Raw genomic sequence first — 72,089 nt, forward strand, 5'->3', positions numbered from 1 at the left:
GAAATGCAGATAAAGCTATGAACTTGCACCTGCCAAGTATGCAGCAAATCTGATACACTGTGCGTTACACATCAGCTTTGGTTAGGGTGAAATCTCCCACAAAGGAAATCATTATAAATAAATCTCTCAGAATGGGAAACACTGGGCCGATGGCTCCTCTTCGGGACCAGTAGGAACAGCAGCAGCTGGGGTTGAATGCAGCTCAGCACTGCAGACTGATACCTCTGCTCGCTGACCAGATGTGCAGAAAGGTGGAGAAGAAATACCCATATGGAAATAAAATCCTCTGGAAACAAAAGGTGTATTTACATCATACGAATTCCCTCTGTTGGATCCGGCCCTTCAGTATTTAAGCCATGATATTAAATATATTTAAATTCTGGGTTTAGATAGAGCCCCAGCAAAAATGGTTGAGGTTTAAAACTTGCAGTTGGTATGGACTGGAAAAAAAACTGGAACACTGCTGCAGGTATATTCAGGTTAGGTCAAACCTAGTGGGAACTTACATCAAAGGTTCATTTTGGCCACAGTCCTCACTGAGTACTGACATCTCTGGATACTTTCTGAGACTTCGCTCCGAAATACTTATTTTGGAAAAATCTGTTTTGATGCAGCAAATTGTATGGGAGGACAGATGGCATCTAGCAGGTTGTTCAGAAGACAAAGGGCTGGATCTGTTTCAGATCCTGCTGAAGACTCTCTCTGTGTCAAAACTGTGTAATCCCTTAGTTACCCCACCTCAAATTACAGATGTAACAATATGTTACGTAATAAAAAAAATTAATTAGTGCTGAAAGACACATTGTTGGTATTAATGCTTTTTTTAAAAAAAAAATTATGGTTGTTTGAAAACAGCCTCTTTTAAGCTTGCATAGCATAAAAGTGCATTAAACCAGCCTCTACACTGGAGCAGGTAGCAGTTGTACTATTGCATGTGCACACACTTGAGCCTGTACTTGTTGATTCAAAGATCAGACAAGCTTTTTTGGCACAACTAGCCATCTTCAAAATGCGTATCAGCTATAAAGCTTTGATGCAAGGACCAGACAAATTTGATGGGCTGTGTAAAGAAATTTCACATGCTACAAACTAATTTACGGATCTATTTTAGCATCTTTCCTCTTAAAGCATTTATGAAATCAAATGAAAAATATGGTAGTTCAGTATCTAAAATATTTAGAACGCATACATTTTCTAAAATTAAGGTCTTCTGAACAATTTTAATTTGGTCATGCTTAACACATACAATAATTTGTACCCCTTTTTATTACAACCAAGTGAGTTGGTTGTCTCTTACCACATGGCTGAATATGTAGATCTGTCAAAATTGATTCAAGTCCTCTAATGGCTTCCCCAGCAGGGAAGTTCCTGGTTGTCATAATGCTCTTTGTAGGTGAGCAAAGTTCTTTTACTCCAGTTTATATCTTTTGATGAGCTGTCTGGAGGAGATCACTGGTGGCAATATATAAAGCTCCAGCTGCTTTCTCCCTAATACACCTCACAAATGTTACCCTGCATATCCTAGATGTCACTTTCCCCTCACAACACTCTCATTGCTAGCCTGAAGCAAACCCCAAGTGCTTTCAGTAATTGCAGAAGCATTGTCTCATTCATCAGATATTACATGTATAATAGAACACACTTCACTGAAATTCATGAGTAAATGCTTTTTCACGTGCATTGCTTACTGTACAGATCACCTGGACTTTGTAGCAGAATCCCAGAACCCCAGAATAGCTGGGGTTGGCAGGCCCCTCTGGAGGACACCTGCTACAGCCCCTGCTCCAGAAGGCTGGACCAGGACCAGGTCCTTGAAGGTCTCCAAGGAAGGAGGCACCACGGCCTCTCTGAGCAACCTGTGCCAGTGCTCCATCACCTGCATAGCACAGAAGTGCTGCCTGATGTTCAGAGGGAACCTCCTGTGTTCCCTTTCCCTGTCACATCTTCTTCTCACCCTCCCTTCACGTAAGAAGGGGAGGTCCCCCCAAGTCTCCTCTTCTCCAGGCTGAACAGTCCAAACCCTCAGCCTCTCCTCACAATGGAGGTCCCTTCATCATCTTTGTGGACCTTTGCTGGACTCTTTCCAGTCTGCCCATGTCTCATACTGGGGAGCCCAGAACTGGACCCAGCACTGCAGGTCTGGCCTTACCAGTGATGAGTAGAGAGTAAGTATCACCTCCCTCGACCCGCAGGAAATACTTTCCCTAATTCAGCCCAGGATGCCATTAGCTTTCTCTGTGCTAAGGGCACACTGCTGGCTCATGTTCAGCTTGGTGTCCACCAGGACTCTGAGGTCCTTTTCTGCAGAGCTGCTTTCCAGCTGGGTGGCCCCCAGCATGAACTGGAACAACTGGGGTTGTTCCTCCTCAGATGTTCTTGGTGTTTCTCCCCAGGTAACATTTATACTGCTATTTATTTTGGTCATGAAGAATGAGTACATGGCTTGAAAGTTCTGAGATGAGACATCACATTGCTTTTTTTACAAACAGGTCTGGAAGGAAGACAAATTGTTTGTGTCTTGGGGTATAAGCAAACCTCTAATAGGAGCTGGGAGGAGACCTTCCTTGGGGCTAGATATCCCATAACTTCCTGTTACCTTTTGCACCTTTCCTGAAGCACTCTGGCTCACCCGCTGCCAGCACAAGCACCCTGCAGCACTGGACAAGTGGCCGGAGCTTAGCTGGGATTTCCTGCATTCCTCTGGGGTTACCTACAATGGGCCTGCCTTTTATGAGAAAAAAATTGCCCATCTGAGATGCCAGGTTTTAGGAACACATGGATTACCTAGGTTAACAAGTAGAAGATGGCAGATCTTGTTAATTAATGACATTGAAAAATCATCTTTTTTTGGACTACCTTTTTGGAGATTTCCTTGGATGCTTTTGGGTGTTTTTACTTCAGATGCCTTCCTCCTTCTCCTCTCTTTAAGTAGAAGACATGGTTCTCAGTTTTCTTAGAGCCAGCACATCCTGCTGGGTGCACAAAGACAGGAAACTAGCTGGGATGTGTTTGGAAGTCCATAGACCTACACCTAATTTCAAAACCATTTCCATTTGTTTGCAGGTTGAAAGTTAAACTAATAATAGTTTGTCATAAATTTAATCACATTTTTTAAGGCAATGTCAGTTCTTCAAGAACAAGAGAAGTTGCTCTTAGACTGCGCATCTCCTCCCTGTTGTTCATACGTTGCAGCTCTGTTGCTCTTTTCAAGCTTTTTCAAGGCTTAATTGCTCTGCAGAGTTAGGTATGTACAATACCATTATCAATATAAAGGAATTTATTGCAGTCAAAGAAAAGGTATTTAAACCAAAATGGAGGAAACAATAAAATGGATCATATACATATTTCATATACAATAATTATTATTGGTGTAATTGTGCAAAAAAGTCATCCATGGAATAAGGATATAATAATTCTAATAAAGAAGTGTATCTGTGCTGTCGTATAAATAATACCTTTTATGAATACGTATTAATATTGCTTATCTTCATTGGCTTATCTATATGCTGTCTTATTCCTTTTTGTTCCTTGCTAGGCTGTGGATCTTTACTCCGTGTGTTAGTGGTGCTCTGCTTAGTCCACATCTTGTGTGACATCAGGAGCGGTACGGGACCGTGACCTTTTGTCATGTTCGACCATTCAGTAGCCTGTCTGGATTCAAACATTTGGCTAAGACAAATGGCTATACACCAGTCTGAAGTGTATAGCTTGTTCTTCTGGTTTCCTTTCAATTTAAGAGATAACATTAACAAAAATCGAAATCCTTGCTTCAGTTGATGCCAAACATACTCGTGAAGTTGCTACCTGCACAGTGCTATGCTGCAGTGGTTTCACCTGAAGGAGGCACAGGAACCACAGCTAACACCGCGCTGTCTGCCTGCAGCTGGGGAAGCAGGTTGGTGTTCACTGCGCCCTACTTGGTGACAGATCCACTGCAGGGCTCTCACCAGACCTTCTGCAATGATCAGTGTCATCAGAACAGAATGCAACCCAAGTCAGTACGATTGATGCAGAGTTTTGATTGACTCTTCCCACATGAGAGAACAAGCAGCCATCCATCCATTAGCATATGGCAACCTTACTTCAGCTCCAACTTCCATGCAGCATTGGGATAAACTGGACCACCCTCTCCATCCAGACCTCCAGAGGATGAGCTGGCTCCTCCTTCTTTTCCCAGTGTTAGTGATTCCTGCTCCCAAAATGCTGGTTTTCCAAGGTACAGCAGCTCTGCTCGCCGTGGAGCAATGGCCAGTGTGCCTCTCTCGTCCGTAGGGCTGGGATCAGCGCTGCCAAGGCAGTCCGGGAGCCAAGTGGCAGGTGACTCACCCAGCAGGAGGAGTGCTAGCTGTGCTCATGAGGACCAAATGACAAATAAATAACCCATGGCACCAGTGTGCTGGGGGAGGGAGAGGTGGGTACATCTCATCTGCTGTGTGGCAGAAGGAAAGCTCGCGACATGGGCAGACAGGCTCCCCTCCTGCCCCTCAGTGAGGAAGCCATCCCCATATGTGTATTTCAGCCATCCACGCTGTGTGGATCACTGGGGAGAGAGTGGCAAGCCGGGAGGAGGAGAAAAGAAGCAAAGGGTGGCAGGAGCAGCTGGCGCACCCACATCAGGCAGAGGGCTTGTCTGGGTTGATCCCGACGAAGCAGGACTTCACCCACAGCACGTGCGGCCTCACCTACTGCTGCCTGTGCCACGGAGGCTCCTTCTGCAGCCTTCAGCGGCAGCCTGGGTGGGGAAACCCCTCTGTGCCATGAAATCACCATTAAAACTCGTGTTGAGGAGATGGAGGAGGGCGTGCAGGTGCGAGATATGTGTTATTAGTGGATGGAGAAGAGTGGGTTGATGCTGGTCAGGGAAAGACCACCAGCAGTGGGACAGGGAGGCGGAGAGGTCTGCTCTTATCAGTGCTGGGAGGGGAGGCAGCGGGAGATGAGGTTTCTTGGGGAAGATGACCAAAACGCCGCTGCCTCAGTAGGGACGACCTGAGGCGAGGCGAACAGGTGAACACCTGAGGCGAAGCGAGCGCCTCACCGCGCGGCGCGGGAAGGCCACGGGAGAGAAAAAAACAACAGGAGACTGAAGGATTTATTCCCAATTCTGTTAAAAATTTTTATTTAGACGATAAAATAAAAGGCAAGAGCAGGCTTCCCCTCGGCCTGCACCTGCTCCCCTCAGCCGCCGGGGCCGGCCCCGCGCCTGCGCCCGCCGCCAGCCCCCCCCCCGCCGCCCGCCGCCCGCCTCCTCGCCCTCCTCCCTGCCCGCGGGGCGCGGGAGCCGCTGACGGGAGCGAGGCGGAGTCTGGAGGGAAGATACCGAGAGATAGAGATTTAAATCACATCCCCGGCTCTACAAGGGCAGCGGCCGCCGCAGCCCCGGCGCAGAGCCACGGACGCACGCAACCGAGAGAGGTGCTGCCGGCTCCGCTGCTCGCCATGGGTGCCGCTGCCGCCGAGCCCCCCCGCGCCGCCGGCCTCGTGTCCAGCGTGCTGAACGACACCCTCGAGTTCTACCGCTGGACCTGGAGCATCCGAGGTAACGCCACCGGCCACCGGGAACCGGGCACCGGGCACCGGCCGCCCCCCCGAGCCCCGCCGCCATCACCGCGCCCGGCGCCCCCCGCCCGCGGGGGCAGCGGCGCCGCGCTCAAAATGGCTCCGTTGCCAAGGCGACGGCGGGAGGGCGGGCGGGCCGGGGAGGGGAGGGGGGCACCGCTCCTCGCTGTGTGGGGGGCACCGGGGGGACCCCCACACGGGGGGTGCCGCCTTTCCCCGCTTCGCAGCCGTGTCCCCGCAGCCTCCCCCGGCTCCCCTCGGTCGCCACAGCCGGTGGGCAGCCGGCTGGTTGCGGCGAGCCGGGCCCCGAGCCGGCTGGCAGCGGCGTGTGGCAAATGGTGGAGGCCGGGCGAGCTGGCTGCGGGCGGCGGTGCGGGTGGGGCGGCCTTAAATAATATTAGATAATGTTAAATAATGTTAAATGTGCAATATTGAGTGCGAGGGGGCTGGCTCTGACGTCCCCCGGGCTCGCTGCGCGCTGACACCCGGCACGGAGGATGCTGAAGGAGGAGAAAATGGTCCCGGGATGTGGAGCTGCTGGCGCTGGGGCAGCAAGCCAGGCGCTTTCCGTCGCTTTCCAGCCGGCTGTGCCACGATCCGGGCTGTTTCCTTCCAACCTGGGCATGCACGGAGCACGCTGGAGTGAGCACGGCCACCGAGGTGTCTTGTGGCAGCCCGATACCCAAAAACGTGGGGCCTGGATGCAGGCTGGGAGCTCGCTGCTGCACCAGCAGCCCTGGCTTTTCCGCCCCCCTCCGTTCTGCCATCTGCCAGATAAGGAATTAATCTTATCTCATAGATGGAGGGGCTCACTTTATTTTTAATTTTTTTTATCATGGAAAGCCTTCCCGGCTATCCTCTGGGTTTTGCCGTATTTTAAAGATTGCTAAGCCTACGTGCATCGCTCTCCTTCGCCCTGTGCAGCCTGCCGGGCTGTAAGATGAAACGAAAATGCTTGCAGCAGCACTACGGGTAATCTGCCAGCGCCAGCTCGCCTTGCCTCGTGCTGCAGGCACCTGCTCCGAGCTTCCCGGGTAATGCAGGAGGGATGCTGCTCAGCCAGGCAGCTGCAGTTTTGGATGGGCATAGAAATAGGTGTGGGTACCAAGCTGACGTCCTTACAGATTACTTGCTTTGTCTGAAAAAGGATTTCGAGTTCTGATCTGTTTTCTGAACTTCAAATGTGTTATTTAAGTTCAGCTGCAGACTACATTTGTTGTCAGCAAAAATCCCCCCCCCAAAAAAGAAAAACAAAAAACGCAACACCCCAAAAAAGCTACCCCCCCCAAAAAAAAAAAAAAAAAAAAAACTAACAAAAAAAATCCAAGAAGGAGGGATTCCTTTATGTAAGGAATGTAAAGATAAGTAACTCACATTAATACTATCCATCCAGTGAACTTTTGCTTCCTCTTGCACTGCTTTGGAGAGCCTTAAGCAGTGTTAGGATGCCACTGTGATGGTATCTAGAATATGCCCAAGTCCTTGCTAATCCTGTGCTAAATGATTGCTCCAAGTTCAGTGGTGTTGCTGTTAATGTGGGGTTCCGCTATGGAGTGCATCAATCACCTTTTGCGTAAGGTGCTGAGAGTTTCAGGTTCCGAATTTCAGTGACTCCCTGCAAGGACGGTTTTGGACAGAGGCTAAGTCACATCCTACTCGTGTCACCATTCTTGTTTGTGCCCAGCCTTGTGTAGAAACGAGGTCCTCCTGTAGTTCTTAGGGTCAGGGATGGATATATGAAAGGCAGTATCCACACAACGTAGCTACAATGTAGCTCCAGATAAGAAAGTGCCATTATGAGGCAATGCTGCGCTACTGTGTAATAAAATCATATTTTAATGACCAAAGTTCCTCTTCAATACCTGCTCAGTTTGCAGCTTTCCTGCACGTCTTCATTCAGAACAAGACGTTGTCTCTATTTGTCATCTTTGAGCGAATGTATGTTAAAATCATGAATTTGGCACTGTTGTGTGAATCCATGCAATTCACCTTTGTGTCAAGAACAGCAGTGATGTTGCTCAACAGACAACACAAATTATGGCATGCAAGACCATTGCCCAACTTTCAATATCATTAAATAAAAAACTATACCACGCAGCAGAGTTGCTCAACCAATGATGCCATGCAATACCATTACACAATAAATCATACTGAAACACTACTACACAGCAAAATTACACAATAAAATGTGAAGAAATTTTATTCCCACTACTACTCCTACACAAAAACTTCCCATTCATATAAAACCAAAGTTATTTATTCCCCAGATTATGCTTCCATTTTCTGTTGGATGCCCAGGTCTGTCCTCAGCCCCGTTGTCGACGTGCAGCTGGATTGTCCTGCCAGCAGGTTTTTTTGTCTGTTGTCCCACACTCCTGTGATGGGACGGCATGCGACTGTGCCAGAGTGTCCCGCGCAGTCTTGTGCCACTTCATTTTTATGCAGTAAAGACTTAGTCTTTCCTCCTTTGCTTTATGACATTTAAAAAGCAACCAACCCTTTCTGAGGTCAGAAAGAACCCCAAAAGGCTCAATATATGATAAGCCTAACTGGATTTTTTTTGAATGATGTCACAACTTTTAATACTAAGCCTGCTGTCCAAAGCAGATGCTGTTTGTTTTACTGTGGTCAGTTTCTTCAGCCTTGCATTTGGAAATGCTAGCAATATTCTTTTTTCCCCATATATATTATTAATATATATTTTCAGCCTTAGCAATGCTTAGTATGTGTTTTTCTCTGTTAATTTGTTTGAAATACTTTTTTTTTCCCCCTCTCCTCTCCTTCCTTGACTGCCTTTTTAGACCCCTGTCATGAAAGCCTGAAATCCACCGTCACTGTGTATGTGCCTGAGAAGGCTGAGGATGGGTTGGGAAGCCATAAACTTCACAGAGAGGTCGAAAGGGCAAAAACGTGACTTTGGCAGTTATCAAGAGGCAAAAAAAGGTGGTTGGGGGAACAACTGTTATCAGGAAAGATGATCTAGGAAATTCTATGCCATTATGGGCAAGGGCATGGGACCAGTAACGTGTGATGGATGGGGCAGGGCATCTTTCTTTCGGCTCAGCTCGCTGGTTGGGGTTAGACCTGGGCAGGAAGGATTAAGGGTATGATTAGATGAGTGAGCAAATGACTTAGAGGGAGGTTCCAGGCTGAGTCCAGGAGAACTATTAAGGTGAATAACTCAGGACAAAGCCCGGAACGTGGACATCTGCAAAACGTGGGTGAAGAGACCCCTGACATTTAGGGAGGAGACATTTAGGGAGGAGACTGCCCGAAAGGGAGATGTGTGAAACCCTTTATCCAAAAGACAGAGGAACTACTGTGGATGTATCGAGCTGAAGAAACAGGATTTATGGACTCTGGGTGAGAATGGTTGTTTTTGGAGCTCAAAGTTAAAAGCAGGCAGGGCTGTCCCTGGCCACGTGGGACTGCTTTGGAACAGCACTTTTCACTGTGGAGAAACCGACTATGGCCAGAGGATCCTGGATTTCTATACCTGGGGAAAGGTGGCTGGTGTGGTTGGCAGACAGTGGGATTATGTGAGCGCAAGCACTACCTTGTCACGGTGGGAGATTTGTGCCAAAGCTGGAAGCCAGAAGTATCCCGATGAAAAATCTTCAGAAGCCGAAGATGGAGAGAGAGAAATTGATTGCAGAAGTAAATGTTAAAGGCTAAAACATGTGAGCGTACTGCCAACCACACCAAGGACTGGGAGCATCCAGATTTGCTTAGTGTATTTCATCAAGCATCCTGCTTCCCCGCCTCTCGGAGGAGGGGCTTCCTTGGTGTAGAGGAGCCAGCTATTGGTATCAGAGATAACGTGCTGGGTGTTTGGGGGGATGTTCTACCAACACTTCATCATCAGAAGATATCAGATTGCAGACCTCAAACGACAGCTAATGGAAATGTATTTCCGAAAAGTGCGTTCCCGGAGTGGAAGTCTCGGTGTGGAGATCTTGGATCACCAAGCTTCAAGAGCTGGGCCTGAGGACGTAGCCAGAAGCAAAGCTGACACCGTGAGAGCCACCACCAAGCTGAGGTGCAGGTGACAGACATCCCTTTCCTAAAGGAGGAAGGAGGAGTTGTAGGTAGCCTGCAACTCTCAGCTCCAGCAAAGGGATGAAACGAGAAAAAAAGCCTTCAGCATCTTCAGAAAGAGTGCTACAAAATTGTCTTTGAACATTTGTTAGCAAATTCGTGAAGCAAAGTGAAAGGCATGGACGAGATGGAAAGAGGAAGGGATGATCCTGTCGTGAAAACTGGGTAGGAGAAGAAGATCCCTTCTCATGTGTAGATACCATGTCTCGAAATCTTTAAAGGAAGTAAGATGTTATGGACACTATTAAAGCAGTTTCCTTGGAAAAGGTTGGGGAAACTGCTTTATGCATGATTTAACCACACTGACTGCATGACCATAGCACCCACTGCAGCTGATCCAAATGACTGGATATATAAAATTGCAGCATACCATAAATTACTGTTGTGGAAATCTTGGCAGATCCCGTTTCCCAGCTGAAGCTACGTGCTTCAGTGAGGGGATGTAGCAGGGCAATGGGTAAAGCTGTGGCAGTCCAGAAGAGGTTGTATTAAACTGTCCTGTGTAACCACGAGAGGCTGGCAAAGGAAACTTAAGGACAACCAGCAGAGGAAGAGGTGGGAAATGTGGTTTGTGGTGCCTTTTAAGGGCTTGTAGACCAGGAGCCGTGAGCCGTGGGTGAGGCAGGACTCTGCTTTTTGCCAGTCCAGGCAGGTTCCTGGAGTTACTGGGTTCACATGGGAAGGATTAAGGGAGCATTTGGATGAAAGGTGGATGACTGAAAAGGCTGCAAGCAGGCGTTGAGAAAACCTTGGGAAGAACTTGCTAGGGTGCAAGAATAAGGGGGGAAAGGTGGGGGTGTGTGCTGAAGAGCTTCAGAGCTGGGATAAATGGGGTTAAACGTGAGTGGCCTGAAGGTGGGCTGTATTTTAAACCAAAGTCGAAGCTACCACAGCACTCCAAGAGGGACTCGTTTCTGTTTTGTGCCTGAGTTTAGGAAGGTGTGGGTGGGGGTAGGTGGTTTCTGGATCTGAGGTGTGGATCACGGGTACAGCTCTGCTCAGCTTTGTCAGGCCTGGAGTGCTTCTGAGCGTAAGGCCTTCGAGGTCTTGTGGCATTTTAAGGATGTAAATGCAGGCGGGTGCGAAGTTCAGGCCTGCTGAGGGCTTGTGGTAGCCCTGGGGGGGGGTTGAGGACCGCAGCCAAGGCAGAGGTAAGGCAATAAGTGTCTGCAGGGCAGGCCCAGAGGCAGACTGAGCACACCATGTGCTTCGTATTAGCTCCGTGTGGTGTGCTTGGCTTCGAGATAAACACGAGGTAGTTTACCTCTCAGTTACGGGAGGCGAGGGGGATTAAGCCGCCCCAATTCGGCTTGTGGTTGTTGCAAGATAACGGCGTGCCCGGGGCACGAACTGCTCCTGGTTTTGTCAGAGTAACTCACTGGTGTGCCTGCCGCTCAGCTCCTTTCTCCAGGTACGTGGCTGGATCCTTCGCTCCTGCCCTGGAGAGCTCTCTGCTCTGTGGTGCTGCCTGCTCGTCCCGTGAGACTCCCGCTTGGCCCCTCTCATCCATCCACCTCCCACACACGCTCCTCCGCGGCAGCATCCCCTCGTGTTCAGACGACTTGGTTTATTCCCGTCTCATTTTCCTTTTCCTCTCACCTCTTTCCGCAGTCTCTCAGAAGTCTTTTACTATCTCTTGTACATATTTTCCTTCAGATGTTGTGATTGACCGTGGTATTTTCTTATGTTTTTTCTTTTCCATGGCTGTAAATCATTTGCCTCTGCTAGTTATAGCAAACGCTTTCTAAATGCTCCCGGGATATTGCTGGAAGCGGGTGCCTGTAGCCGGTTCCTTTCACCTGTCAGGTGGGCCAGTGAGTCTTATTCCTTTAGACACAATTTGATGTCCTTCCATTCCTGTATTATTGTTGTAATACCTTCTTTTTAAAGGGTTTAAGGTACCGCTGTAGAGGGGAATTAAAAAAAAAGGAAGCACAGGTGCTAAGTTAAATATCTGGGCTGCAAATAGGAGGCTGTGTAACCATATTTCCTGGGTTTGCATTCTGCATTTAGTAGCTTACTGGAACAGATGTGTTCAATAGAAATACTTACACACAGAGTGCCCCAAAGTGCTCTGAGACCAAGTCCAGATCTTTGGTTTGTCTACTCACAGTTTGTCATCTATGAATGTTTGATCAAGAGTGAGAAACTATTTCAGAAACCATTAGGGAGCTCAGGTCTGGGGGCTGTGTGCTGCCACAAGAGGTAACACAACCGTAGAAGCAGAGGCTCCGTTGCAGTGGTGGTTTGGATACGGCGTTATCTAGCAGCCAGATTGATGTTGTTCCTGGTATTCCTGGGGAAAGGTTCAGGTGTTCGTGATTGTTCTGGCCATCTTTGGGTACGGGACCTCTTCTTTGTTCCATTTGTGTTCTGAAAAACAACATCTGAAGACTTTTTTTCCCAGATTTGCCATTCTTGCTGATACCAAAGGCATGCTGAAGAAACAAATCCTGGTTTGCAGTGTTGTTTTTCTTTGGAGGCTGATGTCCTTGTCTTAGCCTAACAGAAGACCTACTGTACCTCGCTACTGGAAGCTTTGCTTCTGCCCCTCAGCTTGGAAGATAAGAGCTAATACATCTCAGTAACTCCTCTTGCAGGTTTATTCAAAACAAGCTTTTGACCTTGTTCATCCTTCTGTAAAACAAAGCTGGGCAGCAGCATCCTCGTGCTGCTGCAAACAGGAAAATAAAAGCAGGCAAAGCAGGCAGTTTCTCAGAGGGATTCATGTGCAGCTCCTCGCAAATATTCTCTGGTATTCTCTGGTCAGTGCACCTCGGTGTCTCTAAATACTGATCTGCAGTCCCAAATCATCCTGTATTTTGAGGGCCACAAGGTGGGTTGTTTGCGCTCGCTGTGTGGTTAAGCACTGCTGTCCTTCTGCTGCGTTAGCACCTCGCCAAGGTATTTCCGTGCTGCCTCCGTGCCCTGCGAGTGCTGAGTGTGTAACATCTCTCGGCAGTGGATAAGTGGAGATTTTAATAAACGGCTATTAATAATCCTTTACATTTCACGAGGGTGCTAGCTTCTGGCTGAGGGAATTTGATGAAAATCTGTCTATGGACAAAAAATATTCTGTGGTCATCCCCTTTATATGGTATTTCCATAGGAGTACAGAGATGTGGGCTTGGTCTCAGGGCTCTGGACCTAGTTCCTAAAATTGCAGCCTGTGTTTTTTGTTTGGCTTCTTTTTTTCTCTTTGCATCTGAATGCTCTGTAACTTGTAATATTTAAGAAAAGACACACAGGTCTTTTACTGCACCCGTCTGGCTTTCGTGGTGTTTGGAAAAGTCGGATTTGACAAACAAAAGGCTACACCATGCCTTGAGGGCTTATAATCTTGCACGTCTTGTGTAAGCTTCAGCAAGGTTTGTGTTTCTGTTATTCCTTGAGGCGGAGTGTTTGTGCTATTACAAATAATTGTAATCAGCAGAGGAGGTAAGTCAAAAGTAGTTTGAGTAAGGCAGTCTCTTAGAGTTGAAAATCCTGGGAGTTGATAGTAAATTGATATTTCTGAGCTTGATTTCATTATTACCCTTGTCTTGAGACAAGTGAATCCTGTAATTGCTGTGTACAGGCTTGAAAGATAATATAATATTAGTGGCTGAATTACGGGAGTCCCAAGAAGGCTGAAATGCTTGTTACAATGCACCTGACCTTTTAACAACAAATTGGGATTAGGCATCCCTGTTACTTTAATGGGAGTTTATGAAATACACGCATATTACACAGGTGTTTAGTAGCTGCAGGAGACGTTCTTCATAGCTGTGTGGTGTTTTGGTTTTATGCTAGGTCCATGTGTTGCTGTGTATAGCTTTGTATAAAGCTAAATAGTCAATTACAAAGCCACAACAGTAAAGGCAAAGCCACAGGTGGTTGTAGGCAGTACCTGTCAGTCCTGGCTGTAGCCCTTTTGGTTTGGGGCAGGCACCTCTCGTTTCTGGATGGGACAGGATTGGTACAGGGAACAGGATTGGTACAGCTTCGTCTGCAAACTTTTTAATTGTTTTGTTTTTGTCTGGGGGGGTTGTCTTTGTTTTGTTTCAGAGTAAGGGCTTTCATTATTTGTTGTGCATGAGAATTTCATTTTATTGTTGTTACTCATTCTTGCATCTTAACAAGCTATGAAACAGCAAACTAAAACACTAAAACGGCTTTGCCACGAAATTTTGATGCATCTCAGCCCGAACAAATGAGCTGGTTAAAGCTTGAGCATAGACAAAATACTCAACTCAGATACTCCCGTACATTCTCCAAGACCAAACCGAATGCAACCATTTCGTACTGTTCTGTGCCAAAAAGCCACTTAAATGGGGTCCTGCTGCCGTGTTGGAGCCGTGGTCCATACAGCATCGTGCACGTGTGATCCGTGGCTTTGCCAGTAGCCCTAGTACTGAATTCTCCTGAGAGGGAAAGTGGCAGGCTGGTGCAGGACGTGGTGTCCCCTGTCAAACAGAAATGTTTGGAGGCGATCTGGAGATGAAAATGGTGAAAGGATTGCAAGATATACCTCGAAGTGAACAAAACCAGTGAGTGACAGCTGCTTAAAAGCACCCAAATGAGGGGGAGAGGGGGGAAATGATAACAGGTGAGTCATCAGCCTACCAGAGAAAAGTGTGATTAACTGGCTGCTTAATGTTTAATTCCGATGCCTTCGGACTCAGGGAGCAAATTTATGCAGTGGGTGTAATTAACATTTTACAGCATTAGTGTCCTGCTGGATTCACTGCTTCTGGAAATACTTACTGGGTGGTGACGAGAAACTCTTCTGAGGGAGATAACTTGGCTAAAACACAAGTAAGTTAAGGGAGGGCTATTGGCCTCTGTCCTGTGGATTGTACTAGGTTGCTGTGTCAAGCACAGGTGTCTTTGATGCTGCCAGCCTCCTTAGGAATACCTGTAGTGCCCCAAAACTGCAGGCATTGCCAAGTGTGATGGGTGAGATAAAGGGTGAGAAATAAGCAGGGACTGGACGCTCCTCATGTCCCAGTCCTTCTGCTTGCCTGCTCTGTTCCTCCTCAGAGCCTGTTCAGACTGCTTGCTGATTCAGACAGGCTGCAGGAGTCCTGTTTGGGCACTGGCTTCAGTCCTTTATCGTGGCATTTCCCGTAAAGAAGGCTGGGGACTGGAGTGCAATACGTGCAATGAATAATCAGTATTAAAACAGGCAAGTTAATTCAGGTGCTGGAGAACTTTTAAAAGAATAATTCATTTCAAGCCACGCAGACGCTCTATTAAAGCTGTAATAAATTAAGAGGAGACTTTTAGTTCTGTTGGTATTAGATTCGGGTACTTCTCTGAGAGCCTGCAGCCCTAGCTGTGTGCCATTTTAAAGCTCACATCTGCAGCTTCGGCTGTTCCCTGTATCATATAGAATCAGTAAGGTTGGAAAAGACCTGCAAGGTTATATCTGTATGCTCTGAGGGTTTGGTTTGTGGCAGACTGGGGTGTGTGGGTTTGGTTTTGTTGTTTTTTGTTTTCCTCCTCCTCCTCTTGGAATCTCTACAGCCAGTAGCGGTGAACGTACTGCTAAGTGATTCAGACACCTTGCTCCATTTAATTTAAAAGCTTAGGGCCTAACCACATAGGTGCTTACTTGAGTTTCAGCTGACCTAGTCTGCAGTGGCTGGAGAGCTGCAGTGAAGTTCTATTCGCTTGTAATTTTTTGCATTTGTGCTACACATCCTGGCTCAGTCCCACAAATAGAGAAATAAGCTGTATGGGATATTAACTGCTAACCAGAAGGAAAAAACGGGGCAGAAGACTAAAATACGGTGAAGAAATAGAAAAGCTCTGTAAATGTTCTGTTACAAGATGCACAGAGTTGTTTCTCACGTGTTTTCTTACATGATGCATGTCTTCGTTTTGTGTTACCTCTCAATTGTAGTGCTCCTTCAAGAGAAGCGAAATAGCTTGATTAATAAAATGGTGTAGTTTGTAGGACAGTAATTAGATACTGCTGGTTTGCCTTCCTTACACTGCAGAATTTAAATCCTGCTTTTTTAAGGAAATCTCAAAGTTGCGACTGGGCTTCGGGGGGGCCGCTTGTTTAAAATAAACAGCTCTGCGGAGAACTCTCACTGCTGAGAACCACTTTTAAGCAGTCACCGTCACTTCTGCAGTGTCCTGACAAATGTAATTGGACAGATGGGTGTGCTGGATTGGCACTCTAAGTGTCTTTGCGCTGAGAATAGTATCAATAGCTATTAATAACTTTGAAAGGCTCTCCAGATAAATTAGTGAGTAGCGACCTTATAGCTAACGAGTGTGTGTGTTGTTCAGCTGAAATCTTGCATGGATTTTTTTAAATTATTTTTGTAAATCAAATGTGAATGCATGGAATTTCAAATTCGTGTATTTCAGTTAATTTCTTTTGAAGCTGATATTAAATGCACAGGTAGTCATCATTGCACCAGTTCAGGATTTCTTCCGATGAATGTCTGATGCATTTTTTTGCTCATTTTTTAAAATTTACTTCTTGATAAAAGAAAAAAAAAAAAAAAGATTGTAGGCTCAGTAATAAACCGAGAATGTAACCATCTAAACTCCTGCCTATTGGCATGGAAATGCTGAATCACCTATACCAGAAGCATTTGCATATAAAAACACAGTGAGCTTCAAAGAAGTTTCTAATGATTTTCATTCTAGATCACTATCAGTGCAGTCTTACGTATTGAAGATCATCATCTTTTTGCCTTCCATATTTTAACAGGGCTTCATTGTGTCCTCTTTGGACGTTACCAAGGATATTTATTCCTTTTTACTCGTTCTACTCTTGCCCTTGCACCGGAGGAAGAAATTGGAGCACTTCTTGTATATATTTCCCATTAATTGCCCCACATAATTAAAAAATTAAATCCTGCAAGATTAGGTGCCTCAGGGCAATTTCAAATTTATATGTTCTTCTGCTTCTTGTCTGGCTTTGCAATGTGAGACTCAAAAATGTAGATACACAAAATGACAGGCAGATCTTGTGTGTGCAAAGATTTCATGTTCTTGCCTTACATAACGTGTTCCTGCTGGGACTCTGCCACTGAAAGACACCTTAATTTACCTTGAATTTGCCTTACAATTGGGTGCTGCTTTACATGTGTGGTCCAAAACGTGTGCCACCTTCCAAAACAGCCCTGTACTGCAGGCTGTGCCATGACAACAATCATTTTGTGAGCGAATTAGAATCTGGGTCTTAGGCTTTGAAAGACAAACGCATTAATCCCCTGCAAGATTCAGGCACTCTCTGTCAATTCTAATCAGGTGAAGGCACTGGGCGTTTTGCTTCAACGCATTGGAGGGATACTTTTAATTCGGGGAGATGGCCTTTTTATTTCATGCTTATTTTGTTTTTCAGATAACGATGCACTGATGGTATATAAAATAATGCAGGGCTTAATACACTTACACGTCCCCTTAAGCTGTCGCAGTTCTCTTGTCATTTGCAGAAACCATTTGTGGCCATCAGCACCAGTGAATAATAGTACACAAAATTCCACTGTTTTTGTGAAAACAAGGTTTTTTTTTTGTTTGTGCGTTGTTTTTTTTTTGTTTGTTTATTTGTTTGTTTGTTTTTAGTTATTCTTTTGAGTGGCTTGGAGGGCTTGTCACTTAATTGGTTGCCTTAATTTGTCTTGGTTTGAAAGAGTTGCTCACTTCCCTGAAAAGCAAATTGGAACAAGGGTGCACGTGTAACCGTGTGTTTTCTGTGTGGAACTGCAGGCTTACCCCGTAGCTGACAGTAAGTCATTTTTGTAATACCCTCTGTGCAACAGGAATGATGTACCAAACTGATCTAAAACTTAGCAAGTTACTTTGTATTGTCCAGGCAGGATCTCATAATAAATGATTTGTGTGTGTGTGTGTGTGTGCATTTTTTTTCCCAAATCTCGCAGCCTCTAGGATGAATACTTCCGTGTTTTCTGATTTCACAGTATTAGTGGAAGGTAATCAGATGCAGGGTCTCCTAAATGCCCTTAACATAAATGTGATGCTTCTGTTTTGATTGATCAGGTTACACTCCAGAACTGAATTCAGAGGGAATGCTCAAGCCTACAGTAGTCATACGGGTGTTTCATGTTCAAAATGTTATAATTATCCCTACTAGTTATTAGTCACCAAAACGCCAGTCAGGTGGATTCCCTGGGCAGGGAGGTGTGCAGCCCATATCAGTGAGCTGTGCGTTTCATGCAGGTACATTGAGGAGGCTAGTGTCTGAGCTGTAGTGGGTCACGGGCCAGAAACCCTGCACAGAGGGAAGGGAACAGCCTGAGACTACCACACAGGTACAGAAGTGTAGCGTCAGCTGTTCTGATGGTGAGAGAGAGAACTAAATACTTCTTTTGGCATTCTCCAGGAAAACAGGTGAAATAACTGCTGACAGTTCTGATGAAGCACCAGGAGAAGCCCATTTGCAAGAGAGTTTTCATTTAAAATAAATAAATAAATAAATAAATAAATAAATAATTGTTCCCTTCTCTGTCCTTTCACCTATAAGTGAAATCTTAGTCTCCTGACACACAAAGACATCTGAAATAGGTCACGCTTTCCTGTTTTCAGCAGTGGATGTTAATATTAATCTCTTGGGTAGAATTTAAATCTCCTTCCAGTTTCACATCTCTAGTATTGTTGATTTAGCAGTCAGGACCCCACAAAGCACTAGGCTAGAAAATAGAAGCCGGGTTCACGACTGTGTCCCTACCTTTTCATATTGCTTACGCAGTGCAAAGAGGCCAGGAAGGCAACCAGTCCTCTTGCTTTCCTTGCCCTTAACACCTTGTGCACTGCAGTGTCTGAAATGAGATGCAGGTCTGATTAAAGCATGTCATGTGTTGGCTTTTGCCAGAGCTGCCTCTTAATTAAGAAGTGACGCCTTTGTTCTTGCTTGGCAGAGATGAATCTCTGCCCACTGTTTTACACCGAGTGGAAGACAAGGATCTCTTCCTTTGCTTTTGTCTTTTTAAGTGGTGCTACCTGTTATTTTTAAGTTCAGATTTGTTGAGCGATTGGCCAAGCAAGTGGAAACAGAAGCATAAGGGAGAGGGCTGTGCGCTAATTGCGGTGCAGCAGTGCGATTTCCATTTCTGTATGTAGTAGTCCATGAGCTCTGGAAAATGGGGCAGCTCTTCTGTGGCTCAGTACTCTGTGCTGTGCTGTACAGCAGTTGTCCTCATGTTTTATGCACAGTGTGTTATATTGTAATGGAAGTATCCGTCTCGGGGACCTGCTGAAGAGTAAAAGGTGACTTTTCTCATTTCCTTCAGTTCTGTTTCACTGCCTGCGTTTCCACAGCCAGGTTTCCACACGTGAGGAGGGCACGGCCTCTCTCTTGTTTTTTTGCTTATGCTATTAAGTCATAATGGAAGCAGCTAGACTGTTTTTTATTTCTTTTCCACTTCTTCTTAGGCCTGATGGCATCTTGTTTGCAGGTTAAGTATTGTAAAATAAACAGGAAGCAAGATGAGTCAGTGTCAGGCAGGCTGTCTTTCTGTAGAACGCAGGATGTGAGATTTATTAGAAATACGGGAGGTCTCGTGAAATCTGCTCCTAAAATAAGGTTCTAAATTCACAGTCTTAACAGCAAACAGGGCAATGAGAAAGAGGTAGGGAAGGAGGAAGGGCAGTGCTGTTCTGTGCTTACCTCATGGCAAACTTCATGGATCACCTCATGCCCCTGCTCCCCGTGGGGTCCCTCCCATGGATGCCGTCCTTCCCCAACTGAGCCTGTGGGGGCTGCCCACAGGCAGCAGCTCCTCAAGCACTGCTCCCACACGGCTCCGTCCCACGGGGTCCATCTCCCAGGAGCAAACTGCTCCAGCACGGGGCCCCCACGGGTGGGCTGCAGCTCCCCCCAGACCCCTGCTCCTGCGTGGGCTCCTCTCCACGGGCTGCAGCTCCGGCCTGGGGCCTGCTCCTGCGGGGGCTCTCCATAGGCCGCAGCCTCCTCCAGGCCACATCCACCTGCTCCACCAGGGGCTCCTCCACCCATGGGGGGGCTGCAGCGTGGAGATCTGCTCCATGTGGGACCCATGGGCTGCAGGGGGACAGCCTGCTCCACCAGGGGCCTCTCCACAGGCTGCAGGGGAACTGCTGCTGCCTGCCTGGAGCACCTCCTGCCCTCCTGCTGCACTGACCTGGGGGCTGCAGGCTTGCTAGTTATGGAATAGCTACTTTAATCTCAAGTTATAGCAATAGATAAAGCCTTCATACCATGGGCAGAATGATACACTGAGTAAGGAAACATTACTATAGTCTTCCATCCTTCCAGTGTAGCAGAACCATCATCTAATACTATGCGTCACTTGTTCCTCAGGCAAGGAGTGCTTTCTTGTTATAGATCCAGGACTTAATACAGCAAATTCTGGGCTCTAGAGTATGTGTAACTCTAGATCCAATGAGTGACTTGAGAAGACTGTCTTTAAAAAAAAAAAAAAAAAAAAAAAAGATGCTGGGACCATCCCTCTGAATTGTTTTATCTCATAGTTTTTCATTAACGTCGCTACTGTTTTGTCTGAAACACATCATACTGACATACATCAAATAGCATAGGTGTTTGGCATCATACAGCTGGTATAAAACTATTGGAGGCTTTTTAATGCCTAGTTTTAAATTAACAAAAGCTTTTAATTTTATCAGTATTTTGCCAAATCTGTTTCTTCCATTTGTAGTGGTGTTGAATATTTGGTTATGTTGCTGCTGCAGTCTCTGACCGTTGCAAGCAAAATGTTTTTTGGGGGTATGACTGGGTTGGGCTGAGTGTGGGCTCACTTGATTCAGTTTTTTTGTTGTTTTGGATTGTAGAATTGGACAGTAGAGCTTGCTTGACATAGTGAATCTCTCTGGGAGGTAATGTGATTTTTTTTTTCTTTTTAATTATTTTTCCTTAACTTCTTAGAAAGAATGAGCATGTTGTGTTTTTATGTAGCTGATATGAATAGCTGATGCAGCTATTCTGGGAGAAAATAATATTTAACAAATGGAGTGCCTAAAATGATGATGAAATTTATTTTGTTCAGACTTCTGACTCCTTCTGTTTGCTTCACCCTCCCCAGACAAGCGTGTTGATGACTGGCCCTTGATGCAGTCTCCATTTCCAACACTGACTATAAGCACTATTTATCTCCTCACTGTTTGGCTGGGCCCCAAATGGATGAAGACAAGAGAGCCCTTCCAGTTACGTTTCCTGTTGGTTGTTTACAACTTTGGAATGGTTCTACTCAACTTCTTCATTTTCAAAGAGGTGTGTATGCACTCTCACAGGAGGGAATTCCTATTACAGTCTGCGTGCCTTTAGATTGCAAGGGAAAAATAATCTTGTGTGTTTATGGTGTCTGTTGAAGAAGATTTGGCCCAGATTTTTGAAACTGGATTTGTCTCTGACATGAATATTTCTTTAGTTATTATTTAGTTAGGTACAATGTGTTTGTGAATAAAGGTACTGGATGGGTGTATGTAAAGAACTTGTTCACTGTAGTCCAGCATAGTATTTTTTTAGATTTATATTACTATAAGTACCAGAGAGACTAACTGAAATCCATAGGGATTTAACATTTATAACTATTTTTTGTCCGTTCTATTTAATAATCTTAAAAGGTGTCAGACTTTTATTAGAAATCACACTTTCAGTTGGTTTCTTGAATGTGTTCATCACTTTTAAAAACTCAGATGTGTATCGTATTGAAGAAAAGTATCTTGTTTGTAAATTAGATTTTATAGAATAAAAATAAAATGAATTGTATCTTTATATAAAAATAAAAGTATTGAGTCTTCTAACATTTTGTTTGCAGAGTTCTGAATACGTTACTTCTAATAAAGTTCAGTGTGCTGCATTTTTCCTTTTGTTAGATTTTCTGTATAGCAGAAGTGGTTAGTAACAATGCAATGGAAACTTTGCTTCAGCAGAAGTGAAGTGGGATTACGTTAACAGTTTGGAAACCATTATTCCAGGAAAGTTGTTCAAAATGTAGCTGATCATAAGGAGTAGTTTATGTTACTGTGACTTTACTCACATGGGTTTAAGGTCTTCTTCCTGGATGGCCTCAGATCATGAATTTGCAAGATCCGTTTCCAGGAGTAAGCAAACAGATAATGCAGTTTAAATTACAGCATCTCAAAACTCTTTTCTTAGACTCAGTTCTGCTGTATTTTGCTGGGAAAGTGGAAATCTTCCGTATATTGACCCTTTCCAGAGCTGTAATAAAATCACTAACTGGTTTCACACTGTTTTTAAGACACGGTTCAGTAAAACTAATCCTAGCTACCACACCTTAATCATCATTTTCTCTAAGTTGTCTCCTTGCACTAAGCAACTAATGAATAAAATGCGAGAGATAAAACAATTTAATGCCTACACCCAAGGATAATTATGGAAATGGATAAAATCTTGGCAGATTAAAATTGAAACTCCTCTGAAAAGAGTTTGCACTGGTTTTGCCATTTTGTCTTTTTTGTTTGTTTGTTTGTTTGTTTTAATTTAAATCAGTATGCATTATCCATAAGCTGAGTTACACCAGGCTTGTGGTCAGTTTGTGTGCATACCTCTGTTGGATAATACATGCATTTGCATAGCATTTCCAAACTACTGAGTTCTCATTTAAAATAAATAAATATATATATATATTAAAAAAAAAAATGTGGGTTTGAATGTGTTTGCTGCTGATAGTCTGAAAGCTCCTAATTTTAGGTACAGGCAGGTTCTAATTTCCTGGTATCCTATCCAATGGATTTTGAGCCAGACCACTGATATGACACTTATAATAGAAATTGACTTGTCTCCTTTTCTTCTCAAGACTGATGAAACTGTTCATTTGTTATCTTTAAGCCAGGGAAAAGCTACTTCAGTCTGTACGAGGTTTACAGTACCCGTGTGCCACTGTTGTAATTCCCATGAGTAATATGGTTGGTATGAGTAAAATGATACCCTGTTTGGTTTTTGTGCATGGCTAGAATTTCCAGGTATTGCTGAGAACAGAATTTGGACTTGAAATGCTTTTGATAAGATCCATAGAGCTTGTTTTAAATTTACATGATATTTAAATATTCATCCTGATTGCAAACTGCATCGGTCATCTTCGATAACATGCATTAAAACTTAAAAAACAACAACAAGAAGATGCATAAAGCATTGCCAGGTTGTTTAGCCCAAGATGCTCACATACTGGACTCAACTTCAGATTAGGAACAAACTTCTCTCAGAACCTGCAGAAGTCCTAGATGCCTATAACCCCTGTTTTGCCACAAAATCTTGTATTTCTTCATTTTGACGGAGTAGCTTCAGCCTGAAGTCAATTTATTGTCTTTGCCAAGCAAAATCCTTGGTGAAATTACCCAGTAGACTGCAGCAGAAACCTATTAGTTTCCGTGTTAGTTTCAAGTTCAGTCAAAATGAGATGGAAGTCAGGTTAAGGATAAGAATAGACAGTGGCTGCCCATGTTTATTTTGGAAATCTTCTTGTGTCACCCTTCTTTAGTTTTACAGTTACCAGTTTTCGAGTTATGCCTGCTCCACTGCTATCTTTTTGATCCTTAACAGGGTGGGTTACCTGGCTTTAAACAATCTTGGATCACAACATTTATGAACGTCAAGATTAAAAGTATTACTTGAACCTTGTACAGCTGTAGGCATGTGTTCTTTTTTCCAATGGGAGCTTGCTTAAATGTCAAGTTTATCTTCTCCTATTCAGGTTTTTGCACCACGCCTTGTTTGGAGCGTCCCTACGGGAGCACGTGGTGTGCTTTAGGCCATTCCTGTTGGCACAAACTGGGGCTCTTCTCTTCATGCAGTGTCTCTCAGTATGTTTTGTGGGTGCTCAGCATTGTTTGTTCAGCTTTTCTGGTTTTATTTTTTTTTTCCTTTCTGGATTTTGATAGATACATTGTTCTAAGAACAGTAGATCCAAATTATCTAATCCCTGTCTATTGGAGTGAATTCTTTCTATTCTAATCCATCATGGCTTTTGCATCTCCGTCATTCATAGTGAAAGCAATTAGGTATTTTCTGCCTCTGAATCTAGAGCCCTCTAAGGGAGGATTCATGTTTGAATAGCTTAAGGTCATGTTGGAAATCTTACTAATTTGTACAGGGCTCTAATTATCTGGTCAAAGGTATGCAAGGAAAAATGAGTACTCTCTTTAATATACAAGAAAACAGGCACTGTGTTAACAGGCTGATAAAACTAAATATTGGCTTTCTTCAGTAGTACTCTCAGGACTAATAAGGACACTTAAGTATTTCTGTTCAGGTAAGTTTGAAGTAGCAAGAAACTTGCTGATAACTGCTTTGAACAAGAAGTTTATATAGTACCTTTCCCCTCACGTGTGACTTTAATATTTTCAGCTGTTTTTGTCATCACGAGCTCGAGGATACAGCTATGTCTGCCAGACTGTGGATTATTCAGATAATGTATATGAAGTTAGGGTGAGTATTTATCTTTTTTTTTTTTTTTTTTTTTTTTTTGTGTATGTGTGGATGTAATATGTAACACTACGTGATGTTTAAAGTCTTGTCTGAAAACAGTGTTCCCAAAGCTGTGCTGTCTGCCGTGACAGCATCCCGTTATATTCTCTCTGACCGCTTCAGGCTTGACTGCTTTGCACATAGCAGAGTTAATCACGGCGCATCAGCGTATCTGCACTAACTTTCATTTGACTGCTACAAATGAGGAGAGTCTTGAAGATACCATCCTTGACTTCATCCATGGCAGTATGATCCAGGATAAGCTTTATACACATACTTAGATTGCAAGCCTGTGCTGCCGTTTATGATAGAGCATAACCGCAGTGAAGGTGTAGTTCTAGATCAAAGCCAGCAAGATTTGTCAGCAGGTCCTGAAGCTGCACTTCATTCACACTGGTGAGGCAACTTCTTGTATCCTTTACTCGTTTGGCTTCATGAACTCTTGCTGGCTCCTGGCAAATGTATTATCAGTATACTTCATTGCAGAAGCTTGGATTTCAAATGTGTGTTTTTTGGAAAGCATTCAAGTTAAAATCAAAGTGCAGATGCTTGTTAACTTCTGTAATGCCGTTGACTAGCTCATGTGCTAAACCTTATCTTCCAGCAGAGCTGACACTTGAGAATCTTGCAGCTGTCCTTGCAAGTTTCATCCTCGACAGATTAGGACACGTTCCTGAAAATGCAATGAAAGCATGTTATGGTCTAAATACATCAAATGTTAATAATGGGTTTTGAAAAATACTTCTCAACAAAGGGGCTGTTCACAGGTACTCAAACGCCTGTGCAAGTGTCAGGGGTGGTAGTGAGAAGAGCAGGTTTGATTTTTACAACTTCTGTGTGATGGCTGATACTGCTGAACAGCTCTGTAGGTTTTTATTGACCCAGTGGTAGTCACTTTTCTTTCTTCTTTGCCAGTACTGTGCACCTACTGTGTCATTCACAAGAATACTTCTGTTAACGATTTTTTTAAAAACAAAAATTATTAAAGTATAACAATGCTTGATAGGTTGTGGGGTTTTTTGTATTTTTTTTTTACTGGAAAAAATAGGTTGTTCAATCCATATATGTTCTTTGTGCTTCCCGGCTTTTTAAGATTTTGCAAACTTATGGATCTGAATAATCTTTATTTCTAAAGTTCTGCCTTGTAACACTCAATTTGCAACTGATAGAGCTGGGAAAGCAGGGAAAATTGAGTTCTCTCGAGTGTTGCAGTAATTGTTTAGTACGTTGTCAATCAAGACCCATATCTTGATTATTATCTGGTAGCGCTAAGTAAATTCTCACTTCAGGAAAATAGGAGAACTACAAGTGTACTTTGAGGAGTCTAGGATAAGTTTCGGGTCTGCTTTACAGTGTATCATGCTTTGCATTTAGATGGTATGGTTGTGTTGCTTGTCATACATTGTCAGCAAACAAAAAATCAAGATACCTTTTGCAATGTTTTTTTTTTTCTTAATATAAACCTGCAAAAGTAATTTTCAAATATCAAAGGGTGGACAACTTCCTGCAGTTTCAAGTTTACAATTGATAAACCTTGTATCGCATCCCTGAATACCCTTTTAATAGAGACAGATACTAAATGTCTAGTACTTATTGGCAGCAGGGTTTCTCAGAAGGGGAATGCTGAAATAACAGGCTTACTTACATACGCAGTCACTTTATTTAGTAGAGAGTGAGTAAATGAGCCCTGTATTAGTCAGATAAAGAAAATTGTAAACAGCACTGAGCCCAGAAAGCATTGTAGAGAATGATCTGGAGAGCAGCAGCTTCATACATAGTTTCATTGCAGGGGTTGGAAAGCTGTAGCAAATACTGAAAATTGTAAAAACTAATCACATACGGTGATCTGAATGGAAATGTAGAAGTCTTGGCATGACCTCCATTTGTATCTTTTCCTGCTCAAAATGAGGGGCAAGAAGCCATCCTCTTTTCCTGAAGGCAGTACGAAGATGTGGTGAATGGTCCCATAGCAAAGGCATGGCTATCCTGGGTGGCAGGAAGTCTTTCCTCTCCAACCCAGATCTTGTCTCAGGACCTTAGCCAAATGATTTCAAGGGAGCAGTGTAAGACTGGGCACGTGGTGGCACTGCCCTTGTATAGTGCAACCCCAGCAATCTGCAGCTCTCAGATCTCTTGAGTCGGAGGCGGCCGCCTTGTTGTGCTGATTCTAAAGGGGACATCCTTCCAGGAGTTCAGCTGTATGTTTTCAACTCTATCAAGCTTCTGGCATTCACCGACGGTTAATAAATACACAGTGTGAAGTTCGGTCCTCCTACATAGGGTTTTGAGCCTACCTACACCTGTTAATCCCACCCAGGTGTCCCTTTCAACAGGCAATGGACAACTGGAGCAGGCAAGTGATAGAAATTAGATTCCGCAATTGCAAAAAGACCTTGCTCCTTTCAGATGGGCTTACCTTCTGGGTGTAGTAGGTAGCCTGACTGGCTGCTGGCAGGACATCGAGGAGTTTGTTCTGTAATTGACTATTTAAAAAAAATAAAATAAGTCTTCATACTAGAGAAGAAGGAAAATGGGAAAAATCCCCAACAAGGGATTTTGAAGGAACTGGAGCTGCATTTTGGAGGAAAATTTAAGTTTATAGCTAGAGAGCCAAAATAATATAGGTGCAAAGGTGAGGTTTAAATCCATGCTTTGGAGTGCTCCTTTGGAAGCTCCAGTATTTAGGGTGAACACTTTCCCACTGTTGTCTAAATTAAGACATGTTAGCATCTGTAAATAGTCACTTTCACATCTGCTTGTGTCTGTGTGTTCTTGTTTCCCAGAACGAGGTTCATCTATTTGATTAGCATTTCTGGAGAGCTGAGAATTAGGAGTTGGGGTGAACTAGTTCCTAGTTTTAAGCGTACCAGTTGTAATTGCTAAGCTGAGCTGTGGTTGTAATTATGCTCTGCTTTTACTTGCATTGTTTATATGCATGTCTATAGCTTGAATAGTTTCCTCAAGTGAAACAATAACAACTTTCTATGAAAATTAACAAATTTCTATGAAAAGGGAACTTGACTTAATAAAACAAACGTCATTTCCTATAAACAAAATTCTGTAAGTGAAGTGGGAGGGGGAAAGTGAGTTCTTTAAAAATAAACTAACAAGTCTTCATGTTATTGTTAACTGCTAAAAATCACCTGTCTCTTCAAACTCCTTGATGGATAACCATCTCCAACCTCAAAGGAGGAAGGAGGGTGCAGGAACAGAGCCCCGTGTTAAAACAGCTCTCTGCTTAAAAACCCTGCAGCAGGCAGAGGTCATGGGATTGGACCTCTTGTTGACCCCCTTAATCCTAGGCTGTAATGTAATCTTTCTGTGCCATCTGGTGCTTTAACAGACTTAGGCTGATGGACATGAAAACTGCCAGAAATGGGATGGCCATGACCAGAATTATTCGTTTCAGGAATTCACCTGTTTTAATGCATATTTTCTTTTAAGCTGCATCTTTCTTTCATGCTGTGTCCAAAGAGAGACCACGGGTTAGGTCGTAACTTCTGATGCTTTAATGGGGAAGTTTGTGTATTGTTCTGCTTTCTTTCTGCCCCATCACTGACTGCATGCATGGCTTGGGGCAAAGGACGTAATATCTGCTTCAGTTTTTTCTGCATCTGTAAGCTAATGATCAAAATGCCTGCATAAGTCATTGGGAGCTCTGAGGTAGTTCAGTACCTGAAGTCCATCAGTTGTGAGAGTGACAGGCAGTAAAACTTCAAGATAGGAAGGAGGAAGGCAAAAGAGCTTTTAGGCCAAAAATCTATACAAACACAAAAATTGGCAGGTATAATCCTGAAAGGGAAAAAAAAGAAAACAAAAGAAAATGGAGGCTATTTTTATTCTTAAGTGATGGGAAGCATTTTGATCAAAACTTCAGTTGATTTTGATCCCTGGGCTCTAATTGTTTCTTTCTGCAAGGCAGGTAGAACTCAAAAGAGGAGGAATAAAGTGCATTGAATGACTTCCCAGAAGTGTACAGTGAACCTGTGGCATCCTGGGCATGAAATCTAAGTGTTCTGTTGGGTTTTTCTCCACTTGGGTGTTGCTCTGTCGTACCGTAAATTTGGAAATACAGCTTGTTATTCCACTGTTCCTTTAACAAACTACACAGCAGCTTGGTTAGAGCTCTTCTGGCAGTTTGCTTGTAGCAGACCTATTGATCCTTTGCAAGTTTCTCGGCAGGCAGGGGGTCTCCGGAGAACCTGAGCGTTGTAGCTGGCTTGTCATTTTATGGGCACGGTCCAAAGTCGCTGCTGTCAACTGATGAGATGAAGAGATGCTTATCTTAATTTATTCAAAAGATGCAGCTTTAGCAAAGATCTCTGCAAGATGCCGAGCTGTTATGCTAATCCATGGGCGTGAGACGAAGCCTTGGTGTGGGTGTTAGGCGCAGGGCTCCCTCTCCCAGGAGCAGAGCAGTGCTGGATGTTGGGTAACTTCTGCACCCACAGCTCCTGCGGCTCGCACCACGTGGCTGCGAGCTCCGAGGTCCGTGGGGGTCCCTTCTCTTTCGTCAGACACCTCTCCAACTTTGGCAGATATTCAAGATACATTTATTTTTTAATATAAAACTGACAACATCAGCCTCTTCTTCCTGAGATCCGAAGTAGGCTACGTTATGTCTATTGAGTAATGGGTACACAGGAGGCTGCGGTTTGGCATCGGTAAGCTGTGCAGTCCCTTTGGGAAACCGCAGAGTCTGCAATGCAGAGCTGCAGCACTCTTCTGCTCCTGTGCTTCTGGTTCTATTTATTTATTTCTTTATTTATTTATTTCTTCTACTGTAATCCCTTTTTAAAACTTCCACCCGTCCAGTTAGGGCTGTGACAAGCTTCGTCCAAGGAGAGACGTGTTCCTTTCCAGCTGTTTTGGAGATACGGAGGGAAACTCCACGCAGGGCTGTAGCATTGCTCTGTACTGCCTGGTCTCCTGATGCCCCTTCCTCTCGCTCACCCATACCCATAAATCTCACAGGACATGGGTATTTGGGAAGGGAAGCTGCTGCTCTCTTCATTTTTCTCTTCTGTCTTCCCCGGGGACCATGGGGGTGGTAGAGTTACTTCACATAATGTTAAGGTAAGAAAGTCTGATTTGCCTTCAGATGAGTCTGAAGAAGATGAAGTGAACAGCTTACAAATAGGAATGTGTTGTGACATTGCCTGCTTTCCTTGCTGGTGGTGCTGCTTTCATTCCTCCTGCCTTTTATTTTTATTTATTCTACGTGTGAGTCACCGCCTGGGATATGTCCTGGTCCCACCCTGCATAACAAGCTAGTTGACTTACATTGCCAGCAACTGCACTCACTGCTGTGCTTTGGGATCGGGAAGGGAATCCCCACTAACAGCATATCCCCAAAGCACGGCATTAGCAAATTGCTGCACAGAGCTTCTGGGCTTAACCTGGTACAGCAATGCTCCGGTTTCAGCAGGAAGCCTTGTTCACGCTGCATCTTGGGCAAGATCTACCCTAATTGGTGGATTAGGGAAAAATGTTTGGGTGTGTGGCACTGCTTTGTTGGATAGGTGGGTTATATCTGCAGCTTGTCTGGCTCCCTTGATCTCGCTTCTTCTGTTCCCTGACTGGAGCATAGCCACTGGGGTAGTGCTGGTTTCCAGAGAAGGAGACTGGGTAGACTGGAAGAAGCTGCAGGGAATATTCATGGAATCACAGAATTGCCTGGGTTGGAAGGGACCTTAAAGATCACCCATTTCCAACCCCCCTGCCATGGGCAGGGACACCTCCCACCAGACCAGGTTGCCCAAAGCCCCATCCAGCCTGGCCTTGAACACCTCCAGGGATGGGGCACCCACAGCTTCTCTGGGCAGCCTGTGCCAGTGCCTCACCACCCTCAGAGTATTTCTTCCTTATATCTAATCTAAACCCACCATCTTTTAGCTTAAATCCGTTACCTGGTGTTCTGTTACTACACTCCCTGATTGAGTCCTTCCCCATCTTTCCTGCAGGTGTTCGTTAAGTACCAAAAGGCCACAATGAGGTCTCTCTGGAGCCTTCTCTTCTCCAGGCTGAATATTGCCCTAACAGATGTGAAGTCTTTACCTTGCCTTGCTTATAGACTGATTTGTTATCTTCCTACCAATGTGCCTGTGATAGCGAATGAATTTTATGTAACGTTTCAGCCTTTGCATTTTCATTTTATGGTAACGTTTCTGCCTCGTTGTTCTGACCACATCAAAGTGTTGCTTCATTAGTGTGGGAAGCCCTGTGGTAGTCTGCTGCCACAAAGCTTTGACACAGAATGAAGACACAAATTCCTTATGCATAATGAGTAAACTGCTCAGAGATAATAAAGCTTTTAGTTCTGTTAGCTCTTTTATAGCAGCAATTTGTGAGCAGCATCCTCAGAATACTACTTCCACTACATTCAGAGTAGGTGAATGAAGTATTGTTTTGTTGTTACTCTAATACCGTCAGATGGTTGACTCCATCTCAACATTTACTAGGATTTGGGGAAGGCAGAGATGTTCTCTTGCAGCAGCTAGATGGAGATAATTTTATTCCATTTAAATTAGAATCACTAAAACCTTTTTTTCTTCTTTAATTACAGATAGCTGCTGCTTTATGGTGGTATTATGTCTCCAAAGGAATTGAATACTTGGATACAGTATTCTTCATCCTGAGGAAGAAATTTAACCAAATTAGTTTCCTTCATGTCTATCACCATTTCACCATGTTCACTTTGTGGTGGATTGGGATTAAGTGGGTTGCAGGTGGACAAGGTGAGTTCCCTTCCTCCCATACCCTTCTGAGTGGACGTAAGGGACAATTATTATAATTATTTAGGATCAATGGAAAAAAGTTTTGTTAGACTTAACATTGTTATACAGAAAGTTGTTTAAATAGCACTGAAGCAGTGCAGTGGATTTAACGTGTATGATCTTCGTCTGTGAGAACTGTGGGGGAGGAAAAGATAGATACCAGGGCCCATATTCTAATGAATTGCAAAACTTTTTTTTTCCTCATGGGCATCAATTGCAAGCCTGAAGTTCTGTCTTCAAAATTATCCTTGTTCTGTATGAAACAGATGAATGTGTCTTGCTTAACTTTAGCTTTTGCAGATACAGAGAACTGCAAAATCTAATTATGGGCAACAATCTGTGTGCAAATGTAATAAAGTTAACAGAGACATTATTTTGGCATTATATCTGAGTTTGGAGTTTGCTTTATTTTTTTTTTTTTGTCTAAAAAGGCTTATATAAAACTCTGAAACCTTCCCTTGAAGGTGAGCCAATAAATCTGTCAATTAACTTTTAAAACTTATTAATGACACCAGTCTCTAATTCATTATAAGTCTATTTTTTCCCGTTTCATTTCTAAGACCAACATCAAAGAACTTTATTCCATTGTTCTTGCTACATCCTCCCTTTCCTGCAGTGTACCTTTTGCCCTGTTTATCTCTCTCAAAAAAAAAAAAAAGAAGACCCTGTTCTGTTTGTAACGTGTTTTGTAGGCTCACAGCACTGAAAATAATGTGAAGAACAATTTTTTTTTTGTCAAACCACACTGATACTTAATGTATGTGAGTTTTATGTTCTCAGTTAACATAGATGTCTCATACTAGTAGGTGGCATATTGTTTTCACAGGAAGATCCATCATAAATTAACTAACAAGGTCTACACATAGTTAACCACATGGAAATCAGAGCCGTATGATTTCAGCAGCTAATGTCTGCCTTGTCCTAAAGTTATATACGTCACCACCATTTTGATCCTCTCTGTAGTAAAAGGAAAAGCTTAAAAGGATATAGTTTATTCCTGTTAAATGGTTGCTAATCTTGACAGAGCAAAGAGATCTTAATGCGAAGGGAACAAATGCCTTTGTTTCCAGCATCGATCGTTCTGGTAAAAGTGCTATACATTGATTTAAGAATGCTGGATATTGTAAGTCATGAATAAAGAAACTAAAGATGAGCTATTGAGACAAACTCATTTTGCAATGCCCTTAAACATCTTACAGCCATAAGTGAAGTATTGCTTTGTATTATTTTCTGGCCTCTTTACTCAGACTGCCACGTGAGTTTCTTGATTTCTTGCTGAGTTGTGAACCTTACACATCTAATTATGGCTTAACAGATTTAAGTTCAGAACCTGAAACTGCTTTATACTTTGTGCTGTCAAATACTCCCTTAGCAAAGGGAGCATCATACTTATACTATAATAAGTAATGTGTAATCCGTGTGATTTACGTCTGTTCAACAAAATTTTATGAAAAGCTATTGCATAAGAAGTTCCATGAAAGTCGTGACACACTAATTGCACGGACAGCTGTTTGTGTCAGTACATGTCAGCTATCGGGTCTATGCTCTACAATTGAATATTTCAAGGATGGAAGCCAGACATGCCCTGTGTTTGCTATCACACAAATACTAGAATAGATATTTTTCTTTTCTTTTTTTTTCAAAAGTACATGAAAATCTTTCTTTTGTTTCTGGACAGCTTTTTTTGGAGCTCAGATGAATGCATTTATTCATGTCATTATGTACATGTATTACGGATTAGCTGCCTGTGGCCCTAAATTTCAGAAATACCTGTGGTGGAAACGATACTTGACCATATTGCAATTGGTAAGTGAAATTTCTCCATTTATCTCAGAAATTATTATCTCTAAGTAGATTTCTTTCTTCAGAGCTTTGGAGCAGACGTTGTCCTTTTCAAAAGTTCTTAGTTGCCTGATGCTCACAGCTCAAGTTAAAATTGGTATATTCTTAAATGTAATTAAGCAGTTAAAATAATTGCCTAATTATACAACCATTGTTGTGGGAAAAGTTCTTAAATTCTTATTACTGCACAGCGGCATTTGTAAGTTTTAAAAGATTTGTATTTTCACAAAACAATCACTGTTATTTAGTGACATAGTAAAAATTATTACTACACTGGAAAAGTGCTAAAGATGACTTCAGCTCAACTTTAGGCTGGCATTGACTCCATTCCTCTGCACCCACATATGGAAGCAGTCAGTTACCAGGCAGTAATACTACATCTGGCTATCCTATTCTGAATCCTATGAAATTGCCACCGTAGCTTAAAGACAAGCTTGCGATCTGCTTTCTTGTACAGCAGTAACCTGATACAGGAAAATGTAGTTGCAATTGAAAGTGTCTCTGTCTATTTATTTAGTTTTTAGTTTTCAAATGTACTTTAGGGCTAGTAAAACAGAACTGGAGGTAGAAGTATGGAAGTATTTATTTCATGTCTCAGAAACTGCACAGCATGGATAAGAATTTTGTGCATTTACTGATACTGCTTTATGGATTGTTTCGACTGAATTTTAAAAAGTTCAATAGACAGAGAAAATCCAGATCTTTTCGTGCCTTCTCATTTTTCTCATTCTGAGAACTCGTGCCAGATAGTGCAATGAAGTTGATGCTTCTGGTCATGTGTTGGGGGATGCATGCTATGACAGCCAAATACAGTTTCCCCCACCATCCTATTCATCTGTTTTCATAACTTAACACCCTGGTATACATCAGTGCAGTCAGACCCACAAAATACATCCAGCTCTTTTTTTTGATTGCGTGTTTTCTGTCTTTCAGGTGCAGTTCCATGTGACTATTGGCCACACAGCCTTGTCTATTTATATTGATTGTCCTTTCCCTAAATGGATGCACTGGGGTGTAATTTTCTATGCTGTCACCTTCATTTTCCTGTTTGGTAACTTCTACTATCGGACATATAAGCTGCCCAAGGAACCTGTAAAGAATGGCAAAATAGCAAATGGTGCTGTTGCAAACGGAGTAAGCAAAGTGGAAAATAATCCAGTGGTGGAAAATGGAAAAAAGCAGAAAAAGGGAAAAGCAAAAGGAGAGTAACTCGATCCAGGCCTTAACCGTTGTTGGCAGTGAGGAACCTACAGTTTGGTTTATAAAAGGAAGAAAAAAAAACACTATCTGTACCAATTAACCTTAGGTTACTGAAGAGCTAGAACACAGATATTTTCATTATTTATGAAGATTGTTTTAAGAACAAAAAGTTGAATTTCTATTGTAATTATGTAATTATCACACACATGGTCTCTGTGTAAACTTGTAGACTGCTGGTGTTGGTGAAAGTAAGGAAGAATTGCAGTTAATTCCATGTTTAGCAGTCCAAAAGTCAAAACAATCATTGACACAACCAGTTTTATTGGCACCCACGTTTCTTTGGGGGAGGGAGGGAGAGAGGAAGTAGCATTTGGATACTTGTGTTTTCTTTCCAGAAAATTATTAAATTTCAAATTATGATGTATTATCTAATCAGAATGTGCAACTTTTCTTGTCTTCCTTGGAAAGCATCTTCAGACACATCATGTTTATGTGCTGTCAGAACAGTGTTTGACTTTTCAGACATTACTTGATTTAATTTAGTGTCTGTTACAGTTTTTCGGTTGTTTTTTTTTTTTTGTTTTTTTTTTCCTTGTGTGGAAATATACCTACCTCTTCATCTGCTGAAAAGAATATTGAGCATTAAATAACTGATTTCTGAAATATGGAGTCCTCTAATATACATATCTGTTAATAAGAATTTAGCAGAAAAAATAATTTCCTGTGGGAGTAAAAGGAACTTTTTTTTTCAGGTATTTTTTGGTCAAATCATCAATATTCTAATTTAATGTAAACTTAAATAAACTTAAATTTTGGAGTGGTATTTCTAGTATGGCTAAGTGAAGATGACATTTTAAGATTTTATAAGTATGAAACAATACGTTGTGTGAAGCAAGCAATTACCGTAGGCCTGTTGCTTGTTGTCTGTGACCTGCATTAAACCTGTAGTGCTGATGCTGAAAATTGTCAGATGACATTATGGTGGGGAGAAAACAACGTGTAATTCTGTTTAGAAGTGCAGTGTGTATGGGTAGTCATACTGACGGGACAGTCACTTTACTGGGGGAGAGAGAATTTAGTAATACAGTATAAAATACAGCAAACAAAATGCTGAAAATGCTGCTACTACTTGATGCCCATCAATACCCTATTTGTTTAGACACTTGCAGGCAAAGTATTGCTAATAGGCTACCATTTTAATGTGAATATCAGAGATGAGCTGCTGAAACTCTAGTCCCAAAATATTCTTGGCTCTTCTCAACCTAATTGACGAAGCAATTCTGCTAATCATTTTTCAGTCATAACTGCTACACAAAGCAGAAGTCTCTTTTAGACAGCTTTTCATCTTACTCCTTTTGTGAAGAAAATATAAAAAGAGTTATATGAAAGGGGAATGTGATCTTACTAAGAGAAGTTTTTCAGTTGCTGAGGATGCAATGAGAAAGATGGGTTGAATTAAAAACCATGTCCTGAGCTCCCAGGGTCCGTGCTCATCACTGTAAGAGCTGCGTTGTTGCTGTGGAAATGCATTCTTCCCAGCTCTGGTCAGAAACATTCATTGCTCGATGCAAGTTCATCCTTAGCAAGTGATACCATTACTGCAGGAAGAATGTACGTGGAGCTCTAGGTATAGATATTAAAGTGTGTGGCACATCTAAGTTTTTGCATCTCAAATACCCATTCACCTGTTGTGACCTGTTTTGCACATTATAAACATCTTTTGTGTCTTGGGTTTGTCTCTTGTCACTGTAATGGAAACTATCTAAACCTGAAAAAGCAGGTCGTAGGGAAAAAGGTTGGTTATGATCTGTTCTACTGGGAAATAATTCCTAATGTTGGAGTTGATTCAACTGCAAGAGTGTTTCGTCGGTAATATCCATGAACGTGGATTTTATGGCAGAATATAAGATTGTTAGAGAATGTCTCTGCTGGACATTAATGCATGTGACCATTAATTTTCCTATCTGTTGCGTCTCGTGATTCTTCCAGCCTTTGTAATGATGCTTTTTTTTGCATTTGTATAACTCTGTTTATTTAATGTGGCATGGGGAAGAGGGAACATGGTCTATCCTTCTTTCTTGGACAGATGCCACTGCATTTAACCAAGCCAAAATGTTGGCTGGCTGTGTTACTCTGGAATGGCTAAAGGAGCAAATAACTGCAAAGCAAGTTAGACAGCAGATTTACAGCACACCCGCTACTCCAAGGTAATGTCTGGTGTGGAGATTCTTACCCTTTTGTAAATTCAGGGTAGCTTACCCCACTGTGATCAAAGGGTGGCTTCTTTCTATTTGCCGCGGGATGTGGGCAGCTGACTTGTAAATCCGTGTCATTCCTTGTTTTGTGTTTAAATTGGTTGTTTGCTCTGTCTTTATTGCTGTAAGCCAGATTGGATAAACTGATACTCTTAATGTGATCCAGCTCCAAGAGAGCATACCGAAAAGTATTCTAGTACGTGTTCAACTATATCCTTTGCTACACTTTGTAAAGTAAGAATTATATCTTGCATGTTGGCAAATATTTAAAATAATTGGAAGTCAAATCTTCTCTCCCCCTTAGCGTGCATGGAAGCTGCTTAAAGTTGATAAAACTTGAACTTTATTGGCAGAACTCGAGTAGAATCCTATCCCCCAAATTCTGGGTCACTTGGTACCTTTTTAAAAAAATAAAAAGAAACATTAAAAAGTGCATTGCGAGAATGCATGCTTAGATACACATCATGTTGTTTGGACATGTGGAAAAACCCAGCTTGAGATTAGCAGTTTAATGGGGGGAAAAAGAAATCACGTATTCAGTTGCTGCAATGCTGCTCTTTTGAGTCGATCTTCTGCTATATGGCTTTCCTAGGTCTATTTATAATATATTGGATTGTTCATGACTTGAGTCCCATTCTAATCTTGAATATAATGGCCTTACTAAATGTGCATTTTTATAGGCATGGTCAAGAGTGCAATACTTCTGTTTATGACTATGCAGCTTTTTCTTTTTTCAAAATTTGAGGTAATGATGCATATGTGAGATGCTGCCAGATTCGTTAAAGTCATCATTTAGTCCAAAGCTCTTCAGAATTTTGCCACAAAAGTAAGAGTGTATGTGTAAAAATGTTTTTGCTGTACACAGAATTGAAATTTAAATTATATAAAAAAACCAACTATTTTTTCAGAGTGATTTTTTTTTCTAAATGCTTCAAAATTATTTAAAAGTTCAGTCCAATCCATTGGGAACATTTGGGGTTTTGCTGTTGAAAAATAGTTATTTGCTCACAGTTCTGAAGCTCTTGGACCAATCATGCAATCATTTGATGCCATATAAGTGATACCATTTCATTTGGCCTCATCTCTAGCAGTGGCAGTTGTTGGAGTCTTTTAGCACTTTGCTCAGCGTAAAATAAATACATTGAAATTTTGTATATATACACATACATGCCCACATACATTGTATGTGCGTTTGTGTTTGTGTGTATATATACATGCACATATGGGTTCTTAACTGGCTCTTTTAATATGTGAGGTAAATGATATTTCCTTGATGTGAAGTTGGCCGGAGCTAATAGCATAGTTCCTACAGCCCGGACAGCCGAACGAAGCCATTTTCATTGATCCATAGATTCAGTATCGGCACACGTGAATAGTATTTGTCAGTCATTTTAGGCATAGGATGATGGACAAGCCACAGCTACTTCTAGCACTGTAGTAAATATTTTGAGGTGTCAGGTGTAGGTTCTGAGGGGAGGAAGCTCAACTCAGAGGAGCTGAGGAATGATGCTGTGGTCAAGTAGGGATCATTTGGGGGAAACAGTGTGACTAATCTGCTCCAGGTAAGTCTTCAAAGTCATTGCGATCACATACTTTAAGATAACACTTACTTAAAAATAAATAAATAACAGTTTTTCTGTAGGTTCAAAAGCATGGTCTATTGGATTATATGATCATTACCTACTTCCAGTTCCAGAATGGGACAAAAAGATGAAGGCAAAATAAAAATACTGCACATTTTTTTTCAGGTTGACCTTGTTTCTTTAGAGTAAGCATTTGACATTCAGATGCTGGGGAGACAGGTAAGAAAGGAAAAAATAGCTATTGTGCTGAAAGGCCTCATTCCTAAACCAGCTTCTGAGCACACTTGCTGTTTTTTAAAATAAATAAATAAATAAAAATTTGAGTGAAGTTGTTCATGGTGCATTAAGTTGAGCCTTGCATCATGGTAGCATGGGTTCGGTCATAATGTGTGAAGTATTTAAAATCAGATCTGTTTCAGCTGAAATTGGAGAGTGGGGTGCTTGGGAAGTATCTGGATGGTGTATTCATCGTGGCAGCACAGATTATGACAATTGGGTACTTGGAGCAAGTCGCTGTTCGGACATCTTGCTGTGTTGTGTTCTGGCAAGGTGGCCTCTTTGCTAATGTAAGGAGTCAGAGCTCCACGGCAGGCAGTGGGGTGGTTGGTTCCAATTCACATGAGCAGAGGATGTTTAACCCTAAAGAACAGAAAAAAATTTGCTTTCTGCCAATATCCCGTGAGGATGAGGGAAATGTGTGGGTCAGGATGCTTCTTTTGCATAAGGTGTTAATGCTTTTGTAAACAACAAAAATAAACATTACTTTTTTCATGCTGTTTTGAGTTTGGTTTTGTGCATCCCGCAGAATGTCCCATCTTTGAATTACTTGCTCATTTTACACCATCGCTCAGGTTGTGTTGGTGTAATCTGTCATGTAGCCCAAAAGTTTGAGCCATTTTTTCTGGCACATCCTCCCAGTTTCAGGCTTGGGGGACTTCGTAAGTTTGGATAATGCCCCAAAATCAGTCTAGTGGCTTTGAAGTGCCCTTGCAGGACTAACTGTATATAAGATGCCTGATTAACCTGCAAGCCTCCTGGAATATATTCTGGCTGTAGAGTGCATATATCTGCATCAGCTTTGGTCTGTATGCCATCTCCAGCCTGGGAGGTTATGGTTGGAATGGACCTCGACAGCTCTCCTAGCACAACACATCGCTGGGGCTCCTGCCTTGGGTCTGCAGGAGAGGAGGGAGGGAAGGGGCAGCAAAGTGCAAGGTGGGTGTAATGCCTGAGTATGGTGGTTCTGGCTGTGAGACCTCAGACAGTCTTCCATCTCCTGTTTTAAGAAGGTGGTGGTAAGTGAAGCTGCACCCTGCATTTAAGGCCACTGATTTTGTTGGTCTTGGAAGTATTGACCCGTATGGACACAACAGAAAGCCAGGTGGTTTAGCTTTTGCTGGACACCGCATTGTGTTAATGCCATCTCTCTTCTCATCCCAGGGAATCTCAAGAGCTTCCGACTGGGGGTGGAATTCACAATTACTTGTTGCTGTGTGTGATATGTTCCTTCATAGCCAGTCCATAAACTATCATCTCTCTAATCAAGCTTATAGTGAGTTGCAGCCCACGTCGCGCTCCTGGCACCTAAGTGCAACCAGACGCTGCACGTCAGGTAGTAGAGGAGCAAGTCTGCCATCATAGCAAGATGTGGTGTGGTCAATTATTCCTTACATCATTTGCAACTCTTGCTTCAATTCCGTGCTGGCATCCTCCCAGCAAATGTACAAAACGTACAGAGCAGGGCTTGCTCATCAGATGATTAACGTGCTGGCGGTGGGCACTCTGCCCAGGCATCTTTTCCATGATACTTGTTCCCTACAAGTAATTGAAAATAAGCCTGTGTGATTAAGTTAGATTCATCGGGTGATTCAGTAGGATAGACTGGGCCTTTCGTTTTTCATGTTGGGCTTTCTTTACCATGCCACTTGCTTCTTCCAGGAAATTTGGGTTTAGGAGAAGGGCTTTATTGCTTGCTTGCTCAGCTCCAGTCACTGGCGCCATCACAACAGACACTGGGTGAGCACATGCTGGAGATTTAAATGCCAGTGAGGTACTTACTCCAAGGCAGGACTTTCTCTCTATGGTCCAGTGCCTTTCCATATCTTTTTAGGCTTAAGATTTCAAGTAGCCTAGCAAACACGCACACACTCCTCTCATACTTGCCTGTTGTGACGTCCCATTTTACTTGATGACCAAGTTGCTTACTGATGGGCATGATCACGGCTGCTTTGACTGCTGCAGTACCTGCTGTGCAGAGCCTGGTCAGTGCGTGCTGACCTCGTGGTTTTAAAACACAGCCACCAATTACTGATGGATAGAGAGGATATTTGAGGTAAGAAGCTATTTACCTTTCAATACAAGCTGGTATGGATTCACTGCTGCCTGCCAAATCCCTATCAGATAGGGTTCAGTCTGCTAAATTAGAAGAAATCTTTGGTTCTTTAAGTGATTCAAAGATAAATGCTGCCTGTCCTTACCTTTAGGTTGAGAACTGCTATGTCTGTGATGGTATCCTCATACATTTGTTTCATCAGCAAACTGCATTTATGCTGGTATCCTTTGGAGTGTTTTTGTAAGAGAAAACTTGACGAATACAAGAACTAATTTGGGACAAAGGCTAGGGGATGTGGAGTGGTGGCTCCTCTCATTTTTTGACCTTGCCTCTAGCTACTGCAGGAATATGATGATTCCTGTGCAGCTCTTACTGCTATGTATTTATTATTTATGGATGCTGTATAAGTATGCAAGTAGTGTACTTGTTCATAAGTACATCCTGAAGTACTTTAAAAAATGCTTTCTCTCTTAAATTACAATAAAAACATAAAAATAAAAATAAGGGACTCTGCAATCTTTAACCACAAATGCGTGTGTTGGAAGTCATGATAAATAATAAATATTACGCTGGATTCGCTGATCAATAGTATTTTCAGAGCTTCTGAAGATATTAAAACAGCACAAAGCTCTAAGAAGTTGAAAACTGCAGTGTAACTGCTAACAAACAGTATTGCAGAGCTCCTGTTATGGCTTGCTTGTATTTCTCTAAATGTCCTGAGTTATTCCAAAGTGGGCTATATTTCACAGCAAGATCTTGTGATAATTGCAAGTGAGTAAAATGTTGCCATAGGTTTCAGGGTGTTGTATAGCCAAGGGTTTCAAGTCCACGGCCCCACTTCATGCACTGCCTCCATCACTTGGGCGAAGGGAGCAGAACCTGGGTCCATCCAGCCCGCTAGGAAGCCTGGTTTCTGCACATTTGGCAGAAGGGACAGCAGGAGTCCTTGGGCCAAAGAAGAAATTTTGGCAGTTCTGCCTTCTGTCAAGATGCCAACTTTGTGTGTTTGAATATTTTCCACTAGCAACTTAAGATAGTTTGAAGGAAATGCAGATCTGGATTCAGTACTGGTAGAGTAGAGTGTTGTGGTTTTGTGTTTGGTTTCGTTTGGTTTGTTGTTTTTTTTTTTTTCAGGTCTTGGTTGCTTACATAAACCAAGAACATTGGAAATACTCCAGTGAAACAGAAAAAAAAAATCCTCTTTTTGGATTTCTTCAGAAAGCGAGGCTTTATGTAGCAGGTAGTTGCCGTACTGAAAACTTCCCTTTTCCCCCCTTAGCCATCTCGAACCACTATGCCTCTGTGCTGCAGCTACAGGACTTTCCCACTGAATGAAGAATGCTACATGTATTCAGGAAATAATTTCCTGCTGTGAGGTGTCACTGGGGCATTTGAATTGATTTATCTTACAGTCTGACATGCCTAATGGCAGCCTAATAACTCCTAGCAGGCTCAGCAGTGGCAGCACTTCACATATAATGCTCTGAAAGCATCACTGCAAAACTGGATGTTCTGGTTACAGCAAGATGTAGAAGTTGGTTTCAGTATGCTGAAAGAATTGGCTCTCGTTAAATTTTTCTTCCAGCTTAATAATAAAAACACAAGGAGAAACTCCAGTTTTGTATTTTATCATACAGTGTGTGCTGTGTGCACCCCTAACCAGAGCTTGTGGCTGTGAGAGAGGGAGAATTTACTACCTTACAAAATCACTTTGTCAGGTTTTATCCCGAGCTACTCTATTCTGTGACCAGAGTTTAATAAACAAGTAAATTATATATATATATATACACTTTTTTTTTTTTTTTTTTTAAAGAAGATTTATGTAAAAATCTGTCTTTTTTTTTTTTTTATTTCAAATTCAGGTAACAGGTACAAATATTTTCTTGCACAAGCAACAGTTTTTCTCTAGGCAAATTTTCACTTGGTTCAGTGAGAATTTTCACTAGCTAAGGACATTCCCTGGTGTTACAGAGTCCTTAACAGTTCACTCACTGAGTAGACCTCACTTTGCACTAAGAAATTCAGAGAACAGTAGAAAAATGAGAGCTGAAAGCTTCTGTTTTTTCTATACAAATATACATACATATATTTAAAAACTTTGCAATAATGGTGTAATCACTTCAGTAAGACCCCAGGACACGTGCTGGCAGTGTATTCTGAACTTATGCAGTGTTGGCTGTGGCAAATTCCTTACTGAGGAAAAACCTGCTTTGTGCCACAATGACTGCAAAGATTATTTTTATTTCTCTTACTTTTTACCATTTTATCAAGTATGTTTTTGGTAAGGGCTCAGATAGGAGATTGTATGTGCATGACCTGTAGCTCAGACTCTCTTCAGTGGCTGTGGCTGCACCAGACCTGCAGAATACAACTGTGGTTCAGCAAGGAGAAGCAGTTGGCATAAATCATCTGTCTCACAGGTCTGCGACTCTTCTGGATCTGGAAGGCATTGTCTAAAGCTCATTGAGTACTGGAGAGGTCTTGATGTATGAAAACCCTTGTGCTGTCAGTAATATTTAGACAACAGTTTGAATGCTAAATGTTGCAGGCCTATATTTTTAATATTTAGACTCACATTACCTTCCAACGGCAGGGTTCAGATAATTTTTAGCATTTCAGACAATTTCTCATCCTCTCAACACCTCAAGTCCTTGGCTTTTTGAGCCTGTGGTCTGTCCATCAGCTACCAGGGAGCAGCACTGGGATCTCGACTGTTCATTGCAAATATCAACATCATTGCTCAATATGCATTAAATGAAAGGAATTTGTTTACTTGCTTGCAAGGTGTTCTGTCTGGTATTTTAGCAGCTGCCTGGGCCCTGTGTAGGTATTTTAATCTGGAGAAAATATTTCTTCTATTTTCTTCACATCATATCTTGATGCATACTATCCGTGGAGGGCAGGAACATGTGCTGAGTTATGAACAGATGCACAAAGCAAGGATGCTGAAAATAATGTATTGGTTTGGCCTGGCAGATGACTTAGGGCTCTGATCTCAATTTAAATTTTAGTGTAGTAATTCTGGCAGCACAGCACCTTGAGGCAATGGGATTCTTATTTTGTTTGTGTGTTAGGAGCACAGAGTGTTGTACAGTGTGTTCCCTGCTGAGCAAAGCTCCATTTGTAAGCAGAGTGCTCAACACAAAAGTTACCTGGCAAAATTTATGCCCTGATAAGCAGTGTGCTCTGGATCTGAATTCAGGATAAAACACAGCTCTTTTCTGTGGCCAAAAATCTTGATTTAAAAGTGATAATCCTGAAAAGCAAAATATCGTTACACTCAGCACAACAGTGTCATCTCTTTCTTCACTATTGAATAACAAGTTCAATCCATGAATTGTGCTCACTAAGTTTGGTACTTACTGTTTTCTTTGTGCCCTCTGCTATTTTAGTGGCAGAAGTGGACAAATAAAAAAATCCTTTTGTTATTGCTTACTAATACCCTTTATTCCAAGAAAAACAGTGTCTCAGGTTTTAAAGCCCCAGATGGCACTTGTATCTCTTTATTGTTTAGATAAAATACCCAGCAAGGTTGTCAGTGTGACCAGCAGAAGGTAAAAGAATTAAACATCATAAAAGTCTTTGACCTTGACCCCTTTACGAAATGATGACATCCTCACCAGTGGTCTCATCCTTAGGTCTAGCTTACTTTTGGTCTTATTGGAATGACTGAACAACAATTTTAAATAAGTAAATAAATAAAAATAATCCAGGTGCTGGATTTCCATTATGGGTGATTTCATAGGGAAAGAGAAGATCCCAACAGCTGGAGACTCAGTTGACTTGCAAAATATTTTCTAGGTGGCAGGTTTTGTACAGTCTGTGAACTATTAACAGATTACACCGTGTGGGGACAGACACGTTTTAGCGGAGGTACACCCAGCTTGATGATGAATATCATTGCAGTGTTTTCTTAGGAAAATTTGGAGCCTTTCCCAGCTGCTGGTGTTTTCTAAGGAAGAGCTAAATAATGTTCTGGCATCAACAGGCAGGGCGTTTCTGCAGCTCCACCTCCTTGGCTTTAAAAATTTAACTGATGGGCAAACTTAGAGTGACTTTTCTAGTGCCCAAAATCACAAAAAGCTTCTCTACACCAGTTGAAGACCTCTTTCAAGTGTTTGGTTTAGTTTGTTGTTTTGTTTTGTTTTTCTTTGTTTTTACCTTAAGTGAAAGAAGACTGAAACAGAAGCCCTATAGTTTATCTGGGGTGGCTATCGTGCTGCATAGCAGCAGGATTTGTGCGTGTTTTCCAGCAGCTACAGGCAAGGATGAGTGGACTGAACAAGTTCTGAGCAGACACCCTCTCTGCAGCGTAGTGTCATGTCTTAACAATAGCCTTATCCCTCCTGGCAGCTCTATAAAGTGAGGAGATTTATTAAACAATAAAAAGTGGGGTAGGTAATTTGTGTTAGCTCTCCATTAATTTTTATTATAATTTAAAAAAAAAAAACACCAACCATTTACAAAGTGGTTGAAATACTCGGTGAGCAACCAGAAATAAGACTTGCAAGAACTTGGGTAGTGATGACGCTGCCTTTTGATCTTGTTCCTTCTGCAGCCAGAGAGAACAACCCCAGCACAGCGTACCTGTGAGCCTCCATGGCTCGCACTGTTACGGCTTTTGCAGTTTCTGCTCTTCAACAAGAGACCTAATCACTTTCTGCAGCATGAAACAGGAATTTAACTGATTGGAAACCCCAAAGCCCACCATCTTGTTCATTATTAATAAAATCTTACAGGTAAAAAAAATAATAATAATTTGGGATGTAATTAGGTTGCATCATAAAAGTTTCTTGGTAAGCTATTTCTAACAAACAGCTGAAGAGCAGTCACGTGGAAATATCAAGAATTGCACAAAATAAAGCTAAAATGATTTTGCCCCAAAAGCTTTTAATTTACACTGCAGTTGGGTTAACCTTAAAATGAGAAGTGTTTACTTTCATTATGTTTATCTACATATATACACACCCAGATGCTCACATTATTGAAACTATTACATTGCAGGTTTCATTTTGCCAATACTTTTGTTTTGAAAGATACCACACCTTAGAGTGCATATATAGAGGCTGTTATTTATTTCTGATATTAAAATAAACCTAATCTGCTGTTGTGTTGTTCCTGCATTGTTCTGCAACTCCCATGTTGTACAGAAACCAAAATCTTCCTGGTCTTACTAAGGAGCTTTTCCAGATACAGCACTTTAGTTATTGGTGCATAGCCTGTGAAGTCTTTGTTGGCCACACAAGGATGACTCCTTGTTAGCTTTGACCATCTCTAAACCATGTGAGGGAAAAGTTTATGCTGCTATGTGACTCCAAAGCACGGCAAGTCCAGCACTGGCCATCAGCTGGTTTTACAGAGTGGTTGCTGACTTGATTCCCAGATCCAATCCTCATCCTATGCTCGCTCCCATTGTTTATGGAAGGGCTCGACCAACCTGGCTCCTGCAGGAAGACCTGCCAAAGCATCACCGAGCGACGAGGAAACACAAACAGATCCAGTCTTGGTGTCGCACAGGTTCCCTCTGGAGAGCATCATGCAACCCAGGCCGGCCCCTCTCCTGCTGACAGACGAGCCTTATCTCCTCCACCATCCTTCCCATGTTCTAATTTTGCGTTGCGCCGCTGGTGACTCAGTCTATTAAATGGGCGTCGTATTTTATTACAAACCTGAGCTGATTAATTACATGCTGTTAGGCAAAAAAATGCAGGGCAGATGTGGAGGGGGGAGTGACGCAATGGAAGTACAAACAGAAAAGTTGTTACTTCTGGAAAGAGAGGAAAAGGAATGAAAGAGCCGTGACGTGAACTTAACCAGCAGAGCGGCTTCGCTGAGTGCATCGGTGGCTTGAGGCATCTGTGCTAACCTTAAAAAAAAAAAAAGGTAATGCTTTTTGGAGAAGAGCCTGAAGGTTCTTCAAAGGGTGAGCGACTGATTTGGCAGCAGGGAAGCAGTGTGGAAAGGCAGAGGGCATGGAAGATGGGTGCTCACGCAGCTCCCTGCATGGCCACGAAATGGGTGCCTACACCTGGAGGTCCTCCACGGCCAGGGTGGTAAATCTGCAGCCTGCCCTGGGAGCAGTGCTAAATGGTTGCATCCTAAATGGAAAACAGCAAAAGCACCCGGGAAAGCCGACGGCTGGCTGAGGGCTGGGTGCCTCACCTCTCGCCCATGGGGAGGGAGGACGTGACTCCAGCCCTCCACAGGGAGCAGGCACCAGGAAAAGCCAGCCCGAGCGCGATGAGTAACGCCGGGGAGGAGGGCGACGTCCCGCTGCCAGCCCGGCTGCTCGGGACATGGGGTGGCAACGCCTCTCTTTCGAAAGAAGGCTCCACAGACTCCCCCCCACCCTCACTAAAAAAAAGCCCTATTAAAAGCCCTTTTAAAGCTGTGGATCCAAGGGCAAAGAGTGAGCGATACGCTATTAACAAATCCAGCATGGCAGTAGACGAGAACGTGAGTCACTCCAGCAACCTTTTGCAAAATAAGGTGGCAGGTATCTCGTGAAAACGACCTTGGGTGATTGCTCGCTCTCTTTGAGGTGCTGGCTAAGCCAATTTATTTTATTTCATTTTATTTTTTTTTTTCTACAGTTGTTTGTGCTTGAGATCATGCAGAAATGAACATTTCTGCTTGTTCTGTAAAGCAGACAGCCCGTCCATCACTACAGCCTGCACATCCATGTTATATGATGCCATAGGAAACTTGCCGAAGCCTGTTGAGTAAGAAAAGTTTTTTTCCCCTTATCCACCAAAACCAGGGGCTTGCTTGCTCTCTGGAGAGGCCACGTGAGAATCCTATAGTGTAGATAAATATTCCTAGAGTGTCTGAAAAGCCACGGCTATGTGTGAATTGGCTCACTAGGAAACCACTTTCAGTATTTGCTGATGGTTAGGAAAAGACTTCCTGCAGTCCCACGCTGCCTTGTAGGTGTCTCAGAGCCCTGGCCAAAAACCAGCTAGAAATGATACAGATTTTGAACGCATTGTTAGTAAACTGAGGTGACTCATTGCTTTTAAAATAGCAGTATTATCACTTCTTACTTCACTGGGGAGCTCAAGATCCTTTGTATCAAAGGGGTAAGAAGAAAAATCATCAGGCTACTGCTTGTGCAGTAGCACTGAAGTATGGCATTAATGGAGAAGCTTCAAAGTAGCTAGAAAATCCTTGGATTAGGGAATATAAGACTAAATCTAGTCACACACTTTCTGGAGACTTTTACTTTGGGAAATTAAATCTGCTCCTTGCAAGAATAACGTTTATCACATATCCTCTCTTGCACCCATCTTTTAGCACTTTCTTTTTAAGTCCCTGTGTTTTCTAAGGTGAAACTTGCCTGTGTGCCCTGCCCTGGGCGCCAGAGCAGCATCCTGACTCAGGACAGGGGAAAGCAAGCCGTGGCACCACCCACCTGAGCTTTCGCAGCAAAGGAAACAAACAAACAAAACCATTATTTTTTTGCAATAATATAATTATGTCTTGTATCTCATCCTGCAGCCCATTCCAGCCTCTTTTTCGTACTTTCACCTATCTTCCCACTTAATATACTTTTTGCACAGGGTCGGGGACAATTTGGCTTGGGAGGTCCTTCTGCTAAGACTGGGGCCAATTCCAAATGAAAGCAAAGCTCCTCAGATAACCCCTGCCTGTTTCTGAAGATGTGTCCTCAGCTAATGCTCACTGCTTGGAAGCCTGGGCAAAACAGGGACAGGGCCGAGGAGGTGGGAGGTGTGCCAGCTCCTGTTAGACAGGGCAGGCTGTGGAGGAGCAGAGGTAGGAGGTTACGCAGAGGATCTGGGGCTAAACTGGCTCTTCTTGTACCTATATGATATATTCAGCATTAAATCATAATGAATGGACAGTCAATGGCTGGCAGAAAATATTGGTGATTGCCAGTGAAAGCAAAACCACATCCACCATGTGATGCAGAAACTGAAGCTCAGCGGTGACCAACGACTGGCATAAGAATAACGTCAGAGGTCCAGCCTCAGAAACCACAGTCAAAATCTCCCCAACAAAAGATGCCATTAAAAAGGGAGGTGAACTGGCAGTATATGACCAGGAGGGATCCAGAAACCTCTTAACCCATCAGAGGCACTGTACCATTGCAAAATATCCAGCAGGCCACTGAGGATCCTGTGCTCCAGGAGAGAAATGAGAATTCACAAGAGGGCAAAATCCGATGGACCTCCCCAAAAATCAGCGGGCAGCAGCCACAGCAACTCCCTATGAAGGAGATGGAGGAGAAGAGGCAAAGAAAGGTAAGTTTTTTAATGTTTCTGTAATATATTTAGAAAGAAACAGGATGGTATATTCAATTCAAACAAAATGAGAAAAAAATCATGTAAGTGACATATAAAAGAAATTGTAAATGAAGATATTAAAAATATTTATCACATAAACATGTTTAATTCTTGCTACATACTCGGGAGATCTGGAAGGTCTGCCTAGGAGATAATTGGCCCACTTATCTTCATTGAGAATACATCCAGGTGTACAAGGAAAATTCCTGAAGCCTTACAGGGTATGTTTTTAACATCAGGCCACTGTTAAAAGGGCATAAAGATGAGCCTGGTAATTGTGAGACATGTAGTCTGACATCAACCTGAGACAAAACGATGAGGCTGCTATAGGGGGATTCGGCTGATAAATGGCAGGAACAGAAACAAATGCTGCTCGATGGGATGGAGAGGAGCAACGCATGGGATTCTTGACTGCAGGTCTGCACTGGGTGTAGACAGATGTCTGTTCTTCCCCAAAACTGCTGGCTGAGCACCGTGCAGCACTTCAGCAAAAACCTTATCAGCGAGGCGTGTCAGAGGCGGCTGCCTTAATGGGCCAGTCACAGTAGAGCTGAAGAAGTGGCTGTGGCAGGAGAGGTGTCAGTGGTGCAAGGCTCCTCCTCGGGTGGCTGCTAGTCCCTGCCATTCAGTTTTTCCTTCTGTGGCCTGGGAGGAAATCTGGAAGTGCTGCTGACCCACTGCACGGGGTGTCCAGGCGCTGGCAGTGCCACGGGGGTGGCCCTGTGCTGCACATAGCTAGGCCCATCCGCCAGGCTGGTGGCACCTCAGTGGCATTGTAATTAAAGAAGGGCAGAAAGCACTGGGTGGGCAGAGGATGGGAGGGGTAAGGAATAACGGAGAGAGAACCAAGGTCTGGGGAGGAGGAGGATACGGGGAGGAAGAGGCACGCTGGGTGCTGCAGGTACCATGTGCCCAGGGTTATCCCAAAGGATGGCATCCCGTGGGAGGTACCCCATGGGGAGCAGGGGCAGAGCGTGACCATGAGGGAGTGGAGGAAACAAAGCATCAGGGACTGACCACAGCCCCCATTCCCTGAGAGCACTTGGGAAGGGAGTGATGCTGAGTCTGGAAAACAGGGGAAGGAAAGTTGACGATTTAACATTTGTTTCTCACTGTCCAAATCTATTTTAGGTGGTAAGACATTATTTTTCCCCAGGTCAAGTTGGTTTTGCCTGTGATGGTAACTGGTAAATTACCTTATCGCCCTGTCTTTCTCCTGACACAAGTGTTTTTTCATCCCGTTTTCACCCCCTGCCTTGCTGAGGAGAAGTGAGGGAGTGGCTGGGAGGGAGCTGGGCTGTTTGTGAAGGCTCCCACGTACAGTTTGTGGGAGGCAAAGAGCTTAAATGCATTAGCTAATTAGAAAAAGGGGTGATTAATAACACTAATTTATAAAGAGTGAGGAGGATGTGTCCCTGCTCCTCCCTGGAGCTGTGATTTCCAGCCTGTCCTTGGTGACTGTATGCCAGGGACCCAGTGCCAGCCCACGCTACCCCAAAACCTGAAGATGGATGCTAGTGGCAGATTGATCTTGCCTTACAGGTATTTTCCCCTTGTGTGTTACCACATCTACCAGTTCAAAAAACAAGCAGTTTCTCTCTGAAGTATCGATTCTTAATCTTGTTTGCCCTTCATATTTGATTTCACTAAAGAGAAGGAGCTCTTGTCTTTGCAACTTTTAGTATGTGCTGTACTTACTGTAATCCATCCCCTGTGTATCTTAACTATAAATACAAGGTTTTCCAGAGAGCTGCTGCTAACTCTCGAGAGACCGATAAAGGGCTGAGATATATTTTCCAAAAATATCCACTAGAGGGTACTCAATGACCTTCCAGTGAAGGGAGGTTTGTATTCCGGCGACTGCAGGAGGAGAGCCGAAAGAAAATGTCACTGACAGTGGCATTAACAATAGCAGGGGACAGCACGGTACCCGCAGGCAGGATCTGAGGTGACAGGAGGCTTGGACTATCTCAAATCCAGTACGAACATTGCTGTACCACCTCTCCAAGCCGCCAGATGGAAACGGGACAATTTGTTTTCCCGGTGGGTTTTGGTGGCCCCTTCCCCAGAGCAGGAGCTGGTGTCCAGTCCCGCTGCATGCCAGGGCTGGCCGGAGTTGGGGCCCCAAGTCACTCATGACAGACAGTACACCACTGTGTTTCCTTCCCTTTTTTCCCACTTTTGCTGTCTGACCTTCAAGAGGAGAAGCTTTGGGGGTGACCTCGATGCCAGCTGGTTTGACACAGCTGAGGTTTTCTAAAAACATGTATTTTTTATACTGCTGGCCATTGACACGGTTGATATCGGAGTATAAGCAATCCTCTCATAAAACAACAGTGATTGCTGTTCCATGGGCAATCTATTTTTATTGTGCTAATCACTCGTGATTATTTTAAATGGGTGGCTGATAAATGTCCTTTGTAGGCAGGCTAGAAAATGAGGTGATTTTAACATGCAGCTAAGTCACATACATCCATGGAGGCTTTACAAACCTGAAGAATTCCCTAGTCATGAATGTCTGTTCATATTATTATTCCAGGCTTTTATTTCCCCATTAAATGTTACAAAGGGCATGTAAAATGCTAGGAATGGTCTCGAAAAAGCTGTCCCTGAAAGGATAAGCCATTCATCTTTTGCCTTCTACTTTCAAAAAATCAATAATAAGCATCTTATTTCAGGGTTGAAAGAGAAGATTTTTACTATCCAGCAGGACATCTGAGTTATTGACCTTGAACGCTAATCAGTATGTTTGAATGTTCTCGCCAGGTTTAGAGCTGAAGCTACAAAAAAACTAATTAAATCAGCAGGGGGCACGATTTCTTCAAAATATCACAGGATTATCAGAGCCGTGTGCTGGGCTTTCTTTCTGTTACACTGCTCAGGGCTGCTCACCAATATTGTTTTTAAAGATCTAATGGCATTTTTCTCACTTAACCTGTTCTGTCCAATGCCTTGAAGTCAGGTCTCACGTCAAGGTCTGTTGTGGGGTCCCAAACAGCCTTTGGGGGCAGTGATTTGCCACCTGGGCTGACAGACCCTCCCTGAGATGCTCCACAGTGGGGAAATTTCAGGTGTTATCAGTGCTGTTCATGGTCCTGCGTGGGACCAGTGGGCCAGGCTTGCAGAGTGAGGGTGTCACTGTAGCCATACTGGAGTCTTTTTTTCTTGTTTTCCTGGAGATCCCTCTTTTCCTGGAGCAACTTGAGCCTTGTTGTCCTAGCCATTAAGCCACAGTGTGCAGAAGAAGTGTGTGATCACATCTGGCCAAGACAGAGAACAGTGGGCACTATGACCAAAGGTCCTAATGGATGGCACCCCAAAATCCTTTTTAGCAAGAAGTAAAGAGGAAGGCAAAAGTGAGATAAACACAGACTGGCATGCAACATATAGTAAAAGAGGTGTCACATATAGAGACTGCAAGAAGAAATCTGAGGGTTATTGCATCAACACAGGAACCGCCACACCACAGTGTCCTAGGAAAGACCAGCGGAAGGCCCACCTGGCTCAGAGCCCCGCGGACAGTTCCTCTGTAGAGAAGCTGTATCAAAGAGGGCATACTGAGGTGTGGTGCTTTTACCCAGCTAAACAGCTAAGCTTCACCACAACTGCTTTCACACTCCCCCTCCTCAATGGAAAAGGGGAAGAAAATACAATGGAAAGGGCTCAAGGGTTGAGATAAGGGCAGGGAGATCATTCAGTAATTATTGTCATGGGCAAAACAGACTCAACATAGGGGAGATTAGAGAAATGTATTGCCTATTATGAACAAACTAGAGCAGTGAGAAACAAAACAAAACAAAAACAAACAAATAAACAAAACTAAAAACACCTTTCCCCCATCCTCCTTCTTCCACCTCCTCCCCCCGAGTGGTGCAGGGGAACGGGGAATGGGGGCTGTGGTCAGTCCCTGATGCTTTGTCTCCGCTGCTCCTTCACGGACTGTCTTTTTAAATATTTTGGGCCATTACCCTCCAATTTGGGTCTAGCTTTGGCTTTTTATCTTGTACCAGATCTCAAACCTTGAAAAATTCTTTTTTTTTCTTTTCTTTCCCCCTCCCCCCCTCCCTAAAAACTTATCTTTAAGCCATAGGCACTCAAGCAATCCAGCAACACCTGCTGTCCTGGGAGGCACTGGCACATCACCTGCCTAAAACAGGTCCTGCCTGAAGCTTATGCCTGCTCACAGGTAGGAGTTAACTCCTTGGTGAACTTAAGGGCTTAATGCAGAACTGTTAAATAGAATAAAAAAGCAGATAGGATTACAAGGATTTCCCCTGAAATTTCTCTAGGTCCCTCTCTCCTTTTAATCTCTGGTACCTTACTCAGGCTTTCGGCACAACACATACCGTTGGCTCTGGCAGCCTTTGCAGGCCACCAGGTATCCAGGTATGGCCAAACTCAGCCTGACCAGAGACTTGATCCTACACTGCCAGGGGCTCCTCCAGCAGCAGCTGGGTTTGCAGTGAGTGGCCACCAGGGCTGGCAGCGAGTCCCCATGGTGTGGAAGGGACAGGATGTCTGCAGCACCCTGCAGACACATCAGGAAGATGTGGGAGAACACATCAGAGGACTGGAGATAATGGTGGCAAAAATAACCAGCATTGATTATGAGCACGGGCAAGGGAGCACTGTAAGTACTTGCTGCTAGAAGATGTGGTGTGGATCTTAAGGAGAGTTTTCAAATCCAAAAACGCTGATAGTGGAGATCCTCCTGTAGCTTCTCTGGAAGACTTTTTATTTTTTCCATGTTTAGCTTGTTCCAAGTCATGTCCTATTACAAATGCCCTCCTCAAATACTCCCGCAGACTGGGTTCAAAAATAAAGGCTAAAGAACAGGTTTGGTCAAGGGTAACCACGTGCGAAAATAACTTATCCCCTTTCAGTTTGGGACAATAGAGTTTTCCCACTTCTCTAACATGCCAGCTGGGTAAATTTGTCATTTCTTCACTAGTTTCCCCACTGTCTCCTTTTCATGTTTTTCACCTATAGAACAGGCAGAACAAACGCAGCCGATGTGCTGAAGGTGGTCATTAAGATGGTGCTCTGAGGTGGGGAGCAGATGGAGCAGGCTATGGAGACATGACAAAAGATTGGGAGATTTTTTTTTTTAATTTATTTTTTTAATATGCTTAGCGTGTTACCTTATGTACCTGATCCAAAAGCTCAAGCTATTTTCATCCTGAATTCTTATCCAAGCTCCACCTCAGGTTCTTGGAAAGTTCAAGTTCACCTTCTGTCTTTGATCATTACAGAAGGGGATTTTCTCTTTGGCATCAATGATAGCACACAGATGTGGGGGCTAGATTGACTATGTTTGCTTTGTCTTGCTATAAAAAGTCCCAATTAAACCACAACTAAGTAAGTAAATCAAAGTTCAGAGCACAGCATAACTGCAAATACGTGGTACTTCATGGTTTATGAAACAGCATGTTGGTTATTTTAATAATTGCAGTGTCTTTTTGTTTCAACCAAATCCCCTGCCCTCACTTCAGCACACTTATCTAGGCCTCTAATTAGGTGCCTTTGATCCAGCCACTATTAGCCTTTCATGTGCACCTGCCCCCCCCCCAGCTTTTAGGTACTTCAGAAAACAAAGTGGGAACGGGTCTGCTTGGGCTTCACTGCACAAGCACGAGTGACAACACGACATGCCAGCTTCTGCTGAGATGAAACCAGGAGGAGACCTGCACTCTAAAACGGACTTCCCAGAAGATGAAGTGCTTTAGCTTTGCTTGTTCCACAGTGAATATGCAAGTGTGTATTAAAGGCCACCCACCTTCTTCTGCTCTCCAGAACAAATTATGTGCCCTGAAGTGGGTGCGTGTTACTATGGCTGCCAGTTGCTGGAAAACCTTGGTTGATGCATTTAAAAAGAGCTATTAAATGCTGAAAATAAAATGAAATAAAATAGGTAAATGATTGTTTTCCAGATGAGAAATATTTTACAGCCATATTTAATGAAAAGACAGAGGTGATATGAACCAGGCTGCAAATTTCTCTTTCTTTGCCAGACCCAACCTCCCCACCATGCACATGCAAATCTCCTACTACACACACAAATGCTGAGGACTTCCTTGGTTTGGACACATAGGTCTCTATGTCTCTGAATTCATGCAACTCAACTGGTGGCTATGAACCAAGAACTATGTAGGTGTTCTTGGTAGCTTTTGGCCATTTTCTTGCATCCAGGGCATTGCAGTTTCTTCTCTGAGCAAAACATTTTGATTTTGGAGAGCAGCAGGAGACGCCCATTCCCTCAGATACATTTTGTCCCATTGTTAAAAACTGAAGCCTGCTCAAATGGCACTCGACTTATCATATGCACCCTTTGGGCTGAATTTCTGAAGCAAAACAAGTGATATTACAGCAGGGATGGGTTTCTCGGTTTACTAGATTATGTCGTCATATTGATGTATGAACAGCCGGGAACGCATCTGTCTTGATTTACTCATTATGAGTGGGCAATACTCTCTTTGTTTTCCAACTTCTCAGCAATGCAGGCCGTTAATTAAAATGTATGGCTCTCTCAAGTGCAATTTTAATTGTATTTCAATTCCAACTTAAAAGGCCGACAAATAACAAAGCTGGGTATTATGTACACTTCGAAATGCTGAGACTCATAGGGGGAACAGACAGCTCCTGCAATCAGTTTGTTCTCCCACACTGCCCAGTTCCTGAGAGTGCCATTTGCTTGACTAATGGGTTTTAGTTTGTTTTTTTTTTTTGTTGTTTTTTTTTTTTCGGTAAAAAATCAACAGTTTTAATATAATTTTCCATCAGAATCTCTTTGTGGCTTGCTTGTGAACTAAGGAGAAAGTTCTTCAGCCCCTGTCCCTCGTGCTGGTGGCATCAGAGCTCACGTCAGGCTTGATCCAGTTCACATCACTACATCGCATGGCCTTCTTCTCCTCCCACCTAGCCTCTCCTGGTGTTTTTTCCCACCATCCTTTCTCCCTTCGCTCATCCTCACCTGGTGTGCCACCTCTGCAGGGAGATGACTGGTGAGCCTTGGATGTTGCTGTCACCTCACGCACCCTCTTCCAGTTGGACCCGCTGTCCACCTGCTTGTCTCATTCCCACTCTGCATTTATCTGCTGTGCTTTAAACCTTCCCTCCTCAGTCAGCACCAGGGCTTTCTCTTGACAGAGAGGTAAGGCACTCATGCTCCATCCTGTTTCTGAAGGCCATAGAGAATGAAGATACACGTGCATTCAAAGGTAGTTTCAAGTCAGTATGTGTGCCTGTATTTGCAAGAGCTGTACTTGTAGCAGAAGTCATTGCTTCTTGCTCTGTATTCATGTTCATACCTCCCCAAACATACCTTCTTACATGAGCCGAGTGTAGCACACATCTGCCCATTGATATCACGTCCCTATATATGAAAATTAGGGTTCTTAAATTATCATTGTAGAGATGTTTTCATTCATTCACTGTTAGCCAGAGTAGCCCATTTGGATGCAGTTCACTCTGCTCTCTCATAAATTTTATACTACTCCAAGGAATATATAGATTAGTCTTGTGTTTAAGAGTGCAGCTGGTATCAAAAAACTATGAGCAGATGAAGAGAGACCATTGACTTTGACAAGAAGAGTCTGCATTATTCACATGTGAGCAGCTGAAATAGGCTGCGTTTGATGCCTGCCGTAACATCCCATTACTGAACGTCAGACATGCTTATCACATATGAGCTGTGAGGTTAGTAGATTTCATGCCAAGACCCTGAAATTCTCACTCTGGGACTTCTTGTTTCTGGCTGAACTATCAAGTATTACCATTTTGGCAGACGCGATTATTAATTTTTTAAAAATCCAATAGCAACAGATGCTTCTTCAACTTAGACCGCACAATAACCTTGCAGCCTATTTCATCACTTGTTTCATAATATTTGGTCCAATCTGACACCTGTGTCAAACATCAAAGCTTATCTTCTTCAGTGGAGGACAGCACTCCCGATTTAGACAGCAGCAGACTTCTGATTTATTGAGATTTCCTCTCCCCCTATTTAACCAAGATGAAAAAGAGTTGGCTAGTACAGAGAAAAGCATATCTGGTCACTTACTAGGCAGTCTGCATTTGCCTAGTATTCTTTTAAATATTTTAATTAGATGAGTGGGAGGGGGAAACTTGGTCTCATTAATCGGTACACTGAAAATGTTCATGGATAAGCTCCTGAGGGAAGAATTGCAGGATATGGGTTATTTTAAGCAGCATTTGTCTGTCTATGCAGCACTGAAAATGCTTGTGATCTACAACAGTTGACAAATAAAAATTTGAGCAATTATGTGAAGCCAAGGAGGTTTATTCTGTGCTGAATTACAAATCACCCTACACGGATAGGTCCAAGGGAGCAATTGCACTGGCACTAAAAGTCCAGACAGGTCTCCTTACATAACACCAACAACAAATCCAACTTTTTTTTTTTTTTTCTCCCCTCAGACCCACATCAATATGAGAAAGGGAAAATCTTGGAATGTTTAATTCATTATCATGCATTTAAAATGTATTAAACACCCTGGGAACCCTAAGAACTTAAAACCTGTGCTATTTTGAACAAATTAAAGATGGCTCTGAATAAATATTAATTTCCCTTTCACATATTGCCTCTTAGCTCAGTAACGTGCCATCCCAAACCCTTTACCCAGAATAAACTCCTAGTGAAGTGTGTGCCTGGGCAGACTTGGTTGTGTCAAATACTGACATGGGGTACAGTTAAGTTGCTTGAGCCTATAGTAAATAAATGCGGAGACTTGCCTAAAGCACATTTTAGAGCAGCAATTACCCACAATTTAGCAGCTGGCTTAATGAAGACACCAGATATACTACCCACCAGGCTACCATTGGACAAAGGCTCCCTTTGATGGCTCCCATCCTCCCTGCTCTCTCAGCACTCCCAGCCCCATGTCACCTCCTCAGTTCTGCCTCAGCAGTTTATTGTTTATTCAGACAATGATTACAGAGTTACCTATAGCATTTATGAGTTGCAGAACTCATTAAACAGAATGCACAAACAAAATGTAATGGCCTTTAACCACATAGCCAAATTGTGAAAATCTGATTAGGTTTGCCTGATTTACACCATTTGAGATCTCAGAGCCCCTCTGCCTCATGGCATACAAACACAGGCCATGCAGATAGCATCTGAAAAGAGCTGTCAATTGTCTTAGCACTAATTAATCAATCAAGCTGATGATAGTTATGCAACTGAACATTCTATCACTGCAGTAACTTTGCTCATTTACTTGTTTTTTCCAGCCAAGACCACCCCAATATAAGGAAGTATCCTCACAGAAGGAAACACTGAGATTTACAGAGGTAAGAGGCTGAATTATAGAAATGCATATTGGCACCCAAAGATGAGGGGTAAATTTTTCTTAAATTTACTTCTTAAATTTAAAAAAATTTTTTAAACTTCTTAAATTTTTAAAGATGACCAGCATGACTACCACTGAAATGAACCTATCTGAATCCAAGTAAGTTGCCTCAAACCTCACAGGCTATTTATGGTGAAACAATTGTAGCCAGGCTGACTTGGCTTTTTTTCCCTTGGGGATAGCATATACTCATAGAGAGGTATAGAGAATAAATATTTTGGACCCAGTGGCCTTGTTTTTGTTAGTAAATTATATGGACTGGAACCTTGTGCTCAGGTGGCCTGGCAGAGTTCACAGAGGACTAAATGCCCTAAATTCCCTTCACCCCCAACATCATGTCCCCGTCTGTGCTGAAGCAATCTGTGTCCTAAGCTGTCCCCAAAATGTTCCTGCATGCTCTCTAGGATGCTGCTATTTGGTGCTTTCTGTATCCATGCCAGGGAATGTGCCCACATTTAAATGTGGTAAGCGATCACCTGCTAGCATTTGGTCCAGTACCTTGGCTCCATTTTTTTCTACCACTATAAACATGTCCATTGAATTTCTGAGTGAAATAAATTAAATAAATCAATTAGAGGATTGAAAGGAAGACTGAAAGTATAATTGAGGTCTAAGCCATAAGATGGGAGTATTGCAAACACCTCGACAAATGAAAAAAATGCAAAACGGTTTGCTGGTGAAATAACACAAGCTCTAGAAGGAGTCCAGACCCATTTCTAAGGGTGCCTGGTCTGTCATCTGGGGTCCTGGTTTGGTGGTCTCTGTGACACCCTCCCATTTACAGTAGCACATTTAGGCTGTCCCTTACGGTTGGCTCTTGAGCACTTTGGCCTCTTCCACATTGTTCAAGTGATCCTCGAGAGTCCAACCCACAAGAGTCCCTGCTGGAGGTTTTCACAGCTGTAACTACAAGCCTGATTTAGAGCAACTAAAGAAAGGATATCTGGGATGTGTCTGTATCAAGGAGCAAGCTTTGTGCCAGCTTCTTCTGACTGAGATCAGGACACCCTGCTATTACCAACTGGAGAGAGCCACCCATCCCCATGGAGCTGACGGAGATGAGCCAGATCTGGGAGCCTCTGGGAAACTCTCCCTCTTTCCCACAGAAAGAGTGATGGAAGCACTCGATCTCTCCCACCAGCATGTCTGTACTGCAACAGCATGCTGGGGCCCCATCGCTGGAGGTGTTCAAGGCCAGGCTGGATGGGGCTTTGAGCAACCTGTCTTGTGGGAGGTGTCCCTGTCCATGGCAGGGGAGTTGGAATTAGATGGTCTTTAAGGTCCTTTCCAACCCAAACCATACTGCGATTCTATGATTTTATGATTCTATGACCTGGACACTTTGGGCTCAGGAGCAGACCTCTGCCGTCCTCAGTCCTTGTGCAGGAAACCCCTCCTCATCTGACATCAGTGCTGCAGGTAAGGGAGACCTCTTTTAAGGCCATGGTGCTGTATTTTACCCGTTTGCTTCTTTTGAATATCCACATACCTCGGGTCCAGAATGCAGCCATCAAAACACATAGCTATACTGAAATGAGCTCCTCCAGGGAAAAAAATAATGACACTTTCAAAACTGTTGCTTAGATCTTATCTCAAGATTTACCCATCTCTAGTCCCAAAAGATTCTTGGGGAATCTCATTTTTTAAGCTTCCAAAGCTGGATATTCTTGCTTGGCAGTGATAAAATGGAGAATGAAACCACATCTGAAATATTTGGTCAGATGAGTTTCTATGAACTACAATTTTGATGACAGATGAGAAGGTTGGTGCTTAATTTAAAATTCATGGATTTCAGCAAAGTGCTGCATTTCTACTTATACAGCAAGGATTTGCTACAAAGAAGTACTTGCAACCTCCAACAGCCTTGCCAAAAATCTCTGTCAGAGCCTATCTGTATGCACAGCTATTTTATTAATAAGGACACATGGGACAGGAGTGTTTAGGGACACCAGATTTGTGAGAGTTGCTGTACACATTGGACAAAATATCCCTGCCCTTAAGAAAAACTACGGACACTGGGGAGCTGAAGGTGATTGCGAGACAGTTTAAAAGTGTCAAAAAAAGGAGAAGCTATGTTTTGTGGCTGCAAATGATGTAAACTCTGGATTTGGAAACATCCTGATACTGCAGTTGTGACCATGAAATCAAGCTCAGGATTTGGAAGAGAATAACATGTTAGGAGAATGAGAGGATTTTGCAGGATATGTTTGATTTATTCGAAGTTTCATTGCTCAGAGCTTATCCCCAAAGCAATCTAACACACCATGGAGTAATGGTCCAAGAACACTGATCTTTAACTCCATTGAAAACCACAATGTAGAGAACAGAGGTAACATCTTAAAGGGTATTTTTTTACTGTTATCCTAATGGATCCCAAAAAACAACATGAAAGATCTTAGAGAAGTTGCAACTATAATTCTCCAAGTTTACTTTTGCAGCTGTACAAGCCAGGTTAGTGATATCACCCCAAAAGCCAACCAGCTTGACTCAGTGTTAAAACAGTGGCAATATATGTTCAGAAAATAATTAAAAAAAAAAAAAAAAAAAAAAAAAAAAAAAAGGAAAAGAAAATAAAAGAGGAAAAAAAAAAAAAAAAAAAACAACCAACAAACACACAAACCCTAAGACATTGTAAAGTTATTGATTATGCAATGCAAGTTGTTTGTATATAAACTATATTAAGGGAGAAAATTGAAACACCTGGAAGGGACAGAGACGTAATTATTGTTGGTGGCATCTACTGGGAGAAGACAAGAAGACAAAAAAAGTGAAATGAGATGCTGTGCTGTTCTATTGCTCTTTCTCCCAGCATAACAAACCCATATATATAAATAAGCAGCTGGTGACTCCCCTCTCATACCCCTTCACCCCCCCCCCTCAAAAAAAAAAAAAGTAAAAAAAAAAAAAAAGTAAAAAAAAAAAAGTAAACAGATTTTTCCAACTAGCAGGATGGTGATGTGAAATAATTATAATGTCTGTAATCTAGGAATGAGCAAAAACACCAATTACCATAGCAAGACACTTCATATGCCATCTTTTGGGAAATATTGCATTTCTAAATAATGCCATCTAATTAGAATCTGACTGTAACTGAGCATCTATACACATAAAACTAAATATTTTAAAGAAATGCAGTGGCTGGAGTCCAAATGTGCAAGGATCCATAAAATGAGGATGTGGGCACGATTCTGGTAAGCAGAGCTTTACAGGGCATGGTGGTTTTGCTGATTTCAGGGTTGCTGCTGCCCATTTGCAGTGTCCTTCCAGCTGCACCTCACGTGCACTCTGCTGACGGAGCGGTGGAGATTGGCTCTGCTGGTTAATAAAACAAGATGCATCTTGTTTGGGATGATGCAGATGTCGTCTGCTGCCACCAGCAATCTAATTCACTGCTCTGATGTTTGCGATGGTTGCAGGTGAGTGCTGCAGGAGCTATGAGTAGGATGGAGTCTCATGGTACCAAAACCACTGCTCCCAGTCCAAAATGGAGAGCACCCACTTAGAGCACCTTCCCCAAACTTGTATTAACACAGGATTTTCCCAAAAGAGAGGTTCAGGATGGTCCATAGCCTACATTTGCCTGAGTGAAGTTCACCAGAGCTTCTTCCTCCTCCTCCCTGCCCTGTGACCGTGCCCAGGGCTGGCTGCTGGTGGGTGCCTGTTTGCCTTGGTCACACTGGGCCCCAGGCGGACCAGAAACAAGGACAGGGGCACCTCTACGCTGCCACAAGCATGTCATGGAGATAAGTTAATCAGTGATTGTGCTGCAGCTACGTTATAGGATAATGACTGCCACGGGAGAAAAAAAAAAGTATTAGGAAATTAGTATTTTGTCAGAGTGTTTGGCTTGCATGAAGTAAATAAGGCCTGGGGCAACACTTTTGATGAGGAGGAGGTGCTGGAGGAGCACAGCAAGGTCCAGCACTGCAACTTTCTGCATTCCCTGTCACACCAGGACCATGATGCAGACTATGGGAATGGGAGGGGGAAATTTCAGGCCTCATCCTTTACCTATCATTTGCTGAACAGGTTGAGGGCAGAAAATCAGTGTAGAAATTTCAGTGAAAAATATATTTTTGTGACAAAGAGAGCTTGTGGAGAGCTACCAGCACACAAACACCTTCTCCACCAGCTCCAGCTGGACTTAAATGCAACAGATCGACATGCACTAGGAGTGCTGAGAGCAATAACACAATCCCATCAGTATCCATGCAGCCAGCTCCTGCTATCCATGATGGAAAATAAATAGCACCTGGGTATAAAAATCACCTCCTTGGCAGAACAGAGGTAAAATTTCCATTCATCACATTTCAAAACAGCCTAATCACACAATGTGTACATGATATCCATAAAGGAAAGGCTTTCTTAACATAAAGATGATTAATAATAGGCAGGGATGTGCTAGGTATTTTCCCACTGATGAGAAACAACCATTTAGGTCCAAACATAAATGACGCAGTCGTATAATGAAGTGTTTGCATTAATCTAGCAAACAATTTCTTTTTACTCCTGCAGGGATTAGTGCCATTAAGAGCACGTAAAGGAAACACAATTCTGCCCTATCCACCTGATGAATGGAGGAGAGGGAAGGAGCAGTACCTGCAGTGCAGGTGTTATCACTGTCAGTGTCCATGGCCCAGGGACTACAGGTCGCAGGGAGCCCCGAACACCCCAAGGCCCTGCCCCAGGGGAGGGGTAAGCCCTCACCCACCCCTGTTTTCCCTTCCCCACTCCCAGGGAAGCCTGGCATTGCTAAGCTGCTCAGAGTTTATCTCCTTATTCATCTGCAGGAGGATTTTCAAACCCGGCATCTCCAGGTTTCAAACCCTGCAAGGTCCTACCGACCCGAGAGCCTTTTTCAGAGCCTGTCTGCTGAGCCAAGCAGAAGGCCCAGGTGCTCACCCGAAGTACACAAGTGTCTTTCTAAAACCCACGTCAATCTGAAAATCTTGTCCTTGAAAAATACCCTGTCCCCCAGGTCACTCACTGCAGTGCAGATCCCAGTCCAGGGGTGCTCTGCCATGCACGAGTGACCACGGACACAGGAGGTGTCTGATGGGGGCCAGCTCCATGCCCCCGTCACTGTCATTCAGACTATCCCATTAGAGATAAATTCTACCTTGTACGTCCTCACAAGTAAGGCAGCTTATGTACTTACCTTACCTCATTCCTCTCGTTTACTGCTTACACTCTGCTTCGCAAGCAGCTCTGTGCTGGGATGCTCTTTGGGCCGTTTCCTCCCAAGAAGTCCATGTACACGATGGGTGCAGCATGTCCCCGAAGGGCAGGGTGCCAGGTGTGTGTGTTCCATCTCCAGCACCTCCCCATGGGCTTAGCCCTTACCCCTGGGAGCTGCCACTGGTCCTGGTCTAGAGGAGGTACCTGGCAGAGGTGGTCCATTGGGTAATTTGGAGGATAGTTTGAAGGGGTCATCTACATTTTCATATGCACATTGCTGGACAGAAATATTATCCCAACATAGGCAGCAGGTGGCAGGCTCTAGGTGGGAGTTTGTAGCTGAAGATGGAAAATAAAGTCAGCTAAGTCAGAGGCTCTTTTTTCCCCAATGTTAGCTAATGATTCCCATAAGCAGGTATCAGGGGATGGCAGAGACTGTGAGCATCACACAAGCCCACATTGCTCACACAAACCACTGGGTATTATTTAAATAATGCTCAGGAACAGTACACCGCCGCTCCAAAATTCATGTCAGAAGTAAACAGCCTTTAATGTTGCTGTGCTGCCCTGGCAGCTGGCTGTGGGAAGCGGCACCATCCTTTACCTACTCGGCGGTGAGGCTTAGGGGCACTGGCTCATAAGAACTGCTGTGACTTGCAGTTCTGCCTTTCACATCACCAAGCCTCCTGCTAATTCAAAGGGCTCAGCAGGACAAACAAGGCAGGCTGGTAAGGATATAAGTAAAAATAGCAGCAAGCATCGCCTACTCTTATTTCCAGCACTCCCTGTTCCTCTGTTTGGCTCTCAGAAGAGGAAGGACACTGTGATGAAAAACACCCACTACCAGGCACCACACCTGCAGCTAAAACTGTAGCACCTCAAACTACAACAACAGGGTTGTGTTGAGCCCCCCAAACCCAGCGCTGTCCTCCAGGATGAGTCTCACTCTGCCACTGCGTCCCTGAAGAGGGGACGGGACCATGGAGGCCACCGAGCCTCCCTCTGCTGCATCAGCCCCCACGCTAATGTAGGAAGAATAAGGGACCCTGGAAGGGACTTACAGAACTGTCCTGTAATTCCCAACCCCCCAGATTTTAAAAGTTACCTAGTAATGTGGTTCACCATTATGAAAACAAAAGTAGTTCCAGATCTGTTGTTTCTTTCATGCAGCCAGGTCATCCAACATTTCTAATTTTCCATTAGCAGAAAGATGGATGGGGTTAATCCTGGTTACTAATTTTGATGTTATATTTGTTGTACCAAAAACATACTTAAAGAAGAGCTTCTATAAAATGTCTATATGCAAAGAGCTCCATTTAACCACGTCTGAAAAAACTGCTGAAAGAAAACAATAAAAATACATTACAGTCTTTCAAGAGGTCAGCACTATGACGGCCAGTGTTTTTCAGGAGTATGGGGATGTATAGCCAAAGTTTTACTTTTCAAAACCTCTCTGTGGTCCAGAAACAGATTGTTCCCTCTAACCTATTGGGTAGAAAGTGTTGACTATTCTGTTGATGTGACTTGTGGAAGCGCTAGAAGCACTGCTCTCCCATGGCCAGGGATTCCTTCAACACTTTATAGGCACCTGTGCCTGAAACAGGTACTGTAGATGAGAGGGCTGGAAAAAGAAGGTTTTGAGTATTAGGAGGTTCAGGTACGAATGTTCCTGGATAGGCTTTTCTTATCAGTATAGTCTGTCAGAATAAACTTTACAAATGAGGGAGAGAAAGGGCGTGAAGACAGCCCTAGACCCCTATTCCTCATGTCCCTGCAAGCACAGACATACGGGATATGATTTTCAACTCATCATGAATCAGTTTGGTACAAAAAAATATCTTTTGATTTGGCACATGAACTTGTTCCTAACAAGGGCTCACATAAGAACTGCCTAACTACAAGTAGATGCAGGTTAATTATAGATATTGGCCCTTCAGATGATGAGCACACCTCTACCACCTGCTTTTGGGACACAGTGATTTCTGTAGCATCATCTTTGCTAATAACACCTAGCACCACCATGGGTGTTCACCACCCTGGCAAATGGGGAAATTGTTCACTATTTCACCCACCGGGCCTGTCCCAGAGGCATTTCGGAGCACAACAGATGCTCTGAGCCCCTGAAAAAAACCACTGTAGGAGTGCCCAGTGTCCTGTAGGAGACCACCCTTCCTGAGCTTGGTTCCCATCGCTGTCCTAAGAGGACATGAACCCACAGGAGTGCATTGGCTCCTTGGCAGATGTTCAGACCAGTAGGTTATTCCAAACTGGACTGCTCAAAGCTATCTTCCTAGCTGAATATTGCACACAGGGTCATAGCTTCCAGTGCTATCTCCAGCAGCATCTCCAACAGTAATGTAAGTGGGATGTGAAACACGGATCCTCAGCACCTCGGCCACTCAGCTAAGGTATCATGCCTTACGTCTCCTCCTCAACTAGAACAGATTTTCTAGTCTTCATGGAAGAAGCAAACAGCTAATGTTTATCATGCAAACAAAATTGCACATGCTATTACACTGCTTTCCAAATCTGCTCTTATATGTATTTTGAATAATTCTGCTTCCCTGTAATTTGAAAATTAGAGCTGAGACATGGAACTTATCCAAAAGAAAGAGAAAAAAAAGTATGGGCTATGCACAGAGGATGTAGTGCTATTATAGCTGAAGTGGAAAGAATCTCCACCGATTCATTCACCAATGACAGGACGTGCAGAAATGACACAAAGCTGCACCAGGGTAGGCTCATACTGGGCATTAGGAAAAAAATCTTTGCCATGAGGGTGGTCAAACACTGGAAGAGGCTTCCTAGAGAGGTGGTTGATGCCCTGTGCCTGTCAGTGTTCAAGGGATGTTTGAATAATGCCCCCACTAATATGCTTTAACTTTTGGTTAGCCCCGAAGTGGTTGGGCAGTTGGACTTGATGATCTTTGTAGGTCCCTGACAACTGAACTATTCTAATTCTATATTCATTGGTAAGTGCAGCAAGGTTTGGGTACATGTCTTCCAGGCTAAAGAAGGCTAACTACAATTCTCTGATCTTAGTTTTACTTCCCTGACTAGAAAAGAAAACAGGAGAATTCAGAAGTGCATCTAAAATCACAGTGAAATGGGATACAGATTTCCTCATACTCTAGGACTGATCAGGGGAAATAGCTGAAATAAAAACATTTGGAATGGGAATGAAGATTGGTGTTGGAATAGGCACTGCCGAGTAAACTTCTTTTTTTTTTTTTTGTACCTGCCTCATATCTAAGATACTTTACTTGAAATAACTTTGTCTTTCAAGGAAAAGCAGGCTCCAGCGTTGCCATTTCTTTGTGACTGCACTAAGAATCCCTCACAGGAGCAAATCACCCGGAGAAGCAAGGTAACTGTTTTCCAGCAGAGATAACATGTGCTAATAGAGCAGAGCTTTCAGTGAAACGCTGAGCACAGGTTGTATCCTCTGGTTTTATGAAAGATACCTTTCAATCACGCAGCTTACTTTCATGCTGCTTTATCTGTGGCAGTCAACTAAAAATCATGCAAAATGGATTAGAAGAATGGCACATGTTCCAAATGAGAAGTTGATTTTTGAGTTACTTGCCAAGAAATGGAAGATTGAAGAAGCTGTAAATGACAATGGGATTTAAGATTTGAAAGCTGCAATTATAAAAGATGGATGCCCTTAGGAAAGTGGGTCACCAGGGGAGTAGGAGGGGTCTGTGTCATAGGCAGGTCTGTAGGTTACTGAGACAAGGCTGGATTAGGTATGCTGGAGGGTGGGTTAAATGGTCTTCCAAGAGCAAATTTTTTTTTAGCTGTATATTCATAATCTTCCTCAATTACAATAAATCTTAATATGTCACTGGAAATAAAAAGTAACAAAATATAATCTAATTTAGCCACCTAGGATCTGGTACCTGATCATTTAGGCTACTCATTTGGTACTCAGTTGTGAGAGATGGGACTGAGCCAAAACCTTTTTTCCTTGCAAGAGACTCACAGTAGCAGCAGCAAAGGTCCTGGAGATCAGCCTGTGCAGTACTGCCTGGGACACAGCCATATCCTACCTCCACGCGGAGTGTAGGCCAGTCATTTCACCTTTGTGCTTTTCGATGTAAGGTGGTCAAATATAAATTGTGAATAATATTGAAACATAATTCTTAAACAGGCTGTCCTGCTACACGTTGTGTTAAGCATGAAGTATCTTTCCCATGCTGTTGAGGGGCAGAACTCACAATTCTCTTTCCTATTCAGCCATTATCACCTGAAGGAAGGAATTAGATGCCTAAACTCCCTCTGCAGTTCTTTTGTTTGTTTGTTTTGTTTTTGTTTTAGGTGATATAAAGCAAGATATAAAGATATCTTGCTTGTAAGGTATAAGATATAAAGCACAGTATCATTTTTTTTAGGTGATATAAAAATGGTTATAGAGAACAAATGACAGAGAGGAGACAGAGGATTAGAAGAAACACAGGAGTAGACATAATAATATGAGCTCTCATTAGATAGTATTTCTGCTCTTGTGTGCCCACTGATTTAAATTTCTGCTGTAACTTTCTAAAATACGTCGTTTGGGCATCTGACTTCATGTATCTCCTGCTGCAGTGCATATTCTTGGCCAGTCCCCTCTGGTAAACCATTTCACGATCAACTTTCATCTACCATTCAGCTCTGAGTGACATTTTTCTTCAGAAAATGATATCTTAGGATATAAAACATCTTATGGAATTTTCACTATTTTATATTTTGTATTAAATTGCTGTATTTTCTTAGCTAATTGAATAAATTGGCCAAGGCTAAATAAATTTCAACATTCTTTAAAGATGTCCAGATTGATTATCCTGTATCTACTTTGGAGTAATTAGTCTTCCACACTGTGCTATTAGCAGTTAATTCTTATCTTGATACAGAAAATCAATCCTACTCTAAAGTAAGGTTTGTTTAATTTAGAACTTGAAGTGAGCAATCGTTTTTTAGAATATATATATATATATACACAATGTTTTGAGAAAAGGTTTCAGACAGACCTGCTTTTCTGCAGCCTTCTCCATTTTGAAATGCAATCGGTGGCACCCACTTTTGAGATACTTTTGGCTTTAGTAAACAATAAAAACAAACAAAACGAAACAAACAAACCCATGTTGAATGTCATTTCTTCCTGATGCCAAGGAAGTGAAGTACAAGTGTATGAATTGTAGAACCACAGAATGTTTTGGGTTGCAAGGGACTTAATAGCCCACTTAGTTCCAACCCCCTGCCATGGGCAGGGACTCCTCCCACCAGATCAGGTTGCCCAAAGCCCCATCAAGCCTGGCCTTGAACACCTCCAGGGATGGGGCATCCATGGCTTCTCTGAGAAACCTGTTTCACCGCCCTCATAATGAATAATTTATTCCTAGTATTTGATTTAAACCTTTCTTTTTAAGTTTAATACTGTTGCCCCTTATTCTGTCACTACACCCCCTGACAAAGACTCCTTCCCCAGCTTTCCCTTTAGGTACTGAAAGGCCACCATAAGGTCTTCCCGGAGCCTTCTCTTCTCCAGGCTGAACAACCCCAACCCCCTCAGCCTCTCTTTGCAGGAGAGATGCTCCAGCCTGCTGGTCATCTTTTAACAGGCCCATGTTCTTCTTGTGCTGGGGGCCCCAGAGCTGAATGCAGCACTCCAGGTGGAGTCTCACAAGAGCAGAGCAGAGGTGGACAATCACCTCCCTTGCCCTGCTGGCCACACTTCGTTTGGTGCAGCCCAGGGTAAGGTTGGCCTTCTGGGCTGCAAGAGCACATTGCCAGTTCATGTCCAATTTCTCATCTACCAATATCCCCAAGTACTTCTCCACATGGCTGTTCTCCATGTATTCATCCCTCAGACTGTACTGACATTTTGGATTGCCCTGACTGAGGTTCAGCAATTTGCACTTGGCCTTGTTTAACTTTATGAGGTTTACATGGGCAAAGATTAGTGAAATCAAGCTGGAAATATAAACTTGATAAATAGTCTCATGAAATCTAGAAAAGAAGTGAAAGTACAAACATTATTGGAGAAATTATATAAAAAAAATAAACACCTATTTGCAGATTTTTGGAGATTTTTGGAGCAGAAAAAAAATATTGAAATGAAGCTGTTAGCAAAATTCAAATGAACTAGACTCATAGACAGACAATTCTTTCTTCTCGGTGGATATTTAGGAAGAACATTACTAAACAAGCCAAAACTGTGGGCTGTCTGCAAGCTAAGGCATATTTATCGCATCAGGACTTAGAAACCAGCACATCAGAATACTGGAACCTCTAGAGATAAAAATAAATGACTAAAAAGAACTAATCCATATGCTTCTGTTCAAGTGTGAATCTTAAACTAACTCCGGGTCAGTATACAGCTGGTGAAATCAGAGATTCCCATCATGCTGGGGAAAAGAAAATCTGTGAGAAGTCTTAATGAGGACCTTCTGGGGATTGCTTGGAGTACGCATTTGTGGTGTTTGGTCCATCACAGGCCTCTCACCAGAGAAGTACCAAAGGACTATGTGCCATCTCTCAGTGCCCAAAGAACAGTGATGGCATGATTTGTTTGCCCACATGGTAGTGCCTTGTGTCACTTAAGATGTTGTAGGCTCGCTGAGATGCTGTGGGGTGCTGTTGGCAGTGGCCCAGGACATAGGCAGGTGGGTGCCTGGGGCATCCTATCACACCAGACACCTCTGTGTGGGCAACCAAGCCAAGGCCAAGCTGTCCCATCAAGCCAGAATACCACAAGCTTGAGGAGAAAAATAAAAATCTGTATTTTCAGAGAAGTGAGGATTCATTAGGAGAAAACCTGGTAGGTGATTTTAAAAAGGGAGTGTCTCAAAAGGCAGCAAGGCAGTCTTCTCTACTTTGCTTCTCAAAAGCTTTCAGTGTTTTTCTTGAGAAGCTATTGAAAGAATAGAGCCCAAAGAAAGGAACGCAATGTTGGAATGGACAGAGGTCTGTTTAAACATCAGAAATCATAGCAGATGGCTGTTCACGCATGCTGAGATGTATTGAACCTCTCTGATGGATGCATGTGTAGTTTTTCCCCGGGGAGACCTGTAAGGAGCTGTGCTCTGTGTCAATGTCTGGGCAAGTCAGCAGAGAGGGAATGGATGAAGTTTGCTACTGGCATAAATAATTCAATCTATTTCCAAAGCTGAACGGATAAGACACAGGAATATTTTTAAATTGGGAATGGAGTGTAATTCTTGAAAAACAGTGAATAAATCTTGCTCAAATCTTTACCAAATCCAGCTTAAAAACAAACAGAAATTCAGGCATTCCTGGGTCCCAACATATGGGACTCTATCCTTGTTCTCCACTTCCCACGCATGCTGATTTCTTATTTCTGTATGAGAAATATGATGAGAAATAGAGTATGATTTCATTTCACAGGAGCATTATTTTTTTTTCTTAAGATAAACTGAAAGATTTGGTAGGGCAAAGACTTAACAACAATCCTTCAAAATATAAGTTTTGTGGCTACTTCATCACCCTCTGAAGAAGCAGCTGACCTCCAAAGTCATAATTGCATAATAGACTGTCTTTATGCAAAGCTGGATTAAGTCACTCTTGCTCAAGCCTAAAACCACTTGTCTGTGCCAACATTCCCTTTTTCCAATTCATGTTCTGTCCCCAGTTCTTCCATTATTCACTGAGGTCCAAACTGTAAATGTGAGATGAGGGAGAGCTATAAATAAGCCTTATAGCAGCACTGCTGAAGTGGCAACAAACTGTAGTGCCTGGGGGTTGGATGAATAAACCAAGAAGGTGAACAAATGGCCTCAGGCAAAGGCATTCGGGTGGGAATTTCTCAAGCTAGCATCACAGCAAAAAGAAATGCATCTTGTACAAAACTCTGTGAGACAGCAAAAAAACTCTAAAAGTCCCTTCAAGAGCAGCAGCAATGTGAAGGTCATCATCGCACGGTCAGGGCAACACAGGGACCCAGACATATCTGAGGGTTTTATTCTACTGATCTCCCTCAAGTGTGAAGTTCATGCCTCTGTAATACTGTGTGTCCACATAGAAAATGGATAACAAAGATAACTGCAAGGATATATTTATATTTCCCCAGGGATAATAAAATAAAATAAACCAAAAGCAACAAAACAAACCAAAAGCAACAAAACAAAACAAAGCAAAACGGCACTCAAATCCATGAAAATAAATAAAAAAATAAAAGGGTTCAAGTAGGCAAATATTTCTGCTGAGTACTTCCAATCCATTTTGAGCAACTTCACAAAAAATGAAGGTACACATGCAGGAAGAAATTCCAACTTTTCTCATCTTCCCTTTCTTTTCCCCTAGGGAAAAAAAATGTGTTAAGCATAGATGATGATAACATGAACTTGGAGCCTTTTAACTTGCAACAGCTTGCTTATTCTTGCTTATCTTCTAAATGAGTGAGGAATCTTCTCAGTCACGTACAAGTATCTGCCCACAGTACGGTGCCGACAAAATGTAATGTGGAGGATGTCAGTAACAGAAAAATGATTATAGAAAATGATACAGAATTACTGAAAACAAGTAAAAGATTTTGATAATATTAAACGCAGGTGGTCTCTGTGGGAGGGATCTACAATCCAAATGGAAAGAGAACTGGTTAGCTGAACCCCTCCAGATCTGAATCTGGTGAGGGACACAACAAAAGCCATAAATGGCTTTTTTTAAAGTGTATCAACAGCAAAAGCAATACTAGTGTAAATGCAGGTCTTCCGATGAGTGGGACAAGAGAGTTGGTGACAAACGGCATGGAAAAAGCTGAGGTCTATGCCTTCTTTCCTTGGTCTTTACAGGTAAAACCAGCCTTTAGCAGTCCCATGTCCTTGAAACCAGAGGGAAAGTCTGGAGCAGACCTCTGTGGAGGAGAACCAGGCTAGAGAACATTTCAACAGACAGGGCATACACAGCTCTGTGGGACCTGATGAGATGTACCCACCAGTGTTGAGGACATTGGCCAATGTCATGGCAATGCCACTCGTGATTATCTTTGGAAGGTTATGGCAATCGGAGAGTTTCCTGAGGACTGGGAGAAAACAAATATCACTCCTATCTTTAAAAAGGGCAAGAAAGAGGGTCCAGGGAACTACAGGTCATTCAACCTCACCTCGATCCCTGAGAAGGGTGGTTGCGTACTAGAAGAGGCTCCC

The 72,089-nt window shown here is 43.0% G+C and overlaps 1 protein-coding gene across 1 annotated transcript; it reads left to right on the forward strand.

The window, feature by feature from the left end:
* Positions 1-5,250: 5,250 nt before the first annotated feature.
* Positions 5,251-34,345, forward strand: ELOVL4 (ELOVL fatty acid elongase 4). Its single transcript, XM_084513888.1, has 6 exons — positions 5,251-5,539; positions 20,700-20,887; positions 23,984-24,064; positions 30,669-30,840; positions 32,558-32,685; positions 33,655-34,345. Exons 1-6 carry the CDS (start codon positions 5,440-5,442, stop codon positions 33,928-33,930), a joined length of 945 nt encoding a protein of 314 aa, XP_084370014.1. The 5' UTR covers positions 5,251-5,439; the 3' UTR covers positions 33,931-34,345.
* Positions 34,346-72,089: the final 37,744 nt, after the last annotated feature.

Source organism: Aythya ferina (genome assembly GCF_964211825.1).
Source record: "Aythya ferina genome assembly, chromosome: 3".
In the NCBI taxonomy this organism is placed as follows: Eukaryota; Metazoa; Chordata; class Aves; order Anseriformes; family Anatidae; genus Aythya; species Aythya ferina.

What these genes read in the sequence shown, in the direction of transcription:
- ELOVL4 (XM_084513888.1), top strand. Translation starts at nt 5,440, where the DNA reads ATGGGTGCCGCTGCCGCCGAGCCCCCCCGCGCCGCCGGCCTCGTGTCC. An exon ending in ACTTCTTCATTTTCAAAGAG is followed by an intron (nt 20,888 to 23,983) that starts GTGTGTATGCAC and finishes TAATATTTTCAG; the next exon opens with CTGTTTTTGTCATCACGAGC. An exon ending in GTGGGTTGCAGGTGGACAAG is followed by an intron (nt 30,841 to 32,557) that starts GTGAGTTCCCTT and finishes GTTTCTGGACAG; the next exon opens with CTTTTTTTGGAGCTCAGATG.